Here is a 56,720-nt window from a genome sequence, read left to right on the forward strand (position 1 = left end):
TTTTGTTTGTTTGCATGTTTTGCATTTTATATGTTTGCCTGCTTGTTTTGAAACAGGGTATCACTCTGTAGCCCTGGCTGGCCTTTAACTCACCCGCTGTGTAGAGCAGGATAGCCTCACAGAGATCTGCCTGCCTCTGTCTTCTCAGTGTTGGGATTAAAGGTGTGCACAACCATGCCTGGGTTTTTTGTTTGTTTGTTTGTTTTTTGTTTTTATTTTTTGACAGGGTCTCAAGTAGCCCAGGCTAGCCTGGAACTCTTTATGCAACCAGGACTAGCCTCTTCTAAGTCTTGAGCTTCTAATTCTCCTGTTTGCATCTCCCAAGGCATTAGAGGCATGTGCCACCACACCCAGCTTCCCCCACCCCCAAAAGAGGAAAAGGACATAGTGCTGCTCTTTAGTCCAAGCTGGCCTCAAGTTCACAGCAATCCTCCTGCCTCAGCCTACAGGAATGCACTGCCACATCCAGATCCATTTCTTTCTTGGGTGAACATGAATAAAAGTACACCATGCAGAACAGAGGGACCTCCTCGAAGCCTGTGTACTATTGTCTGCCCATCTATGGCAACGAGGCCAGGCAGTGAGCAGGTTATAGCGGCAGAGTCTAGAACAGGGAGAGGTCCCCACCTCCAAATCTTATCTCTTCCACCACTAAACACCAGTGGAAGAAGGGCCTCAGAGATGCAGAAGAAAGAGATCCCATTCACCGGGTGTGTGCCCTGTCCAAGCACCCGGTCCAGCCTTTCGTGTGTCCTGTGTCTTTTGATGTCACTGAATTTAGTTTGGAAGAATCATTTGCATTTCCCAGAAGAGGGGAAACAGGCTCAGGGAAGTTGATGACACTTGCCCAAGCTACCCAGATGGCAAGCAGCAGAGCTGGGATTTGAGATTGAAACCAGCCCAGTGTGACTTCCTGGCTGCCTACCAAGGGCAGGAGCCTCCCAGCAGCTATAAGGGCAGGAGGTGGTTGGGGAGAGAAACAAGCGCGGCAAATGGATCCCTACCCAGGAACTTGATCACCACCAGGCACTTCGGGGACAGGTAAACCTCAGCCAGTTGCCACCTGGCTCTTCTTCTGTTGTAACAACTGTAAATTCAGTAGCTGACTTACCGGGGCTATTACAGTCCCACAGCGCTCTGTGGAGGGTGGGTGGACAGATGCACAGATGCATTCCTTCTAACATTGTTCTTCCAGGTCATCTGGCTCCTGTGTTTGGGTGGTGTCACACAGTGCCCGCATTCTGAGTCTCTAGTGTCCTGTACCCCTTTTGGTCCTTTTGCCAAAGTTGTTCCCTTTGAAGAGTGTACCTTTGCTTACGTTCAGGGGGTGACTAACCGATCCCGGGCACGGTGGGATCCTGCAGACATGATAATAAGTGGCTTTGCCGGTCTTTTTGGGGAGGTTCGCCTGCCCCTTCCCTAGGTCTCATGTTCAATGCCGCAGCGCCCCCTTGGCCACCAGAGGCGCCCGGAAACGGGACTCCCCGAGCGCGGGGCGGGGCGAGGGGCGGGGCGCGGCGGCACCTGGGCCGCGGGAGAGCTGGGGGTGGGCTCTCGGGGGACAGCAGGCTGCCCCCCAGATCCGCAGCGCCGGCCGCCGGGAGCTCCGGGCTCCGGGCGCAGAGGCTGCGCTGTCACATGGGCGGCGGCGACGGGGCCGCATTTAAGCGGCCAGGGGACGGCGCCCGCCTGCAGCGTGTCCTCGGGCTCGGCTCCCGGCGGGCGCCCCGCTCCCTGCCCTCCGGGGGCCCCGCACCACCCCCGGCGGGCCATGCGAGCGCGGGCCCCGCCGCGATGAGCTCGCACATCGCCAAGAGCGAGTCCAAGACGTCGCTGCTCAAGGCGGCGGCGGCGAGCGGGGGCAGCCGGGCTCCCCGCCACGGCTCTGCACGGGACCCCGCGCTGCGTGGCCGCCGACTGACCGGTCCCTGCCCCAGCTCGCCGCCACCGTGCGGGGACCCCAGCTCGCGGAGGCCCCTGTGCCGGCCCTTGCCACGCGACGAGGGCGCGCGCGGGAGCCGGCGTGGGCTGCCCCAGGCGCACTGCAGGCCCCGGGAGACGCTGCCGCCGGCCCGCGGGAGCGATGGGGAGGAACGGGGGCTGGCGCCGGCGCTCGGTCTACGGGGCTCCCTGCGATCGCGGGGTCGCGGGGACCCGGCTCCCACCGGTGCCCCCGAGGCGGACCCGTTCCTCCACCGACTGCACCCCATGCTCAGCTCCGCCTTCGGCCAGGTAAGGGCCGCGCCCCTCGCCCGCGCTCGGGGCACCGGCGCTCGGGACCCTACGGCGGCGGCGCGTCCCTGGCCCTGCTCGCTCTGCCCGGTCGGGGCGCACCACGACTCATCTTGTCCTCCCGAGGCCCTGGTGCTCCTCCACCCCCGTGTCTGATTCAGCACCCTATGCGCTGTCCACACTCGGGGCCTCTTCCTGGGCATCGCTCAGCTGAGCCTGCTTCGCACCTGCAAGAGCGACCTCCCGCAATCCTCCCGGAGATTTCCCCGGTTCGCAAGCGGTGCTTGGAGCAGGCGGTGCCAAACCGCTCCTCTGGCCTCTGGCGACCCTAGAGAGCCAAGGGCTTGGGGTCTGAGAGGCAAAGGGGAGGACTGGGAGTACTCGGACTTGCTTGTGGATGTGTGACGCTAACCGTTAACTAGAGTGTCCTCAAAGGTCTGAGAAAAGTTAGGCGATTAGAAAGATGGGGAGGAGAAGAGATGTCTGGGCAGGCATGGAGGGTCTGTCCAGAGATACAGCTCCATCTGGAACTTTGGAGGGTTTTAAGGAAGATGGTATTCCAGGGATGCCATCTGGATGACATTAAGACAGTTGTGGGATAAAACCCAGAAAACACAAGCTTGAGTTGGCGTGCATTCTAGGGTCAGGGAGGCCACAGAGCCGTGGTCACCAGAGACCCTCTTTGTTTCTCCCACACTTTGCCCGCAAGGATTCCAGCCAGCAGGGCATTTACAAACAGCTTCGCCCTATAGTTCAAGGCTACAGTGTGGGATTGTGCCCCAGGAACCTGTGAACTTCTGAGCAAAGCCAAGATTTCCTCTGGTTCCGAGTCCGTAATTGAATGGAACTTGTGGCCGTTAGTTCTGCAGAGGTGCGATCAGAATGCTGGCATGGTTTCAGACGCAGGGGTCTAAGCGTTTCTGTGGTCGTTGCTAGTGCAGAGAAGCCACCTCAAGCTCGCGGCTGGCTGTGTGGAGTCAGCACTACAAGGAGGCCGTGTGTGTTTTGCCTCAGATCTGCTCGTTTCTTTTCAAAACACTACTCTGCAGTGGCTTGTGCAGGTGGGGCTCTGTCATGAAGGCAGCTGCTCATGGATTCGGGTTGCACGGGACTGCTGTGCCGGTGTGACAGGGCCGGCAGCACATGGCTTTGTTCCTGCAGGGAGCCCTCGTTAGCGGTTCACTGAGAGAACTGGACCGGTGCTCAGGAGTAGAGGTTCGGCTGCAGAGCCCTGAGAGAGTTCTCCTGGCCACATGCCGAGAGGCGATGTTCACTGCAGTTGCTTGGAACCGTAGCGTGTTAGGACTGATCTGTGGGTCTAGGCTGGGTTGTGACCCAAATGCTACGTTGTTAGTGGGTGATTGCGGTTCCCTCAGTTACCAAGCATTGAATACCCCCCCCCCCCCGCACCCGGGCATTGGTGGCACACTAGGAAGGAGCAGTGGAAAACATAGCCAAGATTTGGGCTGTTTCGGAGCCCATAACACAGCAGTTTGGAAGGGGCTCACTCACTGCCAGTGATCTGGGGAAAAGGACCTTACTCTTGCAAAATTTGCCTGCATGGGCCTATCTGGACTCAGACCCCTTCAGCAACCTGCTACTCAGTTCTTCCGACTTCCCAGCCATTAAGTGGAGACTATTCTCCAGCCCCATGTTCTGAAATGTCACAGGGTCACTTGAGTCAGGAGGAGCTGGAAGGTCCCATGAAATATTTACTACCTCCCTCAGGAAGCTCCGGCCTCTTGGAGCTGCAGAATCCCCCCACCCCCACCACAGCACATTCAATTTGAGTTTCCTGGGTGACACCTCCAAGGCATCCAGGTGATCATGGACAGCAAAACCAGCCTGGAGTTTTTGTGTCAGAGTCCTCAGTATCCTGCGACGTAAGGGGATTATCTTCCCTTGCCATCTCTTTTCTGCATTGACCTTTCTGTCCTTAGAGACAGGGTGGGGACTGGGAGGAAGCAAAATGGGGTCCTGAATATAGACGTTTTCAGATGGCTCTGCTTAGGGCTCATGCCTCTTATCTTAACGTCTTTATTTTTTACCTTCTTTTTGGACTTAAATGAATTGCTTTCTTTCAGTGACACTTTTATTTACTTGAAAAATAGAAATCAATCCTAGTGTCTCGAGGAGAATTGGGGGGTTGAATGATTTACGCAGGCATGTGTGTAGAGCGCAGTCCGTTGCGTGGCGCAGAGCAGAGGCGGCGGCTGTGTTTGTTACCGTTGTTGGTGATGGTGGTTAACTCCCAGGATGCATTCTTTCTGTCATTACAGCAGCAGAGAGAACCAGGATTAGGCACACTAGAGGTGTCCGGATAGACTCCTCACACTTGGGGAAATGGGAGATAAGATTTGCTGCCTGCAGGGGGATAGAGTGGTTTTGAGGCTGGGGTGTGGGGTGGTGGCTGGGAGGACGTTAAGCCCTTGTTTCCGATCCTGCCTCTGCCACTTTGTGTATTTGTGACCTTGGCATCCTTCTCTCTATGGCCTTGGTTTCTTCATCCAGAAATGAGACTGAGGAAACAGTACCTCGCAAGGCTCTGACAAGGCTCACACAAAATTAAGGCTATCAGAGGCCTGGCTCACAGTGAGTGCAGGCGAAAGAGCAGCCTGCATTAATGCGACTGCTCTCATTAATAGTCATTAAAAGAGCATTGTCTGCAGAAGTGCTGTGTAAGGGACACTGCCTCCATGCCGGGTGAGAAGGGCTTAAAAGGAAAGGGCTCTGAGCCCAATGCCAGGGAACCGTCCCTCGTTCTGCCAGCGAAGGACATGCCATCCAGCTGTCCTGGCAGACTACGTGGTGTGACAAATGAGTAAGCAGGACGCAGTGCTTTGGGTCTCGGAAGACTGTGATACGCACAGACACGGCCTCTGCTCTTGCACTCAGCCCGAGAAGAGGCGAATGCAAATAAAACCCACAGCTCTGGCCCCACCCTAGAGAAGCATCCCTCTTTACCAGGGGGTCAAGCCCAGTGTATATACAACATGTAAAAGGATCATAGTGTTCGTAAATGAATGAGTAACTGATGTCACCTGTGTTCGGGTTACGTAGGATTCCTAGTTCCTGTGGTATGGGTGAAGAAGAGGCCAGGGTCATGATGGTTTGGGTCCTTTGGGTTCAACCGCACCAAACCTGTGTCTTGAAGGCCTGTGAATATTCATTCCTGCCTCACCAGCTCTCCTCTGGGCCTGGAGATGAGGGAAGAGAAGGTCAGCTTGTGGTTTGCATCAATCATGGATGAGAGAAGTGGCTGAGTCAGTTGGATGAGCATCCTCTGGATGTCTGGATTCTGCATTTGCCTACAGCTGTTTCCGACAACCAATGAGATACTCAGGACCTCAGTCCAGAGCCTACTACAGAATTATCAGTCTGTCCTCATTATCTCCACAGCAACCTGGGAGGGTTGGCGTTATCATCCCCCATTCTAGAAATGAGGACACAGGCTCTGGAGAAGGCGGCGCTTGCAGAGGTCACATAGTAAATAAATGCTAGCACCTGCCACCTGAGTGGCACCGTGCTGGCTGGGAAGGGAAGGTGTCATAAGTGTCCACAGGGCACCCTTCCTGTGTACCCCAGCTTCCACTCTGAGCACCCTGGCACTAGGTTGTCACCCAAGTTCATATGATGGATCTGATCAAGACCTAGAGTCAGCCTCTCCCTAATCAGGGATAACCGCTGATGAGCTCTCCTCTCATCCCTCTGATCCTGTTATTTTATTCCAGAGTTCAAAGTGTGGCTCTAGAGAAACCCTGTCTCAAAAAAAAAATGAACAAAAAAATAAAACAAAGCAAAACAACAACAACAAAATGGGGTACAAAGTGTTCTTTGCTTCTCAAATAAAGTCCCCCAACCTTCAGTCAGGCTGCGTTTTCTAGGGAACGCCAAGCCATCGGTGCCTCCTGCCTCCTGTCCAGCCCAGTTTAGCTTAAGGAGGCTCTAAAACCCCAGATTTGGTCCCCAGGCTCCTCGCTGACCTTAAATCTCAAACTAGTCTCAGCCCTACTTTTACTGCAAAGCAGATTGGACATTTAATTACCTCAAATGCATGTATGCCGGGTGTGATGGTTCACACCTTTAATCTCTGCACTTGGAAGGCAGAGGCAGGTGGATCTCCGTGAGTTCGAGGCCAGCCTGGTCTACATAGTGAGTTCCAAGTCAGCCAGAGCTACATACTGAAACCCTGACTAAACAAAAACCAAAAGTGATTTAAATAAAATGTGTATGTGTGCTATTGTGCACGTGTGCATATGTGTGTGTATGTGTGCATGTGTGCATGTGTATGTGCAGACATTTGTGTGTATGTACTGTGCATGTATGTATATGTGTGTACTGTGTGTGTGCATGTGTGCACACATGTATGTGTATAGACCAGAAGACATCTTCCAGATGATCCTCTCCTTCCACCACATGGGTCCCAGGAATCCAGTTTGGGTTGTGGGGCTCAGCAGTAAGCACTTTGACCCACTGAGCACCCCCAGAATGGGCTTTGGTTAAATATTTGATTGGTTTTGTTGCCTTCAGTCTCCTATTTCCAAGGACAGAGGCATTGCCCAAGGTCGACAAGCACCTGTCAGCTGTTATGGCTGGGACTGGCCTGCGGGGGGCAGAAATCACCAGGGCTAAGAAGATAGTGAGTGGCTGCCGTGCCTAGCCCTTTAAGACAGATGCTAGGCAGAGGAAGGAGACAGCTTTTAGGTGCCAAGACAGTGGTCGGGGCCTTGTGTGAGTATTGCTTCATTTACCACCCGCAAAACCCTGAGAGAGGCACTCTGAGTATCTAAGAGACCAAGACTGCAAAAGTTCTGTGAGAATCTGGTCTGCAGAAGGGCATCCTGCCTCTGCATTCCAAGCTCTGACCCCTTCCTCGGTGGTCTTTTTTCTTTTTCCTTTCCTTTTTAAAAAAATATTATTTATTTAATTTTTTTGGTTTTTCGAGACAGGGTTTCTCTGTAGCTTTGGAGCCTGGCCTGGAACTAGCTCTTGTAGACCAGGCTGGCCTCAAACTCACAGAGATCTGCCTGCTTCTGCCTCCCTAGTGCTGGGATTAAAGGTGTGTGCCACTACCACCACTGCCTGGCAATATTTATTTATTTTTATTTTATGTGTATGGGTGTTTTTCCTGTGTGTAAGTATGTGTACCCCATGTGTGCCCAGTGCCTTCAGAGCTCAAGAGAGGGACACTGGATTCCCTGAACCTGGAGTTACAGAGGGTTGTGGGTGCTGGGAACCAAACCCAGGTCCTCTGCAAGAACAGCAAGCACACTTAACGTCTCAGCCGTCCCTCCAGCCCCTCTCAGTGGGTCCTAATGCCGACTACTGATTAGAGTTCCCTAGGGAGCAGAGTAGACAGCTTTCCGCGCTCAGAGAGCCACCTACACCCACAAGACTTTCAGAGCAGGTTCCAACAGTCAGGGCTGAGGACCTGTCTTAGTCTATGCTTTTCTGTTTAGTTAGACCTGAGGCCCAACATAAGCCCCGCTGCTAAGTTGGCAGGTTTGTCATTTCAGAAAGACTTTATAGCTGAGTGTGATGGTGTGTGACTTAACACCACACACAGAGAGGGCACAGTAGGAGGATCCAGGCTTTAAGATCACAACCAATTACCTAGCGAGATCAGGCCAAGGTGGGTCTCAGCGGGTAAAGGTGCCAGCAAGTGCAGCAGCCTGAGTTCCAAACTCAGGATCCTCACGGTAGAAAGAGAAAGCTGCCCTCTGGCTCCCACACACTGCCTCTCCTCACACAGATCAGTAGACATAATTTTAAAAATGAACAGACAAGTTGAGCGGTGGTGGCGCACGTCTTTAATCCCAGCACCCAGGAGGCAGAAGCAGGCGGATCTCTGTGAGTTCGAGGCCAGCCTGCTCTACAGAGTGAGTTCCAGGACAGCCAGGACAGTTTCACAGAGAAACCCTCTGTGAATCCACTCCCAAACAACAATAAACAACAACAACAAAATCCAACAACATAAACACCACAAACCCAGCACCTGAGAGGCAGAGGCAGGAGTCTCCTCCACAAGTTCAAGGCTAGTCGGAGCTACAGAGCAGACAATCTGTTTCCTAGGTTTTACAGGAAACCCTATTACCCAGTATAGCCCATGTCTCCTTTTCAGATTCTGTCTACAAGCCTCTCCCGATCTCCACAGACCAAGTTACAGCTCTCCCCTGTCGTTATCAGAGTTTGTGGGTCTCTTTCTTAGCATTTATCTTAAAATTGGTAAATAACTGTGCTCCTCACTTGCGGCTGCCCACCAGCGAGGATGTAAACTCCTCTTCCTCCTCATTGTTCCCACAGCCAAGCACAGCGCCCGGCACATAAACGCTGGGCAAACGATACTTCCTTCTTCCACTTGAATAATTACTTATCGGTGCCTATTATGTACCACAGGCTTTCCTGTATGCACTTTATTAGCCAGACAGGGAAAGTCCCATTTTCTAACGGAGGAAACCGAAGCTCAGGAGTGAAAGGCGATCACAGGCAGAGCCGAGTCTCAACCTCAGACCCCAGATCCTTTCTCGCTCATGGGAGGACATTGAACCTGACCTCTGGGTCAGAATAGTCCCTCCTTCCTGCTGTTTTGCATCTGTTAGCTGTCTGTTTTTCCCTTCCCAGCTCCGTGCCATCTTTACCCTCTTTCCTGCCCCTTAGCTGGTCCCACGCAGGCTCCTCCTTTTGTCCTCGGGGAGTGGCCTCTCCCCCTTTTCCCCTCCTCCTAAGAGTATGACCCAAACAAGGCATCAAGAAATTGCCTTGGCTAAACCATTCTCTGGTCAGCAACTGCACCACAGCCATGGTGAACCAGCCAGCGATCTACTTTATAGCCTCCTAGGACAGAGTCTGTGCCACCCACTGGGCAATGTACCCAGCCATCTTCCTAATGAGATTTCTAACCAGACACCCAAACAGGACGAAAGTCCCCCGGAGAGGAAGCAGTCTGGGCTGAAGTATGTGATTGCATCAGGGGCCTGGGCGTGGGTCAACGTCCTCTTCCGTCTCTGGCGCCCCCTGCTGGGGAAAAGCTGGATACAAGGAAACAGGAATCTCTGGGTACCGGCTACAAAAGCAGCTCTCAAACAAGGACATTCGAGGCTTGGAAAGAATTTTCTTGCCAAAGCAAGAATTTGGAAGGATAAGGAATATCCAGTCATTTGTAAAGTTCCAGCTGTTGGACTTCGAGGACCATTTTAAAAAGACAGCCTCCCTGTTCTGCACGCCAACGAAAGAGCCTCAATCAGGATTAGGCACAGAATGAGGGCGACCAGAGACCTTGGTCACGTCCTCTGTTCCAGAACCTCCTCCATCCTGCTCCTCCTCCCCATATCTTGGCTCCCCAAGGGTCAGGGAGCCTTCATAGAGCAAAGAGAGCAGAAGGAAATAGCTAACTACAGCTGTGGGTTCAGCTGCACCGCCAGCCCCGAGCCTCATGTCAACGACGAGGCAAGTGTGAAAAACAGAGTGTAATAGAGACGTCAAAAGACCTCCCAGGCCCTCGACTGAGAACTACCCAGATGCCCATCTAGCTGGAACTGCCAGTGACTGCTGAAGCATGCTTGTCCGGCTCACTGCTCTGCAGAAGAGGCATCCATCTCCCTAGGGTCCTGTGTGTGCATGCATGTGTGTGGTGTGTGTGGTGTACGTGTTTGCAAGCTGCAAGGCACCCTGGCTTTGGGGGCCCAAACTAGCCAGCTTTCCCTTCTGGCTCGGCTGGCCTAATTCCCAGCTGCAGCTGCTACCTTGGGTCCCCCTCCCCAAGGCAATCTCCCTGCATATTTGGCGACATGGAAAGGAGGGGCTGAGGGAAGGGGAGAAGCTGAGAAGAGACTCTAATGCTCTAATCTGATGTTGGCGATCCGAAAGGCTTCCCAGCGCCAGTGCCCTCTGCCGTCAACTCTCCAGAGGCTCTTTTCGGTGCCATGCACCCTTCCCTTCTGCCTTTGTCTCCTTAAGAAAGTTAAACCTAGATATACAAATACACATACAAACCACCCGGAAAAAAAAAAAAAAGCGGCAGGAGCAGGCAGACGAGCACGCGCACACAGGCTCAGCTCTGTCCTGGAGGAAGAGCGGCACAGGCAGAGACGCTAGGGTTGGCAGTGACCCAGACTGAGGTCTCTTGGCCCCCCCAGGCGCCTTCTTCATGGACCCAGAGATCGCCAGTGGGGCTGCATCAGTGTAGGATGGGCAACTGCGTCAAGTCGCCATTAAGAAACCTCTCTAGAAAGGTATGTTTGGAACCCCCAAGTCCCTAAGGTTGGGGGCATCCTGCTGCCTGCACCAGGGGGCATGGAGTGGGTGGGTACCTGATGATGCTCGCTACTCTTCCAAGGGTGTCTGCCCAATACTGTGTCCCTGTTCCAACTTCAAGGTACTCTTCTTAGCAGATTCTTATGTCCTAGGCAGGCTCTGAACTAAATAAAGTTAAGACTGAAGGGTAGGGGTGGAGGAGTAACAGAGTCGGGGAAGGCCATATTTGGGATTCACACAAGAGCTAAGAAAAAAATCCTGTGACTTTGGGACTTCTGGGGTGTAGCATGAAAGGTGAGGATTCTTAGGCTGTCAGTGCATAGCCATCCCCGAGTCTTACAGAATCAGATACCCTTGAGGAGCAGGCCCGAGGGCTCGTAGGGGGTCTGTGTTTCTTGCTGGTACTCTCTAAGCCTTCAAAATTGGGGTTTGAAGAAACCCCATGAACCAAACAAATTTCTCCTTTTGCTTCTACTCGCAATAATTCTTGAGTCAGGTGTGAGAGTGTCAAAGGACCAGGTCTTAGAGCCAGGGTGACTTCTTTTGAGAAACACGGTGCCCAAGAAATATGTGGGTCAGGAGCCTACATGAGTGTCACTTTCCAGGGTGGATTTATTGCATTCTACGCTGTGACAAGATTCTTTTGTCAGAATTCCTTTGGGAAAGCAAGTGTTCTCCCGTAGGGTGTCTTTAGGAAGGTCTGGGTTGTATCTGCAGTGTGTCTTCCAGTCGGGGCTCACCTATATTGTTAATCTTTTGTAGTCAGGCCATAGACCCGTGTTAAAGAAGACGGCACTGATAAAGATATTTGCCTCCCGTGTTTTTATTTTCCAAATAAGAAATGGTTGCCAATTGAGGGGGCCAGGGATCAGAGGGTCAGGTGACTTAGGTAAGGTTTTGGATTGGTGGATGGAGCCTTCACGTGGGTCCCACCCCATCTTCTCCATTAGGTTTCTGACCTCTCGATTTAGGACACTTGGGGCTTTTTAGCCTATCGTCTCCTTTGGCTAAGCTGTTCACATCAAATTCCATTTAATATTCCCTGCTCCTTGGATTGCTCGGAGCGCTGCTGTTCTGTTGTGTGTCCCCAGCCTCAGGGTCTGTCATTCTCTTAAGGGGAGTCTTCTGCCTCTTAGGGGGGTGATTTGGGGAGACACAAGCTGATCTGAATTAGAGAGGCTGCCAGGTGAACACCAATACAAAGGGTCGTAAGCTTGAGGAGGTAGATTTAGGAACGAGCTCTTTCCTCTGCCTCCTGCCAGACAGGTCTCCTCTTTTTGCTCAAGTGATCTTGGACAAATTAACTTTCTGTGGCTTAGTTCCTTTCACTACCAATCACTTGGGACTGCTAAATTCTACCGATATCTTCCAGTGTGTGTATATTAATGGGGATCAAACCCAGAGCTTCACACATGCCCCAGGCCTAAGGTGGGGTTTTTTGTTTTGTTTCATTTTATTCTGCTTTTTAGAAACAAGAGCTTACACCGGAGCCTACGCCTTTGCATCTCGCGTATTGGGATTATAGGTGTGAGCCAGTACAGCTGGCTCCTAATGCTTAACTCTTTTCTTTTTCGCTTTTTTTCCTTTTTCCTTTTTAGACAAGAGCTCACTGTGTATCTGTAACTGGCCTGGAACTCGCTAGAAAAACCAGGCTGGCCTCAAACTCAAAGATCTTATGACATGCCTCACCACCGCCAGTTCCTGGTATGTCACTCTCAGAATGACGTGTGCTGTGCACGATGCTAAGTGGATAGTACTAGACACGCTAGGATTTCATCTCCACCAGACATAAACAGTGGGGCAGAGAAGTGGAGATCATGGGGATGGTCGCCACTGCCTTCAGGATTTTGGTTCTGTTTTTGCTGTTTGTTTTGTTTTTGAGGTGAGGCCTCTGTGGTAGCTCAGGCTGGCCCAGAACTTGCTCTGTAGCCCAGACTGGCCTGGAACCCATATGTTGGAAATATAGTATAAGCATGAGCCATCACCCAGGCAGAGCATTTATTCCTCAGAGCCTTGTGTATGTAAGGCCTGAGCCTCTACCACCGAGTCACGGTGCACCTGGAGAGGTTCTGGATCCACTGGACACGTGATCTTAAGTCTTAGCAATTATTTCTTTTTCTGGTTTATTTGCAACATATCAGACATCTGCCATCTCACTCGCTCTTTTCCACCAAATAGTCCCCTGGGCTAGTTTGCAGGAAAGCGAGCTGGATTCAGAGATAAGGGTTTCCAAGGTCACTCAGTCGCCAGCAAGCAGAGCTGGGATTTAGAGCCTGTACCATGTAAAGTCAGAGCTAGTATTTTATGTGTGCTTTTTCGTTCTCCCACTGCCAGAAATGTTATTAATAAATTCTCAAATATGATCTCCGTGATCATCGAGTCCGACTCCCTAATCGGTGCAGCACAATGTCCCCTCCCATCTCATTCAGCACACACTCCTCAAGCTCTCCTTGGCCACGAGGGGGGGCGGTTGACCTGTGTGACCTCAGCCAGCTTTTGTTGCTCCAGAGCCAGAGATCATGATGTTCTCTGATGAGCTGGCCTCTCCTGGTTCCAGGCCCCTGGCTCAGCTTCTTCAGTGGAAGCTGGGGAGCTGGACACGGTGATAGGTAGCCTGTTTCAGGCCCTGAACTGGGCAGGACCAACCTGTCAGGTGCCATCATCACCGGCTAGGGAAGAATGGCTACCTCCTGGGACAACCTGGTGCCAGGCCGAGTTATAATCAAGAAACGCAGTGGAAATTCCCCGCCACCACTGGTTCCTTCTTTTTGGGAGCAAATTCTTCTCCATCCATCTAATGCCTTTGCTGATTGACAGATGTTCCCCACTGCCTCCTGGCACCCAACATCTCTTAACTTGCTCTACCAACTTCGCTATTGTCACCATCATCATTGCCGTAACTACGGCAACTTCGGTTATTTGGCTTTTACTGCGTTCTAAACACTGTACAAAGCACTTTGTAGACAGAAGCTCATTCATTGCTCACGAGACCTTGTGGATAGGTGGATAGAGATGATTGCCCCTAGGGTGTGGAGGATGCTGGGGCACAGGGAGATGATGCGAGCTGTGCAAGGTCGTATAGCAAGCAGGTGGCAGGCCAGAGCTTTTCCCAAGATGGTGTCCGGAGCCAACACATTAGGGTTCTGTACCACCTGCCACCGCCTCCTTCTTGGACTGTGCTTCTCCTGAGCCAGCATGTGTGAGATTCAGCCTAAGACAGAAAGTCTGCTTCTCCACAAACACCTCCAATACCATTGCTTCCTGGAGTTAGCCCACACCCGCCCTCATTTAGTCCCGGGCTTCTCTTGGACCCCTTCTTAGAGGGAAAGACTCTATTCTTTACTAGTTCCTGCATAGGTTCCAGGGTGTGAGCGGATGGAGAGAGATTCCAGGTAGAGTGGGCCTTGGTCTGCCTGACATCCTTTGTGTTCAGATATTCCCTACAACTACCCCGGCCTTGGTCTGAGATGCTGCATCTCCTTTGAGGACCTGACATAGTGCTCTTCCTTCTCTAGGTCTGGAAGGGGCTTAGGGCCTTTGGGGGGTGGGGTAGGATTGAGTCTCCATCAACAGCCCCTCTGGAGGAGGGCTTAAGGGAGAAGTTTGAGAGGACAGGGCAAGGGAGGGTCCTCCAGGCCAAGCTGCCCGAGTCCATGCGACTTTTGCTCAGCTAGAGGCAGCTAGTTAGAAGAGGGCTGGTTGGGACAGAGAGAATGCAGCTCTGTGTGTCTCAGGCAGACAGTTCTCTTGGGAGTCCAGCTACCCTGCCTGTCCTTGGGGATGTTCTGCTACTGACTCCCACACTGAAGAGAGGCTGTCCCCTGTAGGGCACAGTGCTGGGGCCTGGATTCTTGAGAGGCACTGGGCATGCTGGGAGCCTGGGTCCAGCCATATGTTATGTCTGGATGCTGCTGTTATCCTAAGGGGAGGGTCCGTGGAGCAGTGCTGACTTTTTATAACTGTGGGAATTTGCAGGGAGGACGAAGGGCTTGCCGGGGCCTGAGAGCGCAGCTATATTCGGTCAGCTGGCGAGGCCCCAGCCACAGCCTCTAGAGGTCAAGCAGGCCAAGCCAGCCTGGGCATGGGGCCAGGGAAAGAGGGAGGGTAGGCAAGGGAAGTTGTTGGAAGCCTGCCCAGTCGTGCCGTCACAAGCAGGTGGAATCTGGGTACAGGTGGGTCTTGTCGGACCACTGGTGCTTTGAACCAGGTTTGGCACCTGTGGGCTGGAATGCAGGAAGTAGAGCCGTCCTTTTAGGGTGGGTACACAGCACCCATTGCGCCTATCCCCACCATTCGCAGCCTACCTGCCTCATTTGTCAACAATGGCATCTATGTTTGCGACCTCTAGTCAACAGACTTGCTGAGCCTGTTTGCTCTCTGTGTGACTAGCTCTGCTCATCCTCTGGGCCGTCCAGTGGCGATGGGGGGGGGGGGGGGGGGGGAGTCCAGCTGGGGCAGAGTCTGAGTTCATCAGAAATCTGGGAGACAGGATGTAGGTCTGAGGGTTGAGCTGAGACACTAGGAACACTTGTGGGAAGGACACGGTTCTGTGTGACACTCTGGGTTAGGGTAGAAGCCTCCCTCTGCTTCACTCTGTGAACCGCATGCACACAAGTGCGTGTTTTCCTGTGTATATGTGTGTGTGTGTGTATGTGTGTGTATGTGTGTGTGTGTGCGCGCCCATGCATGAGGGCACCTTACTTCAAGCATCACATCTAACTCTCCAAGGATAACTATTTCAGCCAGTACTGGAGCCTCCATCTGTTGGACCAATTATAAACCGCCCTTGTACAGGCTAAAGCTCTCAGAACTTTACCACGTGACTCTCAAGGATCTCCTAGGATCAACAGCCAGGCCTGGGGCTGGGAGGGCCCAGATGAACGGGGAGGTGACGCCTCACCTCTCTTTTTATTTGCTTGGTGTTGGTTGAAGATGCGCCAGGAGGAGAAGACCAGCTACAAGGTGGTCCAGGCAAGTGAGGAGGGACTGGCAGCCGGCGGCGAGCTCCCAGGACCACTCTTGATGCTGGCACAGAACTGCGCCATCATGCACAACCTGCTGGGTCCTGCCTGCATTTTTCTTCGAAAGGGTTTTGCTGAGAACAGACAGCCTGTACGTAAGTTGGCCAGCTGCAGCTGGCTGAACTTGGCTTCACAGGGCATGAGGAGATGCTGGGAAGAAAGGGGGTTCTGTACGTAGCAGCCCCTATCTTCAAGCCCCCAACTTAAGAATCTGATTCTTGGCTCCAAAGTGAGTCTGTATCAACCAGCAAGAAAGAATTAAAGCGGGGGCTGGAAGGATGGCTTAATGGTTAAGAGCACTGGCTGTTCTTCCAAAGGAGCCAAGTGTGGTTCCCAGCACACACTAGGTCGTGTCTCCAGTCCCAGGGGATCTGTTACCCTCTTTTGACCTCCGTGAGCATCAGCCATGTATACCATACACATATACTCATGCATGCAAACCACTCAGATGAAATAAAATAATGCTAATAAAAGATTTTTAAACAAAATAATAAAAGCAGAGACTGGGGAGATGGTATTTGGTAAAAGACCTGAGGTTAGTCCCCATCGCTCACTAAAGATGAGCATGGTGATGGGTGGGTCTTGCAATGGGTGCTGGGTGGATCAGCGACAGGAAGAGCCCTGGGCTCACTCGCCAGCCTAAAACAAGTGAACCTCAGGCCCCAATAAGGGACCTTGTCTCAAAACATAAGGTGGATTAGGCCGGAGATGGGCTGGCGAGATGGCTAAGTGGTACTGCTCCTTCAGGAGACCTGAGTTCAGTTCCCAGTACTCATGCCAGGCAGGTCATGAGTAACTCTAAACCAGCTCCAGAGAGAGCTGATGCCCTCTGGCCTCCTAGAGTATCTGCACTCATGTGTGTGCACACAACCCATAAAAAAAAAAAAGGTGGAGGGAACGTAAAAAACAACATTCAAGGTTGACTCCTACATATGCAAGCACACACACACACCTATACATATATCCCTGCACACACCCCTCTACACACCTCTGCACATATACACTTACACTGACACCCTTGCACACACACCTACACACCCACCTGCACATACATACCTGCACACAACACTGCTACAATACTGCCAGCACACATACCTGCACAGACACCCCTGCACACACACATACCTGCACACACGCCTACACACACACATACCCTTGCATACACACGTACCTCACACACACAGATAAATAAATCAGCATATACAATCCTTTGGGAGCCTTACAGAGTGCCCACGGAATGCTGAGGAAAGCAAGACTCTGCTAAATGTCTTGGCAATTTGTCTCCTAAAAGCCCCATCTCCCAGAGGCAGGTACTTCTATCATCCCCATTTCACATGTGGGGAAACTGAGTTGGATGCAGTAGCATACTTGAGGTCACACTAGCAGTGTCAGGGGTAGGATTCAAATGCGGATAGCCCAGCTCCGCAGATTCTGTGCTCTTACCAGCAATTCTGTGTACTCAGATGCTCTCCTGTTATCCTACCCCGTGATATTCATTGTAGTAGCCCTGATCACTTGTGGCTAGTGACCTCTAGGGATATAGCTAATGAACAGAATTATTCATTTTTATTTTATTTTCATTAAAAGCTGTTTTTGCTGAGGATTGAGTTCAGGGTCTTGTATATGCTAAGCATATGTTCTATCCTGAACTCTTCCTCAGCCCTCCAACTCAAATGTAAGTAGCCATGTGTGGTCAGTGGCTGCTGTACTGAATAGCCTCCTACAGGTCTGAGTTGCCACAGGGAAGCGGGTAATGAGAGTGTCATGGATACAAACATTTGTAGATTGCATTGGTTAAATTTCACGTGCTGAATACTTGCCTTGAGGAACGCACATAAAGGCCTGTGAAGTAAGTACTGTTACAGAGCCATGTTACAGCTGGCGGGGCTTAGAGAATGGGAGTGACCCTCAGCTAGGCGGTAACAGCTACAAGCTTCGCACCTGAGCCGGTCTGACTTTAGGTTCTGGGGACTTCTCTCTAACTGCATAACCTGGGAAGGAACTATGTATGTTCCCAATGCTTCCTGCCCGCCCCTGCAGGATTAGTGCATATTTCAGTGTGTAACCCTACTACACACATGCTCCTCCACTACCCTGCATGGGGTTGGGGGCGTTGGGTGAGCCTGGGAACAGCCACCAGGCTGCTGTTGCGGGTTCACTGAGAGGAAGTGCCTTGCTTTGCCTCCCCTTGGAAGTTTGGAGCACAGTGGGGCAGAGTGGAAGAGTCTGCAGTGTACTCTTCCTCCCCCAGACCTGCAGAACTCGGCCCTGGAACAGCAGCAAGCTGCTTAGGGTTTGGGATGGGAAGTGAACTCTAGTGAAGCAGCTTGTCCCACTGAGTCTTCTTTGCACACTTGTGTACACATGCATACAGTCAGTTCCCCATTTCCTGGAGTCCCCGCATTTGGGGATTAAAAAACAGTAGATTAAGAAATGATTTGATGGGCTGGAGAGATGACTCAGAGGTTAAGAGCATTGCCTGCTCTCCCAAAGGTCCTGAGTTCAATTCCCAGCAACCACATGGTGGCTCACAACCATCTGTAATGAGGCCCGCAGGAAGAATACTGTATACATAATAAACAAACAAATAAATATTAAAAAAAAACAAAAAAACTTAAAAAAATGATTTGATTTATTTATCTTCGAGACAGGGTCTCTCTGTGTAGCCCTGTCTTTCCTGGGCTTTCCTTGTCTTTACTCTGTAGACCAGGCTGGCCTCGAACTCAGAGATCCACCTGCCTCTGCCTCCCAAGTGCTGGCCTGGCAAGAAATAATACTTTTAAAATTGGCGTCTGAGGCTGGAGAGACGGCTTAGCAGATAAAGGTGCTGCCAAGACAGGAGACCTGAGTTCAGTTCTCAGAACTCACAGGGTTGAAGGCAAGAATCAACTGCTGTAAGTTTTCTTCTGACCTACACACACGCACACACATACACACATACACACGGACACACACACACACAGACACACACACACACATGCACACACATACATGCACGCATGCACACACATACACACATGCACACGCACACATGCACACAAATGCACACATACACACACACACATGCACACACACCACAAATGTTAAAAAAAAAAAACTTTTATCTAGGGCTGGAGAAATTGTTCAGCGGTTACAAGCACTTAGTGTTCTTGCAGAGGTCCTAAATTCAGTTCCCAAAATCACCTGAGGCTCACAACTGACTGCAACTCCAATTTTGGGGGATCTGATGTCCTCTGGCCTCTTAGGGCACCAGCCTGCAGGTGGAACACATGCACACATGCGGGAAAAACACTCATATACATCAAATAAAAATAAATCTTTCAAAAATTTTTAAGTAAAAGATAAAACCTTGTACCTGCACTGAAAACACATAGATTTTTTTTGTCCTCATTTTTTAAACAATACAACATAGCAACTATTTGCATAGCATTTGCATCATATAAATAGAATAAGTCATCTCAAGATGATTTGAAGTATGCCAGAGGAGGTATGCAAATTATATGCAAATTGCATGCCATTTTATGTAAAGGACTTGAGCATCTTTGGATTGTGGCATGCCTGGGGTTTCTGGAAATCAATCCCCCACTGATAGTAAGAGATGACTCTACTCGCTTATTTTCACTTACTGATGGTATAATACACGAACATACATCTTTTTGGCCACCCAGGAATGTCCAGGAACATATATTTCGGTCTGGGAGCAGGAGTGACCCTTGCGCCACATACACCCTGCCAGCCTTTAAGGGAAAATCCTCGCAGTACTGTCCTTTAGACAACACTCCCTTCAAGTAACTCTTTCCCCTCAGCTAGAAATCCCTCTGGGAGGACCTGGGAAATCTATAGCCTGCTCATTCCAAACTGACACACACTTTGAACAACAATACAACCGTTCCCTCTCGACAGGATCGTCAGACTGGGTGCCTGTATCCGGGAGGCACTGTCTCTGGACGCCACTGTCTCCACCATCATTGGCCCCACTGACCGAAACAGTCGTGGTGCACAGCTGAGCTGCCTCATGCTCAGCACGGCATCTCTATACATCTGTGTTAATGATATGGGTCCTTGTTCCTGCTGTGAGCCTCCTTAGGGTCACAGACCTGCCTCGTACTCTTCCCATTCGAAGGCAGAGAGCTGGAACATGGGTACCCATATCTGTTCTGTACCTGTCTGTCTCCTTCCCCGGCAGACCTGGGGTGATGGATGTCCCCATCAGGACCCTTCCCCATGTCTCCCTAAATTTGCTTTTTGGAGATTTCTCTGGTACCAGTTTTAATGCCAAGTTTCTGTGGTTCCCTATGGAGATACGGGCTCTGCTGGGGGCTGCAGAAGCTTGCTTTGGACACTGGCCGTCCCGGGTCCTATGCTGTGTCCTGTAATGGGCAGGGTATAGGCTTGTGGTCACATTGGGGAAAGGTGGGGACAGTATCCAGGATGCTGGGCACAGCTCCAATTCTTCCTCATCTAACCTAAATCTCCTGTTCTCCTTCTGGGGCTACCTGTGTGGTCCCCTATCTCCCACTGTCCTGCTCACTTCTGATGCCTGGCTCCTCCTGTGTGTTCTTGGGTGGTGACTGCCCCTGGCCCTGTTTTATTTACAGGTTTCAGCCTCTGGACCAGCTTTGTTCCCAGCTCATTCTTGCATCTGGAAAAGGGTGGCCCCGTTTCTGTGGGGACTGTTGGGTTTGGGACTCCTCCGTCAACACTCTTCCATGACTCTAAGACTTGGGGGACTGCTTCTCTTCCCCCATCAAAGTCCAGAAAGACCTCTGCTCAGTTCCTATCACTCCCCACCTAGAGCCTGCTGCCACTTGGATGGCCCCCATTGGATGGGCATCTTGTGAGTTCTAGGTCCCTTGCTGCTGCTAATGTGACCTGTTCTCTTGTTTCAGGACAGATCATTACGGCCAGAGGAGATCGAAGGTAAATTAGGCCCTCAGGGGAAAGGGCTGCTCTTCTCCACTGGAAGGTGGGGTGGGTTTTGTTTTCATTGTTGTTGTTGTTTTTGTTTTTATGAGACAGGGAAACAGGGTTTCACTGTGTAGTCCTGGCTGTCCTGGAACTCACTCTGTAGACCAGGCTGGCCTCAAACTCACAGAGATCCGCCTGCCTCTGCCTCCTGAGTGCTGGAACTAAAGGCGTGTGCCATCACCACCCGGCTGGTTTTTTGTTTTTTTTTTTTTTTGAGACAGGGTTCCTCTAGCTAGTCCTGGCTGTCTTGCAGCTCACTATGTAGAATAGGCCTGCCTTGAACTCACAGAGAGCCACCTACCTCTAGGTGTTGGTGGGAAGAGTCCCAGGCACAAAGCAGGGCACACTGGGCAGGCAAGAGCCCTAGAGGACTCCAGGGTCTACCTCTGTGAGCTGGTCCTGGGTTGTCTGTACCTGAGACGTCTTGGGGTCCTCTCTCCAACCACATCTGCCCCTGCTCGTTTCCCCAGAGCTTCGAGAGGCCTTCCGAGAATTCGACAAGGACAAGGACGGCTATATCAACTGCCGGGACCTGGGGAACTGCATGCGTACCATGGGCTATATGCCCACTGAGATGGAACTCATTGAATTGTCCCAGCAGATCAACATGAACCGTGAGTCCCTGTCCTCCAGGTCACACAGGCCTGGCACCAAGTTTTGTATCCAGCTCTGGGGCCCAGTTCAAGCCACTTATCTTTTGAACCTCAGTTTCCTCCCATGTAAAACAGGCTTGTAGTGAGACAGGAGAAGTAAGTTAGCAGATAGGTGAGTAACAGCCTAAAATCTGGCTCACAGTAAGAAATCAGAGGGTGCTGTTAGCATTATGAGTTCCTCTATCTTTATCTGGGTTCTCCAGAAATAGGGATCTAGGTTTAAGGCGTTTATTGAATAAGGGAAGGAAAGTACAGGAGGGAGCAGGGCCGTGGGAAGGGGCCCACACAGGACAGACTCACACCAACTGCTGCCCAGGGCACTACAGCGTAAACACACCCAAGTTGCTATAGAAGGCTGGCGGTAGTGGCGCACACCTTTAACCCCAGCACTTGAGAGACAGAGACAAGCAGATCTCTATGAGTTTGACACCAGCCTGGTCCACAGAGCGAGTTCCAGGACAGGCTCCAAAGCTACACAGAGAAACCCTGTCTTGGAAAAAAAAAAAAAGAGTTGATATAGGGACAGGGAATGGCTCAGTTTGTCTCGCATATTCAAAGCCCTGGTTTGGCTAGCGTGATTGGCCAGCAAGCCCTAGGGATCCTTCTGTCTCCAGCTCCCCGCTGCTGAGAGCACAGATGCACAGACTGCTTCAGTCAGCACTGGGGAGATAGAGAGAGAGGGTCAGCTCTAGATGAGGCCTGAAGAGATGGTCCAGCAGTTATGGGCACTGACTGTTCCTCTGGAGAACTCAAGTTCAATTCCTAGAACCCACATGATGGCTTATCACTGTAGCTCCAGAAGCCTCTGAGCCCTTCAGGCTCTGTGGGCATCAGGCATGCACATGGAGTACAGACATGCACGCAGGTGAAAAACTCACACACATAAAATAAAGTAATAAATCTTTTTTAAAAAAATCTTTAAAAGAAACTCAAGGTCGGGCTGGAGAGATGGCTCAGAGGTTAAGAGCACTGACTGCTCTTCCTGAGGTCCCGAGTTCAATTCCCAGCAACCACATGGTGGCTTACAACCATCTGTAATGAAATCTGGTGCCCTCTTTGGCGAGTAGGCATATATGCAGACAGAACATTGTATACATAATAAAAAATAAAAATCTTAAAAAAAAAAGAAATTCAAGGTCATCTTCAGCTACATAGCAAGTCTGAGGCCAGCCTGGGATACATATGACTCTGTCTTGATGAAGATGATGGTGATGGTGGTGATGATGTCAAGAGAGGCAGTATAAACCTATAATTCCAGGGCTGGAGAGATGGAGACAGCTGAGGCTTGCTGACCTAGTACCTGAATCAGTGAGCTATGAGTTAGTGAGAAACCCTGCTTCGAAAATAAGGAACATGCTTGGCATTGACCTCTGGCCTTTGCAGATGGACATACACCTGCATACACTAGACATAGATAAACATTCAAAAATAAATGTTATGGGGAGTCCCCTAGCCCTCCCACCCCCAGCCCCGTGTTCCCTGTGCTGCGCTCAGTCCCTGCTGAAAGTTGTAGTCAGCAAGTAGGTGCCCAGTCTCCTTCCATCTCCTGAGTCACTTGGGAGTTGAATTTGTATTTGCACAGCTAAAGTAAAATAAGGCTTGGGGCACGTGGAGCAGGTACCCATAAATCTTGTCCTCTTAGCCTTCCTCCGAAAGCATCTTCTCCATTGAAGTTCTTCACCCCGATCTGCCACCCAATGCTTCTTTCTCCTGTCCCTGTTTCCTTTTTGTCGACTGCTCCTTTCCCACTCCCTGGCCACTCCTCGAGTCATTCTGTGGCAAGCCCCTTGTCTGTGGTCTGTCCTCCTTGCCTTGGTCACATCCTGGGCCTGGAGATGGGGGCGACCACAGAGGTTCCCTAGAGGGCAGTGGGTAGGTCGAGGATGACCCATGCCATTCTCTTTGCTCCAGTGGGCGGCCATGTGGACTTCGATGACTTTGTGGAACTAATGGGACCTAAACTCCTGGCAGAGACAGCAGATATGATTGGTGTAAAGGAACTGAGAGATGCCTTTCGGGAGGTGAGTGATGGATGCTGACAGGCAGGGGTGGGCAGGGCGAGTCCCAGTCTCAGAATGACTTTGAAGGGTTCTGAATCCCTGGGCCCCAGATCACGGGAGGGAACTTGGTTAGAAAAGGAACCCTGGCCTAGGGGCCACTGGTCAGCTTTGAGGTTGCTGCCCATCCGTGCAGTCTCTGTTTCTCCTTCACTCTCCAGTTCGACACCAATGGTGATGGGGAGATAAGCACCAGTGAGCTGCGAGAGGCCATGAGGAAGCTGCTGGGTCATCAGGTGGGACACAGAGACATCGAGGAGATTATCCGTGATGTGGACCTCAATGGAGATGGACGAGTGGACTTTGAAGGTAGAGGGTCTGGAAACCGCTGTGAGACTGCGGTGCACCCAGCCCTTCCTCCCTGCCTTTCTTCCGTCTTACCTGTATCTTACCTGTGTATACACCGATCCACCCCCATCCCCCGCCCCACTCCTGCATCCATCTACTTGGCCACCTTTCATACCTCTCACTTGCTCGAACCTTCATCTGTCCAGATGCCTGTTCAGTTTTTCATCATCTCTAAAGTCATCCATACAACCGTTGGTCCACGTATTTATCCTTCCGTTCATTCTGCTCTTTATCTGTCCTCTCATCCATCTCAGTATCTTTGTCCCCGTCCACACCTCTGTCAGCCCGCATCTCCGTCCACCCACACCTCGGTCCACCTGCTCCTCCGTCCTCCCACTCCTCCATCCGTCTGCCCACTCCTCCATCCGCCCACTCCTCCATCGGCCCACTCCTCCATCTGTCTGCCCATTCCTCCATCCGTCTGCCCACTCCTCCATCCGCCTGCCCACTCCTCCATCCCGCCTGCCCACTCCTCCATCCGTCTGCCCACTCCTCCATCCGTCTGCCCACTCCTCCATCCGTCTGCCCACTCCTCCATCCGCCTGCCCACTCCTCCATCCGTCTGCCCACTCCTCCATCCGTCTGCCCACTCCTCCATTCGTCTGCCCACTCCTCCATCCGCCCACTCCTCCATCGGCCCACTCCTCCATCCGCCTGCCCACTCCTCCATCTGCCTGCCCACTCCTCCGTCCACCCGCACCTCTGTCGGCCCGCACCTCTGTGCTCTGTTCCTATAGTCATACTCCTTCCAGCTGCCTGTACTTCTACTGGTATTTCCATTGAGCTCTCTGTCAGTCATTTCCCCATGGATTTTATATCCATCTGTTCATACATTTATTCATCCTTGTGTCTGTCCTCCCCATCTGTCTGTCTGTTCACTCATCATGCTGTCTTCTGAGGACCATACTCTTTGGCCTGACCTTAGCCTGTGACATCTGACCACAGCTCACTGTCCCAGTCACAGTATCTACCATTCCTTCACTCTGAAATACTCGAGATATGTTAGCCTGTGAAACCCTCCTGTGAATATGCTGTTCTTTGTGCCGGGTGCTGTTCATTTTATTTTCCACTTAGGTTAAATTGTTTTAATTGTGTCTGTCCACCCATCCATCCAACCATCTAGAATATATGTGTGTCGTTCCATGGCATGAGTGTGGATATCAGAGGATAACTTGCAGGGTTTTTTTTCTTCCATCAAATGATCCCATGGCTCAAACTCAGGTCTTCGGGCTTGGCAGCAAGCGCCCTTACCTCCTCAGCCATCTTGCCCACCCTTGAGTGAAATTCTGTTTATTTTCTAAGACCCAGTAGTGAGAGTCCTTCCCAGAACACCTCTTCCCTCTTCTGCAGACTGAGCCTCTACTTTTCCAGCCCTTGTAGCACTTCACAGAGATGCCTTACAAAGATGCAGCGTGGAGGTGGGGGAGGAGCAGCCTCGAAGCCGGGGCAATAAGGACGGACCGACGGTGGTAGTGTTCCTACTGGCTCCTGACTGGCACTGTCTCCACCCTTTCCTGTCTCCCTCCCAGAGTTCGTCCGGATGATGTCCCGCTGAGGCCTCCAGGGCTTCTCCAGGACTGCCAACTCCCACTTGCTGGGAAAAGAGCCGAGCGCGCCTCGCTCGCTCCGCAGTAGATGCCCAGAGCCCAGGATGTACTGGCGGATGGGGCCTGCCTGCACCCCGGGGAGGTGCCCACCCCGGATCCCCACCCCTCCGCACTGTGAAAGACTCACAACTCCTGCAACTGGAAAGGGGCGCCCACCAGCGAGGAGGCCACAGTGCCAAGCCGCTAGAGGACGTGCAAGGCGCCAAGTGCCATGTGCCCAGTCGCTGGGTGGGCCAGGGAGCCCGCCAGCAGACCCCACACAGCATGTCTGCCCCGGGGCAGAGCCTTTCAGCGCCCTCCTGAGCTCTATGCCCGTCCCAGCTCGCCTAGCCCTTTGATCTCAGAACCAATAAAAAACGAGAATGTCAGCCAAGGTGTTCTTTGCTTTGGGCCCCATTAGAGGATATTCACCCTTCCCCAGAACCTCCTGCACGCCCAGTATTGGATGTAATTTCTTGCCTGCCACATACATTGACTGAGTAACCGTTTTGTACCCAGAAATTTCTAGTCTCATATAGTACATAGGCCAGAATGTGGCTCCTTTTTTTTTTTTTTTTTTGGTTTTTCGAGGCAGGTTTCTCTGTGGTTTTGGAGCCTGTCCTGGAACTAGCTCTTGTAGACCAGGCTGGTCTCGAATTCACAGAGATCCTCCTGCCTCTGCCTCCCGAGTGCTGGAATTAAAGGCGTGCGCCACCACCGCCCGGCTAGAATGTGGCATTTTTTGAGGCAAGGTTTCTCTATTTAACAGCCCTGGGTGTCCTGGAACTCTAGACCAGGGCTCAAACTCACAGAGATTTACCTGAGCTCCTAAGAGACTACTGTGGTTAGCTGAGCAGCTGCCCCAAATACAACCTGGTCCTTTGTTTCTTGACAGAGTCTCTAGTTGGCCTTTCACTAGGAGAAGAACAACCTTGAATTTTTGTAAAAAATTATTTGATTTTTAAGTACAGGTGTTTTGCCAGCATGTATGCCTGTGCACTGTGTTTGTTCCTGGTGCCCAGGGACCCAGAAGAGGGGGTTGGATGCTCTGGAACTGGAGTTACCAGACAATGATAACCTTCCATGTGGGTGCTGGAATGGAACCCAGGTCCTCTGGAAAAGCAGTCAGTGCGTTTAGCCACTGAGTCATCTCTCCAGCTCTGGTCATCACTTTGATCCTTCACCCCTGGATGCCGGCGTGCTGGTGTTACTGGAGAACATTATGGCCCCTGGTTTATGCAGGGCTGAAGGGCAAAGCCAGGGCTTCACCATACAAAGCAAGCATTCTACCAACGGAGCCAGGTCTCCAGCCCCCTTATTCCCTCTGACACAGGGGACAGGAGAGACACGGATGCGTACGAAGAGGGTAAGTACTGGAAAATCACCGGGTAGGGCAGTCCCACCTCCTGACTTCCGGGAGATTTCAGGCGGCTGTGGGAGACAGGTATGGTGGAAGCATGTTCCCGTATGACTACAGAGCATGATCCTGCAATGAAGGAAGCATACGCAGACCCTAAGCAGGGCATACGGAAGCCTGGCCTGCTCTAGGGAGGTGAGAAATACCTCCTTAGGAAGTGATGTCAAGAGCTTTGCCCTGGAGGAAATCCAGAGTGTCCACACAGCTGGCTAGAACCGCTGAGAGGGACAGCAGCTGTGTAGCAGTCAGGCCTTGGACTTGTTTACCGGGTAGCATTGGGTAGTGGTGTGCCCTCTTCGCACTTGTTTCCTCCAGTTTCTGTGAGGCTGGGAAAGAACAAGGCTAGTGCACACTAGGGGTTGGCTCGTGTATCCTTAGGGACCGTCATTTGCCGACTGCCATGGAACTGTGGCACCTGGCAGTGTGGCACACTGAATCAGTTTCCACAGCTGATGGGCTGAAGGACCCCAAAGGAGATCTTTGTGAGGAGCTGTCTAGAGTCTCGGGAAGGCTTGGTGCACACTTGGGTGGCTGTATGGGTATGGCTAGCGTCCTCCATACCTTTGTCTCCCCACCTCAGCACGCTAAAGAATCACTTCAAGAGGGGTAGGGGGTGGTGCAGGCCTTTAATCCCAGTACTCTGCAGGCAGAGGCAGGAGGATCTCTGTGAGTTTGAGGTCAGCCTGGTCTACAGAGTGAATTCTAGGATAGCCAGATACACAAAGAAACTCTGTCTTGAAAAAAACCACATTTTTAAAAATTAATTTATTTATTTATTGTGTGTGGCGGGGAGGGTATTGTATGAAGGTCAGAGGATAACTTTCGGGAGTCAGTTTTCTTCCACCATGTGGTTCCTGGTCCTCAAACTCGAGCTGTTGGGCTTGGAAGCAAGAACTTTTACCCACCGAGTCATCTCACTGGCCTAGGTCACAGATCTGGACCCACCTCTGATTCTGATGCCATGTTTGGGGTGAGGTCCATGATTTTCCATCCTTAACACGACCTCAGGAGATTCTGATGCTCATGGTCTGTGGCCCACAGAACTCCATGGTAAGTTCCAGATACACGTGCACTGGTGTGTTTCCAAGCATGTGTGAGAACATGAGAGCATGGAGGTAGATGGAGCATTCTGTGCCCCCCCCCCCCCAACGTCACAGCAGAGGGAGGATACTTGTTCTCAGACCTGCAGGAAACGTGGGAAGGCCTGTGGGCCCCAGCCAGATGCCTGGGTAATCCACATGTCCCAGAGGCCAGCAGGGCTGAGAGCTCTAAATTCTAATAATCCAATTCTGAGACTAAGCCCTTGGCTCTGTGCCCCACTAGGCAGGCCTACAGCCCTGCTTTTCCTATCCTGGCTTAGCTCTGCTCAGGGACTCCAGATGTGTGCTTTACAGAAAGCTGGTCGCTCAATTAGAAGAGAAAGGGCCTCTGTAGATAGCTCTGTCAGCCGGCGGGGGAGCCCTCCAGAAACCCTCCCAGGAGTGAGTGGAGCAAACCTTAAGCTAGGGTTCTTCCATACCTCTGAACACCACAGACACAGCAGATGTGATAAAGGAACTTGAGGACGCAGTCAGGCCTAGCAGAAAGGTCTGCGCATACTCAGACAAGGGGCAGGACTCCTGTCTCCTCTGATGCCTGGGGCTCCCGCCTTACATCTTGGCTTTTCCCACCCATAGGATCTTTAAAGACTAGGTAGGGTTCCATGACTTCTAGAACCAAGATGAATTTCTCTAGACAAGACCTCAGAGCACTCCCTCCCTGTGGGAGCTCCAAGTGTCACCTCAGCATGAACCTATAATCCGAGCACTCAGGAAATGGGGCTGGGAGGATTGTGAAATGGAGGCCAGCCTGAGCAATCACACCCATATACACCCCCACCCTCACCACCACCACCACAACACACTCCAAATAAATAACTAAAATGTAATTTCAAAATTAAAAAAGAAGCTGCTAGGGTGTGGCTTAGTGGTTAGAGTGCTCCTTTGCCATTCACAGAGGCCACAGGATCAGGGATTGCTTCCTCACCCCCAGTTCCTCAAAGACAAAAAAGGGCACTTGCCACAGAGCCTGGAGACTTGAGTTCAATCCCTGAGACCCACGTGGTGGCAGGAGGGAACTGACTCCTGAAAGATCTCTGAGCACCCCGTGTATGTGAGATGGCACCCCCTCAAATGAATAAATGCTTAAACAAACAAAAAATATGACCTAAAAACAAGCAAAAAAATTATAAAATAAAGGGCATAAGTTAAAAACATAGTAAAAATGAAGATGAACTGGGAGAGCTGGTGCACGCCTTTAATCCCAGCATTTGGGAGGCAGAGGCAGGAGGATCTCTGCGTATGAGGCCAGCCTGGTCTACAAAGTGAGTTCCAGAACCATTAAGGCTACACTGAGAAAACCTGTCTCAAAATTCCCCCCCCCCAAAGATCTTGTTTTATGCATACGAGTGTTTGCCTGCATGTATGCATGTCTGTGCAGTACGTGGATGCTGGGTACCATCAGAGAGAGGTCAGAAGAGGGCATTGCATCCCCTAGGACTGGAGTTAGAGAGGGTTATGAGCCACCACGTGACTTCTGGGAACCAAATCCAGATACTCTGCAAGAGCAGTAAACACTCTTAACCTCTCTCCAGCCCCAATTTTTAAATTTTTTAAATTATATGTATGTGTGTGCATGGGGAGGGGATGGGGATGTCCATGCAAGCATGAGTGCTGTGCCCACATGGTCCAGAAGAGGGCATCAGACTCCCTGAAGCTAGAGTTACAGTTGGTTACCTGCTGCTGCCTTACCTGCCTGGGAGCTGTCCACTGCCTGCTCACCTCTCCAGCCCCAGGGGGATTAACATCTGCACAGGAACCTCCTTTTGACTAAAACAAGACAATCAGCTCGAATCCGGATCTACCTTGATTATCTGGAAGTGGCTGCCAGTGCCTTGGCCCTGGTCCTGCTGTGCCTGGCAGGCTCGGGTCGCACACCTACGCTGTCACCTGCTCTTGCTTTCAGCGGCCGAGCTGAGCACAGACTTCTGAGTGTTGGTAGAAATGTAGGGTGTGGCTCAAGTCCTTCACACATACAGTTAGCTCTCTCTCCTGGAATTTTCTCTGAGCTAGGCTTAAAGGTCTCCTCCCTCTTGACTTGGAGGTACTGGACTGATGGCACAGCTTTAACCTCTCCTAGCTGGAGTGTCACATGTCACCTTAGACGCACACCAGAAAGCAAAGTATAATGGTGAACTCCTGTGCTGTGGGATGAGAGGATCACGGTTCCATGCCCACCTGGGCTGCACAGCAAGGCTGTTCCAATATACAAAGTGAAATAAACAAGATTGCCCTTGGTGCCCACGATGTAACTCTGTAGGGTGTTTACTTAGCGTTCACAGAGCCTTGGGCTCGATTCCCAGGACTCTGGAAACAGGCATGGTAGAGTATGTTTGAATTGCAGCATGTAAGAGGTAGGAGCGGGAGTTCAGAGTCATCCTCAGCTACAAGACAAGTGAGTTCTGCCTGGGATACATCATGGGGGATGTATCCTTCCTTCCTTCCTTCCTTCCTTCCCTCCTTCCTTTTTTTGGAGATAAGGTTTCTCTTTGTAATAGTCCTAGCTGTTCTGGAACTTGCTTCTGAGAATCAGGCTGACCTCAAACTCAGAGATCCACCTGCCTCTGCCTCCCGAGTACTGGGATTAAAGGTATGCGCCACCACTGCTCAGCAGGGATTCTTTCTTAAAAAAGAAAAAGAGGGGACTGGAGAGATGGCTCAGAGGTTAAGAGCATTGCCTGCGCTCTTCCAAAGGTCCTGAGTTCAATTCCCACCAACCACATGGTGGCTCACAGCCATCTGTAATGAGGTCTGGTGCCCTCTTCTGGCCTGCAGGCAAACATGCAGACAGAATATTGTATACATAATAAATTTTTTTAAAAAAAAAAGGAAAAAAGAAAGAAAAATGTCCTTGCTATTCCTGTCCCAATACAATTTGTCACTTAACACAGTAAAAAAAGCAGTTGTCTGAAGTTTTGCAGTCTGGTTAAAGATGGACTTCTCAGATGAGAACCAGGCACAGTGGAAAGTGACTTGCCCAAGGCCACCCAGACGCTTGCTTTTTCTGTCCTCCAGCTCTTTCTGAGTCATATCCTCCACAGGGAAGCAAAGGCTTGCCAGTCCGGCCTCTTTCCCCTGAAGGTGGAAACCCGGTCAAGTTTCCCACTGTTTGACTTTCCCACTGACTGGGGGCTGAGGTAGGTTCCCCTCTCTGGGTGGCTCTGATTCCTGCTCAATCCGATGTCCTAGAGGCCCAAGGTGAAAAAACTTGGCTTTGAAACCAGACCACCCACCCTGGCATCCGAGGACTGGATGGTCGACTAAGCAGCCGGCAAAGTAGCCCCCACCCACCCTGTGTTTTCCTCTTGAACTTTTATTGTGAGCTTATCCTTAGGGGGAAAAATATCCCATTAACTTAAAATAGGACAGACTTAATTAATAGCACGCTTTGTTCTCAGGATTCTTATCTGTACCGGAAGCCACACCTCTTTTCGGTTTTGTGGGTCAAGGTGAAGTTGCCTCTGGGGGCCTCCAAACAGCTGCTCCATCTTCCACTTTTGAACTCTGGTTCCCGTTGGCTTTTCCCTCCCTTGGGTAGAAGGGTTTTTCCCAACTCATTAACCTGGCCTGTTCACCAGGGCCTTTTCTACTATTAGATTGCCAGCATGACATGTTATAATTATTTCTTCTTGTATGATTAATAGCTACTGTGTACTAAATACCATTTATGAGCTAGGCCCTCTGCTAAGGGTTTCTGAAAGCCCTGCGTGTGAATATTCTAATTACATCCATCAGATGAGGAAGCTGGAACTCCCAGGTTCCACATAGCTCCAAAAACTAGAAGTGGGCTTAGAATCCTGGTCTCTGTGCCCACAAACACTGAGACTTACTGACACTCAGCAATGCACTCAGTTGACCGCAGAATGCTAGCTCGTGGGCTCGTGGACAGCTAAGGAGGTATGGGAGCTTGCTGCCATCGTCAGCTACATAGAGTTCAAGGCTGGCCTGGCTTCAGTGGGGGTTTGTCTAAAAATCAAACAAAAAGAGGGCAGCGAGCTAGCTCAGAGGGTAAAGCTGAGCCTTCGCTGCTGGGCCTGACAACCAGCGTTCCATCTCTGGGATCTGACTCCTGGAAGTTGTCCTTTGACCTCCACGCCTATGCTGTGGCACACACCTCTGTGCACCACCCACCACTAACAAATGGGTTTGGTAATTCAGAAAGCTCTTCTCATTCTCTTCACTTAAAATCTCTTTTATGTCTCACAATCTTAGGAGATAGGAACAATCATTCCTTATCACAAAGGATGAAACTGGGGCACAACAAGGAGAACCCCATCGCAAGTAACTCCCGGATGCCGGGCAGAGCTGTAAGGGCATCACATGTGGCCGCATAGGTAACTCGGATCACAACATGGGGAGATTAGAAGCTAAACATCGTTGTGTGCTTTTAGCCAAATTACTTTACCTTCCTCAACATTTTTAGTTTCTCATCCATAAAACTGGGGACATTTCCTGTTTTTCAGTTTCTTGAGGTGAGTGTGAGATGCAGACGTGTGGGAGCGGATGGCTGCTGAATCCTGCTGTCAGGGCTCTCTTGGCTACAGTCCTAACCTTGGCTTTGGATGGGTAGATGATCTTTTTCAAGTTCCCTTCCGTGTTGCCTGCATTTTTTCCACAAGAAGTGTATCTTGTATCTTGGCAAGGTAGCACAGGCCCTGTTTATTCGAAGCTACTCATCCAGAAGGCTGGATGGATGAGAAGCATGATCACAAATTTGAGGCCAGCCTAGACAACTTAGCAAGAGACAGACTCAAAGAAAATAACTGGGTGGCCAGAGAGATGGCTCAGCAGTTAAGAGGGTTAAGAGCACTGGCTGCTCTTCCAGGGGAGTTGGGTTCAGTTCCCAACAACCACATGACAGCTCATCATTGTAACTCCAGTTCCAGGGGATCCGATATTCTCATACAAATATACATGCAGGCAAATCACAATGCACATAAATAAATATTAAAAAAGAAAAGTACTGAAGTCTGGGGATGCACCTTGGGGGTCGTGCACACACAGTACTCAGCGGGACCCTAGCTTCCCCAAAGAGGACGCAGGGTGGAGAGAGAATTCTGCGAGTGGATGGTGTCATTTGCATTTTGGGTGAGCAGAGACTCAGAGAGAGAGAGGAACTGAACCCAGTTCTGTCTCACCCCTAAAGTGTAGTTCCTGTCACTCTCTGACGGTCACAGTGCAGGGGAGCTTAAAGAGAAGTTTGACCTGGGGCTAGGGAAGCCCAAGCAGGGGTTTTAATACCTGTATGTCTATGCACTGTGGACATATGATAAAAATGAAGGTCAGAAAAAGACGACCCAACCCTTGGAACTGGGTTAGCAGGTATGTGGGTGCGGGGAATTAATTGTACCCAGGTTCTCCGCAAGAGCAGCTAGTGCTCTCAACCGGTGAACCGTCTCTCCAAGCTCCTGCTTAATATTGAGACAAAAAGTCGGGCGGTGGTGGCGCACGCCTTTAATCCCAGCACTCGGGAGGCAGAGGCGGGTGGATCTCTGTGAGTTCGAAGCCAGCCTAGTCTACAGCATGAGTTCCAGGATAGGCTCCAAAGCTACAGAGAAACCATGTCTCAAAAAACCAAAAACAAAAAAGTTGAGGCAAGAACACACTCTGTGCCCCAAGCTGGCCTTTAAACTCACAGTAATCCTCCTGTTTTAACCTCCTGAGTACGAGTACTGGGGATACTGTGTCACCTGGTGTCTCCAAGCCCAGAATTGTTTAAATAAGTTCCATTTTTCCTTAACCACAATATCAAATTTAACCGGGCTTCCTATATTTTGTCGACAATGTCTGACAACCCTGATAATAGGGACAGAGTAAGTATCTACGGAACAAATGATTAACTTCCTCCACTTGGTTGTATCACAAACTTGCGGTGAAAACTCAAGACTCTCTCAGGCCGTTTTCTCAGCGTAAAAACGGGAGTTTGGGCAGACACGCTAATGGAGAAGAGCGCTTGGGAGTGCAGGACGTGGCTGGGCCAGGTAGCCCAGGTCACCAAACGGCGGTCACCACCCACGACCACTCGCACCAGCGGGGAGGAAGCCCCAACTCAACTCCTCACGGTCTTAGACCCGCCAGACACCGTCGCCAAGGAGACGCAGGCAGCCTGGAGCCCCTCCCTTAAAGGCCACGCGTTTCCGCTGCGTTGGAGCATTCTGATTGGGCAGCCCCGTGGACGCTACCACACACCACGCGCGTGCTAAGGGGTGAAGGCGGGACCTCATCCTCGTGGGACTCGTGTCCTGCCACCTGTACATGTGGCATCTCAGGGGAAGCCTGGCTCCTCTGCCTCCCACGGGGAAAAACCATTGCTCCTGCTGCTAGGTTCTGTGCTCTTGCCTTTCTGAGAGAAAAAAAAGAGGGTGATGGAAAAGACGGCAACGCCCCCTCCAGAGCCGATTCGGTCCCGAAATCTAGAGCGCCGGAAGTGCTGGCGACGTGTCAGTGCGCCCTTCTCTAAACCGTCCCCGCCCCAGGCCACCTTTCCTAGTCTGATGTGGGATTCCGGGGCGGCCTGGGCGCTGCACCCGCCACTTCCGCATGGGACCGCCGCTTCAACCGAACTCCCTCTGCGCGCGCTCCTTCTCACGCCCGGTGGTTGGGCGGGAGCCTTCTGTGGCCACGCCCCCTTTCTGAACACAGCCGCCAATAGGGGGGCTGCTCTCGACGGGGTGGTGGGTAATTAATGAGGGCCGCACTCTGATTGGCTGGAGCTCCCAGGCCGAGGGCTGGGCGGCGGGGTAGGTTGTTCCTGAGGTGGGAGGCGGCACCCGAGGCAGAGGAGGAGGCCCGAGAGCGACATGTCCCGGGTTGCTGAGGCGGAACGGTCCGTGGCGCTGTTTTACTGAGTCGGGGGCGGCCTGGGGGCCAGCCGAGGACGAGGGTCGGCAGGGGCTGCCCCCGCAGTGGTGGCCGCCATGCTGGGGCCCCGGGCAGCTGGAGCAGCCGCTGTGGCGCTTCTCCGACTGCTGCTGCTGCTGCTCTTGCCGGAGCTCCAGGATCCGGGCTTCGGCGTGGTCGGAGCCGCTGGGGCCGGACTGCCAGAGAGCGTCATTTGGGCAGTCAACGCGGGCGGCGAGGCGCATGTGGACGTGCACGGGATCCACTTCCGCAAGGACCCTCTGGAAGGCCGAGTGGGCCGAGGTGAGAGCCCCTCGGCCGAACCGTGGGATCCGGGCCTGCGAGCAGGGCGCCGCCGAGGGCCCCGAGCCCCTTCCTCTCGGTCGGCTGACCACAGCCTCGGAGCGAAGTTTCCCTCTGCAGGACCCCCAGGGACCGGGTAGTGCCCAGGGCCTAGCCCCGGCTCGAAGCTAGCAAGAGCCATCGAGGCAGAGAGTTGGCGAGAAGTTATATTTAGATCTTCCTCATCCTGCATTTCCCAGCCTCTCATCCCACCCAAAGCTGGGAAAGTAGAGACGAGAGTGGCCTTTTGCCTGGCACCTGGAGGCCTCGCAGCTTGTGGGTCATCGATGATTCCACGGCTCTGCTGTCGCGGCCATTCCCGGTAGATTCTTGCCCAACCGTAAATGGGCCGCTTTCCGTGCCCTTTCTCCCAAGAGTGGGGCTTGGTTCCTGGCCAGAATAATAGCAGGGAGTCTTCGAAGGGAATAGGCCGGGAAAGTTTGGTTGTGGCATCCCCCTCTGCCTGCTTTTGGAGTTTGTTTGCTTAAAGTAAAAGCCACCCGTTGGGTGTTGGTATATTGAAGTCTGTTCTGCGCGGGAGGCTGATGGTGCTCACCCTATGTAAGATTTGAGTGTTCCAGTGCCCCCCAGATGATCCCAACAAGTATGATTACAGCTTAGGGAGAAAATAGTCGAGACTTAACCGATGAAGCAGCAGTGATTTTTACAGAGTTATACGGTATTATGAGAATTCCTAGGCCAATATGGGTTTCTAGGCCCGGACCCAATAGACAAACTTTTATCTCTTATTTAACTAGCTGGGGCTCAGATTTCTGCACCAGGCGCTCCTGTTGTATAGGTCACCCCAATCCATTCTTTGGAGAAATCTGCTCTAGAGTCTTCTTTAAGTAGGATGGGAAAACAGGTTTAAGAAGACAATTCCTAGGATGGAGAGAAGGCTCAGTGGTTAGGAGCACTGATTGCTCTTCCAGAGGACCCAGGTCTGATTCCCAGCACCCAGAGGATGGTTCACAATGGCCTGTAACTCCAGTTTGGGGATCCAGTGCTGCCTTCTGACCTCCATGGGCTCCAGGCACACATGTGGTGTACAGAGATACATGCAGGCAAAATACCAATACACGTAAAGCTTTTTAAAACGTTAAAATTAAAAAAGGGGGTGGGGTGGGGGATTTCCTGTGTCATTTCTGGATAATGATGCTATATGCTGGGTGTCGAGGCTACCAAACTGCTGATGACGCCTATCTAGACAGCTAGGAGACAGTCTTTTCCCACAGTGTGTGCTCTTGACTTTACTGAAGGGTTCGGCTTTGTTTGTCCCAGTTTCTGTGTACGATAATCATGAGTGTGTTAGCCAGGTGTGGTGGTTCATGCCTGTAACCCCAGCATTTGGGAGGCAGCAGCAGGAGGATCCCTGAGAGTTGAAGGCCAGCCTAAATAGGGAGTTCCAGGTCATCTAGAAATCCAGGGCTACATTGTGAAAGCTTATTTAACAACAACAAAAAACAAAACCAAAAAACAGAATTTTTTTGCTTTCATACATGTGAGGGTCTTGGCACACTGGGCTGTTTTCTGAAGTCTGTGTCCTGGAATTTGTTTAGCCCTGGCATGTAGGTCCCAGGAACCAGGTTTCAGCTGAGTCAGGGCTGCAAGTTGTGGCAGCCAAGGCCAGACTTCATAGCACCTCTGTTGTAGACCGTTCTGTTTCTTCATGGTTGTGGTCAGAGCGGAAGGAACCGCTGAGGAAATAGACAGTTGGTGGACCTTGCCTCTTGAGATAATGGTGTAGTAAGGGCCTTGTGCAGATGGCTTCTTGCATTCAGATACCCATTGTCCCACTAGGTGCCCAGTACAGAGGATAAAGCTGACTAAGACTCCGGGTTCAGTCCTTAGGTACCTGCTCTTTCCCAAATTCTGCTTTTAAGCGGCTGCTGCAGGTGGTTTAGCCGTCTGACCTGGTCAACAGCCAGCAGGCTCTCTTGTCCCTGGAGGCATGAGCCCTCTGGGGTGGGGTGGGGTGGGGGGTGGGAAGTAACTGCAGCAAATACAACTACATTAGGCCTACCACACTCCATAGTGGGGTCCCATTTTTGGACACTAGCATTTGGGGCAATGTAAAACTAAAGGTCTCCTGTTGTCCAGGGCAGTCTGCTCTTCTGGGTGGGGCCGGTGGGTTTTAGTACTCACTAGGTTCCCGGGAGTAGTGCTTCCTGGCATTAGGTCTGGGACCAGATAAGTTTAGGTTCCTCTCAGCAGTCAGCTTTCAAACTTCTGTGCTTAGGAGTCAGCTCCGCTGTGGGGAGAGCAACTGTTCACACTGCCTGCCTTTCCTTCTGTGGGTCAGGGTGTGCCAGGCACTCGGAGACCTTTGTCTCACGCAGCTGTTTATCCCAATGGCAGGAGGCACCATGTGCCTCATTTCTCTCCAGTCGCTGGTAATACTGTTTGCGGCACTGAGGGAGCTCATTTTCTGCTGAATGAATCCAGGTTGCCAGGTTAGTCCAGATCAAGGTTTGGCCTGCTTTTGAACTTGCTGTTACTCTACATTTTCGCATTCTTGTAACTGAGTGGCCTAGGGCACCCAGTGGCTTATGCAAAGGCACTTCATAGTGTTTATTGAATTTAATTTCTGCCTTAGGATAGCTAGTGTTCACAGCCTGGAAAAGACACTTTATATCCCTGTGCTTCAATTCAACAGATGGAAACACCGCTATAGAAAGTGCTGTGACATACTGTACGTTCTGGGGAGTGTGTGTGGCTTTTTTTGTTGTTGGTTTGTTTTGAGACAGGGTTTCATGTCGCCCTGGTTAGCCCCAAACTTGCCTTGTAACCTGGAATAGCCTTGAACTCTGATTGTCCTGCCTTTACCTCCCAAGTGATGGAATTCCAGGCTTATACCACCAGGCCTGTTTTTCCAGGTTCTTGATTTGGTTAACTTTGGTGAGTAAACCTTACTGTTCAGCTAAGGGCACAGAGCTTGGCTTGGTTTAGGGGAAAGTCTCTCTTCTTAGGAGATCCCTGCTGGAACTTCTAGCCCCAGCCTGTCTTCCTTCCCAGCAGCACGCGTGTTAGGAACCTCTGCTGCACTGCTGTCCCGAGGAGGGTAAAGCGCCACTATCTTTTTTCTCCCTGCTTGATGACCTTTTACATGGAATTAAAAATAGGTCAGAATGTGTCTCCAGAGGGGAAAAATGCTGTCAGGTGACCTGAGCCTGTCAAGTGACTTTTGTTTAACCCTAAAGCAGACCCTTTCTTGGGCTGCTTTCTGTCTAAGGGTTTGGCCTTGAGGTGAGAGCTTGGTGGCGGGTGAGAGGGAGAGTCCACGCTGCTCTGCTTTGCTCTTGGCTGGGAGGTTTGTTTAGAATTTGGTTCCTATACTGTCTTAACAGGAATGTTTAAAGTACTGGAAGCACTTTTTTTCTCAGCTTCTTTTTTTATTTTATTTTTTTTAATTATTTATTTATTTATTATTTATACAGTATTCTGTCTGTGTGTACGCCTGCAGGCTGCAAGAGGGCACCAGACCTTATTACAGATGGTTGTGAGCCACCATGTGGTTGCTGGGAATTGAACTCAGGACCTTTGGAAGAACAGGAAAATGCTCTTAACCACTGAGCCATCTCTCCAGCCCCTTTATTTTATTTTTTGTTCATTTTCCGTACCAACCACAGTCCCCTCCCGCCCCTTCTCCCGCCCCCCTCCCTGGACTGTAAGTACTTTGCAAGTAGGGTTTCTATCTGAGCCTCCTTACCTCTGTCATTCAGAATAATTCATTAGAAACTAACCTCACTTGAAAAAGAAACGATTAAGAAAAAGTATTGAATCATCAGAAAACCTAGAAAAAGCAATCCATTTATTTGTTTTGAAACATTTTCTGTGGTCCGACCCTCCTACCTAAGCCTCCTAAGTGCTGTCCTTGCACTTTCTGTAGATCTTACCTAGAACACGTTCTGGCCTTCTCGCTCTCAACCGTAGTTTTCTAATTCATTTCATTACCTCCCTTTCCTTTTAATCCGTTTTCTTAAGACAGGAACTCGCAATGTAGTCCCGCTTGCCTGAAACCCACTCAGTAGAGCAGGCTGACCTCCAGCTCACAGCACTTTGTCTACCCTGCCTTCTGGGTCCACTCCCAGGTACTCTGTTTAGTGCTCACTGTCTGAACTGTGTGTGTTTCTGCTCAGCAGGTTGTCCTGCATGTTTATCTTTTCTTTATCTCCATGTGCAATCATCTAAGATTTTTATAGGTGTCTCATCCTCACCACAGTTCTATAGAGTGGTGATAGCCCTAATCTATAGTTGAGGAAATGGACCTAAAAGAGGCAACTAGTAGTAGGTGGCAGGGCCAGAGTTCAAATCCGGGCCTATCTCACTTTGAAACTGGGTTGAGATTTCCAAAGAGCCTGACTGCTCTGCTTAGAGCTCAGAAGTAGCAAATACAACATAGGCCGGCCCTTTGGCCTCCTTCCTTTCTGGTTAATTGTCTGAGCTGTTTTGTGCCAACTTAAGCAGTGTACTGACCGTACTTTCTTTCTGTCTTAAAGAAACCCATTTTGTGGGGGCTGGGGAGATGGCTCGGTGGTTAAGAGCACTGGATGCTCTTGCTGAGGACCTGGGTTCAATTCCCAGCACCCACATTGTAATGGTTTAAGTAAAAGGCTGCGGATCCCCAGGGGTGCAGCGACAGAAACACTGCAGGTCCCCGAATGGCGGCAGTGGGCAGCAGGCCATGAGATCCAACAGGGAGAGGCATGGTGGGTGAGAGACCTTGGCGGGGAAGCCAGTCCCATGAGGAGCTGCAGCCATGGCAGGTGAGAGACAGACGGATAGACACGCCATGCAGAGTGAGGTTGGATATTTATTTAGTGGGTTATGGAAGGGAAGGGGAGAGGGAAGAAAGGAGAAGAGCAGAGAGGCGGGGAGAAGGGGAGAAGGGAGCAAGGCAGAAGCTACCCCTTTGGGAGACAGAAAGGCTGGGCTGGAAGCAGAAGGAAGATCTGCCTGCCTCTGTGGTTGCCAAGGGGGGGGGGCTTGTCTCTTAAAGGGAGAGGTCAGACCATTACACACATGGCAACTCACAACTATCTGTAACTCTCGTTCCAGGAGATCCAACATTCAGGCATAGATGTAGGGGAAAATACCAGTGCACATGAAATAAAAATAAATAATAAAAAAAGAAACCCATTTTGCTGTCAGTATATAAATGCTAAGGAGGGAAGAAAAGTCGGGGTTTTTGTTGTTGTTGTTGTTTTTGCTACTCTATCTCAGATCTCTTAGGATAGCCACTTGGGGCTTAAAGAGAAAGCAAGTAAAGGTAACCCCAGATTGTTTAATTCTTGTTCACACGCCTGTTTTCTGAGCTGTGGAACTGAGACCGCTGCAGATAACATTGCTGTTAGCTTCTCAAGTTTTCTATTCAGTGAGGGGGAAAAGGTTCACACGTGCAAAAATTTCTGTGGATCTATAAATGAAATCTAGCTAATGTTCCAAGTTTGCTAGAGTCTTGGCCCTCCTGGGAGGAGGAAATCCTTAGCACTCAGTTGGAAGACAAATGGCCTTTTAGGTTTCATAGGTGTGTGACCTGGGGCTTTTGAGCTTGGAAAAGAGCTAGGGTGTGTTAGTTAGCCCCACATCCTTTGTAAGCGTGCTTCTTTGATTTCCTGAGGAGATACTGGGAGAAGAGTCTGAAGACAAAATTACAATGAGTTTCCTGTTCCATTGTCTCAAGAGTGCATCTGATCACAAGGCTAATGTCACTTACAGGAACTGTTAACAGTTATGTTTATTTTTTTGAGGGCTTGACCTTAGCCATTGGGTCTTTTAGTTCATCTTTCACCTTTTGTCGGATCTTCTCCTTTGAAATGATGGTGATTTTGGAGGCTAGAGCTCCTAGGAGTGAGTCAGATGAGTTACACGATCAGGGTGGTGTGGCCAAGGCTGCCACTTCAGCTCTCTCAGAGGATTTGGCTGCCAAATATCTTTAGGGTCATCATATTCAAGTAGAAGACAATCTTATTTAGTTCGTGTTGTCTGTAATTTGGGAAGGTTTTATGAACTCTGGGAAGTCTCATTGTATGTGTAGGCTAAAGGAGCCCAATTGTTCTCCTCAGGATGCATGAGTGTTCATCTCTTGGGACTGGAGGGTGGTCTATCTATGGAAAGACTCTAGTTTGTTATGTGGAAAAACATTCATTTGTAAATCGCCACCAAGTGGACTGAGCTGGAGAGGGTTTCCTTTACCCTTGTCAGTCTGTGAAATGGAAAGGTGGCTTCTTGAGATTTGAGCATCTTGAGGCAGACTGTTGCACAGGATGCAGTGGTCCTCAGCGAGCCTGGCTGGTGTGGCTGCTGCTGTACTTTAGTCTCATTTCTTGGGAACCGTACCAAGTGGCTGCTGAACTGGTGCTCTGGGAAGTAAGGTAGTTGTGTCAAGAGGAAGTTGTAGAGCACCCTCCCCTCTCTTGTGAGCCTTTTTTTCTTTGCCAACTTAGGAACTTTTTAAATAAAAATTCTGAAAAAGACCAAAAAAAAAAAAGTACAGCTAGTATGTTATTTATAGCAGAGACAATGAAGAATGACTTTCCTGGCCAGACGACTTGTTTGGTTTAAACTGAGACAAACGCACTTGAGCTGGTTAGAGTTGCTGGTGTCCCCTGGATTCGGGAAGTGTTCTCTGAAGGTCTCCTTCTCGGGGAACTTTGCAGCATTTCATTCCCTTTACATTGTGAACAGATTCATTCGTCTCTGTCCTTTTCCAGCAGGCCCAGGAAGTGATTTTAGTGTGCTGTTGAGTCTTGGGGTGATTGCTGTTTAGTTTCTTTAATGTTACTCTTCTATGTCAGTTGCTGTCTGATTCTTGTCTTTGTGTTAACACTTTGGAACCAGATGCAAAGGGAGTGTGCCTTGGACTGGGAGAGTGGAGAGTTCCTAGTTAGCATTGCTCTGGAAACGCCATGCCTCTTGTGATTCTGGGGGATCTCTACTCTTTATGTCTTTCTCTTTGTGTTTGTCCCCAGCCTCAGACTATGGCATGAAACTGCCCATCCTGCGTTCCAACCCCGAGGACCAGATCCTGTATCAAACAGAGCGGTACAATGAGGAGACCTTCGGCTACGAAGTACCCATCAAGGAAGAGGGGGACTACGTGCTGGTGTTGAAATTTGCTGAGGTCTATTTTGCACAGTCTCAGCAGAAGGTGAGGCGTGCTCAGGCCCCTGCTTGACCAGTGGCACATTGCTGCTTTTGAGCAGTTGGGTACTCTGACGCCAGAGCAGAGGCCTGTGAACCTTCTCAGAAGGAAGGAACAATGAGCTCTGAGGAAAAGTTGGATCCTCCCACCCTAGAGAAGCTGTGTCCCCTTGCCCATTGGCTGTTACCTGTCTTGTATTGGTAACAAAATTGATCCTTTTAGGAGCCTTCTGCTTACTTCCCCCTAGATTCCCTCCCTAATACCCTCTTTCCCTGGTGCTTTCCTATCAATGCCTCCTTTCTCCCCATGATGCAGTAAAGAACCATGATTTTGACTTGGCTGAGGTGAAGGACTGCAGCTACCTTGGAGTATATCCAGAGCCAGAACTTATGAAAGCCAAGCAGGTGCATAATGTCTAATTCCTAAAGGGATGTGAGCTGATGATGTTGACATTTTTTTTTTCTCCTGATTCTGGAAGGTATTTGATGTCCGATTAAATGGCCATGTTGTGGTGAAGGACTTAGACATCTTTGATCGTGTTGGGCACAGCACAGCTCATGATGAAATCATCCCCATGAGCATCAGGAAGGGGAAGCTGAGTGTCCACGGGGAGGTGTCTACCTTTACAGGGAAGCTCTACATTGAGTTTGTCAAGGTAACAGTCCCTGTGCTGGACATCTGAGGGACGGGATGATGTTTGCTGCCACATGGCTGACTGTGCTTTTCCGTTTCCTAGGGGTACTATGACAATCCCAAAGTCTGTGCACTCTACATCATGGCTGGGACAGTGGATGGTAAGTTAGAATTTTTGTTTGTTTGTTTGTTTGTTTTGTTTTGTTTTTAAAGACAGGGTTTCTCTGTAGCTTTGGAGCCTGTCCTGGAACTAACTCTTGTAGACCAGGCTGGCCTCGAACTCACAAAGATTCGCCTGCCTCTGCCTCCCAAGTGCTGGGATTAAAGGCGTGCGCCACCACCGCCCGGCCATAAGTTAGAATTTTTACCTTCTGCTTCTTGACTTGTGCTAAAGGATATGATTGAGGAAAGCTTGATATAGTTTAGCTGGTCATTATTTTGGAAATATTGAAAGCCAAATTATAGGGAATGCAAAGTCAAGTGGATAAGACAAAGTATTGCTTGATGGTGGCCACAAGGATTAAAGTCATATCTGTGTTCATTTCTTCCTGCTACTGTTTAATCAACTGTTGGCCTTTCACACACACAGAGAAAGAGACAGAGAAAAAATAAATGTACTAGAATTTTCAGAAATGTGCCTAAATTCCATTTAGGGAGTGGTCTCTATTCTTTTGGAGAAAAAAATAAAAGTAGGAGTCCCCTTGGATGTTGGTGTGTATTGCTATACTATGCTCAGATAAAGTTGATTTGTTAATGTCTCCTTGGCCTTGCAGCTCAGCTCTATATATGTCATGCTCAGGATTTAGGTTACCCTGGCCACCAGCCTCTCGGGCTGATTTTTGCAGAGAAAGTTTGTATCTTACTCATTTTTCTTCCACATCTTTTTTCTGTGCTGTTTCTCTTCTTGAATATATAGAAAGTCTTCCTTATTTTTTTAGACTTTTTTTAAATTTGTGTTTGTTATATATGCATCTCATGTGTGCAGTGTTCTCAGAGCTCAGAAGAGAAACTGGAATTGTAATTATGAATGGCTGTGAGTCACCATGTGGTGCTGGGAACTGAACCCTGGTCTTCTGCAAGAGGAGCAGGTGTTCTTAACCTTGGAGCTGTCCTTTTAACATACCCACCGCACTCCCCAGGGCTGGTGTGACTTCTAGGAAGGTGATACTTCACCCCGGGACCATTTGAGTTCCTTAGGAGGAATCAGGACTGGAGCCAAAGCCCGGTGGGTCAGTCCTTCAGTGGCTTAGAGAAGGAAGAAAGGGTCTGAAATAAGTTTTAGATGTTAGGTCACTGACCATACCTAGTGTGGACCTCATGGAGCTTTGAAGTGAGACAGGAGAGGGAGATAGCCTCCCTCTGGGGAAGGCCCTGTATTACTTTTTTAGTTAAATCTGAATATGACTATGGTGCCTGTGTTCTACTATTTAAGTTAGAGACAGTTTCTGCTCCTTCCTGTAAGGACTGCCGAGGTCACAGGGATCTGTCTTCTGTGGCTCATTCATTGCTTTGAATAGTCTCATAGATGCTGTGGGTCTTAGTATACTTAAAAGGTATTTTTTTTTTCTTTTAGATGTACCCAAACTGCAGCCTCATCCAGGATTGGAGAAGAAAGAAGAAGAGGAAGAAGAAGAAGAATATGATGAGGGGTCTAATCTCAAAAGACAGACCAACAAGAACAGGGTGCAGTCAGGCCCCCGCACACCTAACCCCTATGCCTCGGACAACAGCAGCCTCATGTTTCCCATTCTGGTGGCCTTCGGAGTGTTCATTCCAACCCTCTTCTGCCTCTGCCGGTTGTGAGAACAAATGGCCATCCTCAGCAGGGTAGTGGTGGCATGTGAAGGAAACCAAACATGGCGGTTTCTGTATTGACAGTGTTTAGCAAAACGAAAAACAAACAAAACACACACACACACACACAAATGAAAAGAGATAAGAAGAAGCAGAAGGAGTGGGGAACAGCCCCACCTACCACTGGTCCCAGAGCTGCTCAGTCGTACTCTTTGTGGCTGGCCCCAGCTTTCTTTTCTCTGGGGTACGTAAGTGAGTGGATCCTTCCTCTCCAAGGATCCTTTTTACATACCTAGTAGGAAGGACTCTGAACTCAGAGCAGTCATGGTTGTTGTTTTTAGGTTAGACATTAGCAGGAAAATGTCATATAACCTGGAAAGTTATAACCATACTGGGAATTGATTGTGTTCTGAATTTATGTCTGATGTGATTTCAGAAGTCATGGTATTCAAAGTATGTATGTGGAGGTAAATAAGTTGGATGGTAAAGACAAAGGAAAAGGGGAAGAATTGGAAAAAAGAGTGAGCACTTCTTTACTTGGAAATCTTTCTGGGTTAATCTTTTGATGGCTCCACCTTAAGTTTCTTCATTGTCATTTCTCATCTCCTTGACGTGTGCCAGTTAGAGGACTGTCTGGTATCCAAGACGACTAGTGTATGTCAGGTCCTCAAATTGCCTACAACTTGTTGCCACAACAGATCATTTTGTTTTCAGTGCCTGTTGAGGACTGGTTCTTGATTTTACTCTTATTCTGGTTCATTTGAAATCTCTTTCCAATTCTCACTCTCAATTATAGAGCTAAGTTATTGTCAAAATGGGCAGGAGACTGAAGATTCGAGTTCTGTTTGCTTGAGTGTCTTACCCTCCACCACCTCACCTTGTTGGTACCCTCCTTCCCTGAATCCCTGAGCCAGCAGCCAGGAGGACCTGACCCAGCAGCTCTTACTGGCCCCTCCATAGGGCCTTGCTGCCAGGGGACAGGGATGCTTTCCAGCCTGCAGCAACAGAACACTTGACCTTAACAGTCTCTTCTGGTCTTTGGATTAGAAAAGGCTTATGTTCACAACCTCAGAGACTTGAGCCCTGTAAGTGACTGACCACTGTTCAGAATGTCCAGAATTTAATGTTCATTTATCCCTGTGTCTTCTGTCCTACATCAGCTAGTTTGGGTTTATGCCCAGAGTCACCCCAAAGAACCAAGACTGGCTGCACCAGCCCGGCTGTTTTCCTCATTGGTCATAATCGATGCTTTACCACCCTTTCAGCCGCCTAGCAAGGAGCAGTCACGATCTTCTTGCCCGGGGACTGAAAGACTCCTAGTCAGCCGTGGTTCTGGAGGCTCTGAATGTCTAACTTTAGCATCAAAGTGTCTGTCTCAGATTCCCAGTAAACACTCTGTAGGGATGAAGTTTCCTTGTTACCCAGCTTTTGATCACCTTCATCTATTTGTCAGTTGACAACAGTGAGGACAACCCGGCTAAACTAAAAGGGATTTTCTAGGTCAGAGGCAGCAGGATTTGTGAGTTGGAACAGTATAGAATCTCTATACTCTATATGGCCTGGCCCATATTTCTAGAATGTGTTTAAATTTTAAGTCTGCCTTATCAAATATTTGAACTGTGTGACAAAGTAAGTACCTCTTGGGCTCATATTCTTACTTTGGCTCCTAATGATGACTCCAGGCCCGCATCTAGCCATTTGAGAACTATTTTCTCTGTGGCTTAGGCTCGCCCCAGGGTACTGAGTTGGCAGCTGGATGGCGATGGCCTGAGGTTGCTGTCAGGAGCACTTCCTGGAGTGCTTCCAAAGGTCATTCTACAGGATGAGGTACTGCTATGGTCTTGGGGACCAACTGCTTAGAGCAACGTATGTCCTGACTAATTAGGCTTCTGACAGTGACTTTGGTTCCTGGTCCATCACTGTTTATAAACCTGTGGGCCACTGTCAGCAGAGTAAACAAAATGAAGGAGAACAGCAGCCTCCATGTTGCCTTGTTTGCCTGGGTTTCTGAGAAAGGGTCAGGGAGGTCCTGCCTCCTCACCCCATCTTATCCCTTTGGTGACTCAGAGCCTCAGAAGGAAACCCTGACTCCTGGGGCCATTTCCTAATGGTACTGTAAGCCAAGCAGCTCTACTTCTGCCTCTGTTTCCAAGCCCACCCCTTCCCGTAGGGATAGGGACGGGTGCTTTCCTCTCTAGTTGTGTCCAAACGGAAGGAACATCTTTCTGTAGCTAACAAAAACTAAAAAGGGAAGTGAGGAAACAGCAGAGAAGGAATATGGTGGGGGCTGGGGTAGAGTCCCCTGAGCCAAGCCTGCCCAGCTAATAAGAGCTGCTTAGGGCTGGCCACAGCCAGCTCATAATGTTGAACTTGAAAGCTTTTTTCCCCCTCCAAGATGATGTAGGTACATGAGGTTTAGGTTAAAGGGGTGGGGTGGGGTCATGCTTTATTTTTATTTTTGTATTGTATGTGTCAAGAATTACTCCATTATTCATCTTGCTTTTTGCACTGTTCCCTTCTCTGTGTTTTGAGATAGTGCAAGGAGTGTGCCTGGGATTGGATGCTGTGAGTGGTACCACTTAGAGAGTTGGACAGGAGAGGCCCAGGTTTTCTGTTTGAGCTATAGTCTGACCCAGGGTTTTAGAATCCACTAGTCCAGCTGGCAGAGGTAAAGATAGGGACAGACAGCTTCTTTTTGCCCAAAGGATGGTCCTCTTAACATTTGTGGGAGGAGCAAGCAAGGCCAGTTGGGTAGAGCCTGCAGGTCCAGTGTGGTTTAGTCAGGCCAGCTGGCCTCTGAGTTGCTTCAGGTCTTATTCAAACTATCTTAAACATTGTGCCAATAACTGATTTGTGGGATTCATGTCTCCCAAACCAACTCTATTCTTCTGGAAGTCTCCACTTCTAATGAGAAGCTGCTCAGTGGATACCCATAGTTCTGATGGTTAAAAGATAGTCTTCACAAACCCATGGTGTCAGAGGGGCCGCCTGTTGATTAAAGACGTGACCTTGTTTTCTTGCTCCTGCTGACTAGGAGATCCCAGGGTCATGTGAGTGAGCCTTGATGAGGCTGGTAAAGTTTGTGTTGTCTGATGCCCGTGTTCTGTGCCTGGAGCAGTTTTAGAACTGTGGTCTGACTCCTTTGCTTTTGTTGAGAAGCTTCTGTTTTAAGGAATTTCTCTTGTTCTGTCCTCAGCCTCCCCTGGAAAGGCCTGGCCCTGGTCTAGACTCTTAGCTGAGAATCTGAGAAAATGGCAGCAGTACCCTTTCTTTTAGCACTCAGATCCCCCCCTTAGAAACTGGCTCACCTGGAGGAGTCCAGGGAGGCATCAGTAGGTTCTCTCCCTCCCTGGAAACTGGGGAAGGACCCACCCCGGTTAGCACAGTGCCTTTTTCTCCCCTGCTCTGAGTCAGGTGGGCATCCCTAACCCTCTATAGATTCAGGCCTGGGCAGGGGTCCTACAGTCCCTGCCATGGGGCTGTTTCCCTATCTCTCCCTTTTCTTGCTGGCTACGCAGACATGATTTCAGTGTCTTCTTGCCTTGAGGAACCTTAATGGAATGGTGGCCACATGTGACACTTCTCTGTGACTATAAGGACCTAGGAGAACAGGTGAGCTTCTCAAGTGAGAGACTAACAGATGCTCCTGCTATTAAAAGACAAAGCTAGGGAGGCTACTTTGGGCCTCCTGTTGTGGCCTCTGAAGAAGGCGACTCTCAGGTACTGACTGAGAGTACATACACAGGAGCAAAACCACAGACACCTAGGATCTGCTCAGAGATCGCAGAAGAACTCGGTCTCTCTTCTAGGGAAGATGTAATTAGGGGTCAGAGTGTGCTAAGAAAATTGCAAAGAAGCCTTATTGCCCACACCAGAGAGCTCAGGGTGACTTTCTCTTCGGACTTCTCAAGCAAGGGCTAGATTTCTTCATAATGATAGAAGACTACCTTGGCACTGGTGGTCAGCTGCCTAGGGAGGCCTGGTTTCTTTGTACGTGTGTGGCTTGCTGCCGATCTGGTCTGTCCTTCCCCACCTGCTTTTGCTTCGTTTGCTCTGGGTGGTGAGATCATCTTGCTAAGAGCAGATTTGGGGGCTGACTCGGCTGGCAGGAAAAGAACAGAGTGGATTTCTTGAGATGGGTTCCTCTCAGGAGTGTAAAAACAAGGGGCTGCGATTGTGCTGGCAGCCAGGGAAACAGTAGTGCCTGTTGCAGTTGGCAGAGAGGGCCTTGGCACGCTTGCATCCATCTTGTGCGATGGGAGCACATAGCATCGGGAGAAGCAGAACTCCATCCTCACCTCTATTTTGAGCTTAGTGCTTTATTTGGGTATGAGGAAAAACAACAACAAACTGAAGTGTGCTTTCCGTCCTTTCAAAGGACAACTGTCAGGAAAGGAGAGCTAAGGTGCCAGGTGGGAGGGGAGACTTGGCAAGGAGAGATGGCGTGGCAAAATCAGGAAAAGAGACATTCTTGACTCTGCTTTTCCCTGGTGTGCCACGATCCAGGGAATGAAAAGAAATTTGACCCTGGATTAGTTAACCTTTGCTGGAGTTAAAGAACATTGCCTTTCCACAAAGTCCTCCTGGGATAGGATGGCTCTCCATTCTAAGCTCAAGGCAGTCTCTTCAGCCACTGTTGGCCCAACCTGGCTTGTTAGGAAACTAGCTCCGCTGCTCAGTATTGGACCTGGCTGCTTTGTGTGAACCAAGTATTGGAGAAAAAGCATCAAATCCTTAGTAGCTCCTGTAGCTCCTGTTCCTTCCCATCTTTTCCTGCGAGGGCAGGCTGACTCTGTGGCCACACCATGCATATAGAGCAGTGCACACCAAGGTGTACTCGAGGGGCTTTGAACCTGCTGGCCAGGGAAGCAGTAGGGGTGGATAGAGCTGTCTTTCCTTCTGGGCTGTCTCCATCAGTCTCTGCCCCTTCCGTGCCCCACCCTACTCCCACCAAAAAGTTTAAAAAATCAGGATGTTTTTCACTGTCCATTGCTTTGTGTTTTAATAAACAATTTGCAGTGATACTCGGTGTTGAGATTGGACTTTAACTCACAGAAACGTGGTGGGAGCACTGTGGCAGCGCTCGCTGTCATCCCGCCCTCGGGAGGCTCAGGGAGTGCAGACCATACTCCAGCCCCACCCCTGAAGACCAGGGAGATGGCTCAGTTGCCACCAAAATGGTAGCCTGAGTTTGAGCCCCAGAGTGTGGAAGGAGACCTCTGTACACATGCTGTGGCACCTCCCCAGCAGATAGGTAAACATATCCCCCAAATAATAATAGAAATAATAATAATATGGGGAAAGGAAAGGGAGACCAAGGAAGATTAAGGGAAGGATATTCTCGGGCTGGGGCTGGCAGATGTCTCAGCAAGTAAAAGCCCTCGCCACCAAGCTGAATGGCTCGACTCAGATCCTGGAGCCTGCATGGGGAAGGAGGAAAGCAGTGTCCCCACAGGTTGTCATCTGACCTCCAAACATAGACCTGCACATGCTTCCCCACTCCCACTACAGAATAATAATAATTCTTGGCCTGACTGCCTCAATCAGCATTGCACTTCAGGAAAAATCAAGTTAGTGTGTTTTGTTTGAATCTGACTGCAATACCCAGTCCTTCAGCTGCGTTTACTCCTTGTCCCTCTATTGGGAGTTGACCTACAAGTGAAACTAAAGGGTATTTCTCTTGCAGGTGGAAGACCAGAATATTGGAAGGGTTTTGTTGTTGTTGTTCTTTCCCCTTACTAAAACTTGGCAGCTATGTTTTACAGCTGTAGTACAAGGCACTCAAAATGTCAGTAATTTGCCTCAGGCTGGGTAGATGGTCAAGCTGTGGCTTAGACCCAGTCTTATCTACCATCAATGTCCATACCCTTTTTTTTTTGGGTTATACTAATTATAGCTGGATCACCAAGTGAGCCTTTCAAATGGGCTGGACACAATGCCAAACACAAACAAACGAACAGGACTCTTGATTGTTTTATTTACTTTTATATCAGGTCTCACCATGTACCCTGGCTGAGACCAGACTGACCTCTGCATGCCTCTGTTTCCTGAGTGCTGGGATTAAAAGTGTGGCAACCATGCCTAGTCCTTCATGATCACTCTCCACTGCCTTCCATTTCCCCAGAAAGCCTTCCGTTTCTCCTAACAGAAATAGAAGTTTCTGGCTTTGTGTGGCTAAGGAGGAGTTTGTCCTGCCTGCTGGGTTATCCTCTCAATGGCAGAATTCGGTACCCTGCTCTAAGAATAATGATAGTGTTGATGGAGTCTGTTCCCAGGGCCCATGGAGACTCTGGCTGAGCCTACTCAAAGGTAGGGAGGGTTCTCACTAATTCAGAGATAAATAATTTAGAGATGTTACTATTTAAGTGCCGTAACAGGAGTGACCTGCCAAATGGGGATGGGACCTGAAAAAACACCGCTCTCGGGACTTAACAGGGAGGGAAATTGTCTGACAGAAGATCTTGGGCCAAGTGCCACTGTTGGGTTGGACCACTCTGTGGGTTTAGATATTAATCTTACTTAGGAAATCAGGCTCCCGGTTGGCTGGAGCCTGTGTGTCAGACCTTCCTCCATACTTAACACACCTCACCCCCACCCCATCCTCCATAGAGGGAGAGTTAATATTCTAACACTGGAAAGTTTATTGTAGCAACAAAGAGGAGTCGAAACAAAAGGGGCGGAACACGGAGGCTCTGGAGTTGGCAATCCTAAGAGTCTTAATTTTGTTTTTTCTTAGCCATATGCAGTAGTAGCAAAAAGTACCCCCCCCCCCTTTGGCTCAGGCCTTGTACTAAAAATTGTCAGAGGTTGAGTAGTGGCTCAAGCCTTTAATTCCAACACTTAGGAGGCAGAGGCAAGTGGATGGATCTCTAAATTCAAAGTTCAAAGTCAGCCTGGTCTACATTGCCTGACAACTGTGGACTCAGATTCAGGGGAGGAATGGAGGAATGACCTACCCAGAAGTCCCACAGCTGCTATAACTGCTTCTAAGACCTGGTCTTTATAGTTATTTGAGACATAAATTTAGCTGTATAGCCTAGGCCGGCCTTGAACTTGTGATCTTCCTGCCCTCACCTCTCAAGTGCCCACCCCAAACCTGTACTTTAATGCCATGATAAAGGTGCTTGCCATAATCAATAAAACCTGCCTGAGGATGAGGAAAGTAAAACAGCCACACTGGCCAGCTTTACAGACCAGGCAGCCACGACACACCTTTAATCCCAGTAGACACACTAGTTAGCCATAGAAACCAGGCGGTAGTAGTCCATGCCTTTACTCCCAGAACTAGAGAGGATTATAAAACAGGAGAAGACAGCTTTCACACAGTCTCATTCTGAGATTCCTGAAGGCGGGATTGCCATTTTTGGACTGAGGCCGAAGTAAGAGCCAGTGGCTGGCTATTCTGCTTTTCTGACCTTCAGGTTGGTTTTATTTATTAAAATACACGTGAAATGCCAATATTTCCAAGTCTGAAAACTTTCCCTGGGAACTCACAGGATAAGAGAGAAACAAATTTCTCCCTACCTGTCTTCTGGTTTCTATGTGCATGCTGTGGGATATCTACACATATGTGCATGCTGTGGGATATCTACACATATGTGCATGCTGTGGGATGTCCACACGTATGGGCATGCTGTGGGATGTCCACACGTATGGGCATGCTGTGGGATGTCCACACGTATGGGCATGCTGTGGGATGTCCACACGTATGTGCATGTTGTGGGTTGTTCACATGTATGTGCATGCTGTGACATAACTACACATATGTACATGCTGTGAGATGTCTATGCATATGGGCACACACAATTTTCTTTGTTTTTTGTTTTTCAAGATGGTTTCTCTGTGTAGCCCTGACTGTTCTGGAACTCACTCTGTAGACCAGACCAGTCTCGAACTTTGAGATCTACCTGCCTCTGCCTCCTGAGTGCTGGGATTAAAGGCGTGTACCACTCCTGCCCAGCATACTAATATAATTTTTAAACCATAAAAGGTATGGTCCCGTGTTTTGTTTTGTTGAGAGTTATATTCTGAGTCCAGGCTAACCTGGAACTCACCATATTAACTATAGCTAGCCTCAAATTCTCAGCAATCCTGCCTCTGCCTCCAAAGTACAGGAAAATATATTCTTTTTCACCATAAAAAAGTAACCTTGGGCTAGAGAGATGGCTCAGTGGTCTAAGAGCATTAGATGCTCTTCCAGAGGACCTGGGTTCAATTCCCAGCACCCACATGGCAGCTCACAACTGTCTGTAATTCTAGTTCTAGGGGATCCTATACCCTCACACAAAGTATATGCAGGCAAAACACTAGTGTACATTAAATAAATAAAGAAAGAAAGAAAAAAAGTAACCTTGGGCCAGCGGTGGTGACGGACATCTTTAACCCCAGCTTGCAGGTGGCTGGCAGACACAGGCAGACCTCTGAGTTCAAGGTCAGCCTGGTCTACAGAACAAGTTTGAGAACAGCTGAGGCTACAAAAACAAAACAGAACAAAGCAAAACAAAAAAAACTCTGCCTTGGGGGAAAAAAAGGTGACCTTGACTGGGGAGATAACTCATGTTAAGAGTGCTTGCTGCCCTTCCAGAGGGCGCAGTCCCCAGCACCCGTGTAGCAGCTCACAGCTGTCTGTAGCTCTAGTTCCATGGGATCTGGTTCCTCCTGGCCTCTCTGGGCACCAGACATGCAAGTGGCACACAAACACACAGGCAAATATCTACATACAAAAACAATAATTAAAAAAATTAAAAAGAGGGGCTGGAGAGATGGCTCAGAGGTTAAGAGCACTGGCTGCTCTTCCAGAGGTCCTGAGTTCGATTCCCAGCAAAAAAATTAAAAAGAAAGTAAACTTTTTTTTTTTTCCTTTTCCATCTGCCTCTGCATCCTGAGTGCTGGCATTAAAGGTGTATTGCACCACACCCGGCTGAAAGTAACCTTCTAAGACTTAGTGACTTAAGAATATGTAATGCGTGGCCTGAGGAGGCGGCCCCATGGGTAAAGGGTTCACCACAGCTAGTGGAGCTGAGGTGCTGTGTTCCAGTCAGTGGAGACCCCGACTCAGAAAAGAAGGCGAAGCAAGATTGAGGAAGGCAGCTGGCATCGGCCCCTGGCCTCCACACAGCGATACACAGATGAACATTTAAAACATGGGACTTTCAGTAGTGCTAGTGATAGAGCCACGGCCTCACAAACAGTGTTGACAGACAATTTACCACCCCTCCTTCTTCAGCACCTGACCCCCAGCAAATAATGTCTTTCTCTGTCCCTCTAATTTCTGCAGAAAAACACAGGTGACGATTTGATTTGTATTTGGTATGTATTTACAAATGTATGCATATGGCATTTTTAATTTTTAATCACATCGTGTGTGTGCACTCACACACACTTGGCATGTGTGTAGTAGTCAGAGGACAACATACAGGAGAGGGCTCCTTCTTCCTACCTATTGGTCTCAGGTATTAAACTCAGGTCGTCAGGTTTAGCAATTGTCTTTACCCACTGAGCTATCTTGCCAGCCCAACATAATGTACTAAACAAATGTAGACATGCACACCTTTCTGCACCTTGTTTTTTTCTCTAAATATGTCTTAGAGAGTTTGTGTAGAGTTAGTGCAGGAGTCTTCAGTCTGAAGGGCTGCACAGTAGCTATGATAAAATAGTAGTGTGTTTTACCAACCTCCCACTGAACAGTGAACATTGAGGGCTTATTTTTTTTTCTTAGCAGTACAAATTGCAGTGCACATCATATGTGCAAGTGTTTCTTGAGAACTCTCTTAGTTCCTTTTCTATTGCCATGACAGAATCTCATGACTGCTGGGTGGTGGTGATGTACACCTTTAATTGGGAGGTGGAGGCATGCAAGTCTCTGAGTTCGAGGCCAGCCTGGTCTACAGAGTGAGTTCCAGGACAGCCAAAGCTACACAGAGAAACCCTGTTGCAAAAAAACAAAAAGGAATTTACAATCTCGGAGGGTTAGAGTCTATGACTGTCATGGCAGAGAACATGGCAGCACACAAGCAGTGGCATTGGAGATGTAGCTAAGAGCTCACATCTTAGCACAGAATGAGATGCTGATAGTTAACAACCTGACATGGGCTTTTGAAACCTCAATGCCCCCCCCCGGCTCCCCTCCCCCCCAGCGCAGTAACACATCTCCAAGGCCGAGCCTCCCAATCCTTCCCAAACAGTTCCATCTACTAGGAACCAAGGATTGAGATCTATGAGCCTATGGGGGACATTATCATTCAAAGCCCCACACACTCATTTCAGGAATTACTGGATCAATAACACACGCTTCCCCTCTGCAAAGCTATGTAAAAAACTGTATTCACCAGTTATATACCTTATGGCTTTGGAATGTGCTAGAAATCTTCTTTGGGGAACAGGTAGGATATAAATAATGAATTTAGAAAATTCATTAAAAAAAAGCTAACTCTCAGCTTGGGAGTGAAATGTCCTGGATACCAGGGTAATTGCTAGTCTTTGGTCCCAGACCACAAGGTGTGCCTGCCATCCAGCCATGGCTTGCCCATTTGAGGGAAGCCATCCTTAGGGAAGCAGCAGGAGGACTGCTCCCCATCTGTAGAGAAAAGCCCTGTGCTGCCTAGCTTTCCTTGGTTGGCCAGCTCTAGGCCCCACCTGCCTGGCCTGAGTTGAAGCCGACTGCCAGGCTACTGTGGGATACAACCCTGGGAACAGCCACAGCCACACCTCTTACAGCGGCTGGCGAGTCTCAGAGCACAGAGCTGGGGGTCAAAGGGAGTCCAGGTCCCATTTAATGCAGAAATTCTCTACCTTCCTTCCTTCTTCAAACTGTTGGTACATGTAATTTTATCTTATTTTATTTTAAAAGATTTATTTACTTGTTTTGTATATAATGTTTCTCCTGTTTGTACACCTCCATGCCAGAAGAGAGCGCCAGATCTCATTAACAGATGGTTGTGAGCCACCAAGTGGTTGCTGGGAATTGAACTCAGGATGTCAGTGCTCTTAACCACTGAGCCATCTCTCCAGCCCCAAAGGCTAACATTCCAATGGACCTGCAGACCTTTCCCTTCCCATTGTACATATTCATGTGCTTTCCAGTGCATACAAGCGGGAGGGATTGTGTGCCCTGCTGGTTCGAGCTTGGGAATCTTTGTGATGTTAGAGACTGGTAAATATAGATCAAGTACATTCCTTTTTAAGAAGGATTTTACTTATTTGTTATACACAGTGTTCTGTCTGCATGTATGCTTGCATGCCAGAAGAGGGCAGCAAATCTCATTTCAGATGATTTTTTTGCTACCATGTGGTTCCTGGGAATTGAACTCAGAACCTCTGGAAAGACAGCGAGCGCTCTTAACCACTGAGCCATCTCTCCAGCCCTCATATAGCTCATTAAAGAAATGTACTTGAGCCGGGCGGTGGTGGCGCATGCCTTTAATCCCAGCACTCGGGAAGCAGAGGCAGGCGGATCTCTGTGAGTTCGAGACCAGCCTGGTCTACAAGAGCTAGTTCCAGGACAGGCTCCAAAACCACAGAGAAACCCTGTCTCGAAAACAAAAACAAAAACAAAAGAAATGTACTTGATGTCCTGGAGAGATGGCTCAGAGGTTAAGGGTACTGGCTGTTCTTCCAGAGGCCCTGGGTTCAATTCCCAGGAACCACATGGTAGCTGGCTCGCAACTGTCTCTAAAGGGATCTTATTCCCTCTTCTGGCATACAGGAATATAAGCAGTTAGTGCACTCATATACACAAAACAAACAAATAAACAAGTCTTTAAGAGTTGTTGGAAAAGGAAAAACTTTGAATTCTCTTTGCATATTAAAATCTCCCTGAGCAAGGTTTGGTAAGCACCGCTGACGGACAGCATGGCATTTATAAAGGAACAAGGCCTAACAGCCACTCCCAAACCCTGTGTCTGGCGAGATGGTTCTATAAGACCTGCTGTAAGTTATGTCTGGAGGCTTGGATATCACACTAGTCTAACATTGGAACAGAGGTGACCAGGCCTGCATGCAGACCCAAGTTCAATCCCCAGGACCGGTTTACAAGGTACAGGAAGAGAAGGGACTCCACAGAGTTGTCCTTCAGTGTCTGCAGGCACCATACCTGTGCGCATGCACACAAACATACACACACTCACATACACACATGCATGCACACAAATACACACATACACACTCACATACACACAAACACACACACATACACACATAGACATACACACACATACATGCATGCACACAAATACACATACGCACATTCACACACAGACATGCATACACACACATACACGTACACAGACATACACACACGCACACAAATACACACATACACACTCATATACACACGC

The 56,720-nt window shown here is 49.7% G+C and overlaps 2 protein-coding genes and 1 long non-coding RNA gene across 4 annotated transcripts; 2 read left to right on the forward strand and 1 right to left on the reverse strand.

Moving 5' to 3' along the window:
- Positions 1-1,511: 1,511 nt before the first annotated feature.
- Cabp1 (calcium binding protein 1) lies at positions 1,512-25,507 on the forward strand. Of its 2 annotated transcripts, none has more exons than XM_041646633.1 (6): positions 1,512-2,232; positions 20,396-20,426; positions 20,945-21,088; positions 23,039-23,148; positions 23,346-23,493; positions 25,062-25,507. In XM_041646633.1, the coding sequence occupies exons 1-6, from the start codon at positions 1,639-1,641 to the stop codon at positions 25,085-25,087; spliced, it is 1,053 nt and encodes a 350-aa protein (XP_041502567.1). In that variant the 5' UTR covers positions 1,512-1,638; the 3' UTR covers positions 25,088-25,507. The 2 variants fall into 2 exon arrangements, with proteins under 2 accessions (XP_041502567.1, XP_041502575.1); XM_041646641.1 differs by lacking the exon at positions 1,512-2,232 and adding an exon at positions 15,403-15,597.
- Positions 2,251-13,354, reverse strand: LOC121444855. Its single transcript, XR_005973832.1, has 3 exons — positions 10,542-13,354; positions 5,274-5,429; positions 2,251-4,499 (listed from the first exon to the last, which is right to left on the reverse strand). It is a non-coding gene; the product is annotated as an uncharacterized LOC121444855 (long non-coding RNA).
- An 8,877-nt stretch (positions 25,508-34,384) lies between the features above and the next one.
- Mlec (malectin) lies at positions 34,385-49,409 on the forward strand. Its single transcript, XM_041646673.1, has 5 exons — positions 34,385-34,775; positions 41,786-41,964; positions 42,437-42,613; positions 42,695-42,752; positions 44,165-49,409. The coding sequence occupies exons 1-5, from the start codon at positions 34,550-34,552 to the stop codon at positions 44,392-44,394; spliced, it is 870 nt and encodes a 289-aa protein (XP_041502607.1). The 5' UTR covers positions 34,385-34,549; the 3' UTR covers positions 44,395-49,409.
- Positions 49,410-56,720: the final 7,311 nt, after the last annotated feature.

This window comes from Microtus oregoni, unplaced genomic scaffold, assembly GCF_018167655.1.
Source record: "Microtus oregoni isolate MIOR12 unplaced genomic scaffold, Mior012 000003F_ref0000135, whole genome shotgun sequence".
NCBI lineage: Eukaryota > Metazoa > Chordata > Mammalia > Rodentia > Cricetidae > Microtus > Microtus oregoni.

Excerpts from the sequence above, each read along its gene's own strand:
- Mlec (XM_041646673.1), top strand. The coding sequence starts at position 34,550 with ATGCTGGGGCCCCGGGCAGCTGGAGCAGCCGCTGTGGCGCTTCTCCGA. Across the intron at positions 42,614-42,694 it reads TCTACATTGAGTTTGTCAAG|GGGTACTATGACAATCCCAA; the intron begins GTAACAGTCCCT and ends TCCGTTTCCTAG. Across the intron at positions 42,753-44,164 it reads CATGGCTGGGACAGTGGATG|ATGTACCCAAACTGCAGCCT; the intron begins GTAAGTTAGAAT and ends TTTTTCTTTTAG.
- Cabp1 (XM_041646633.1), top strand. The coding sequence starts at position 1,639 with ATGGGCGGCGGCGACGGGGCCGCATTTAAGCGGCCAGGGGACGGCGCC. Across the intron at positions 2,233-20,395 it reads TCAGCTCCGCCTTCGGCCAG|GACAGATCATTACGGCCAGA; the intron begins GTAAGGGCCGCG and ends CTCTTGTTTCAG. Across the intron at positions 23,149-23,345 it reads TGAGAGATGCCTTTCGGGAG|TTCGACACCAATGGTGATGG; the intron begins GTGAGTGATGGA and ends TTCACTCTCCAG.